Below are 72,089 nucleotides of genomic sequence, written 5' to 3'. Positions count from 1 at the left end.
TTTGAGTTGATATCAGGATGTTCTGTTCTGTGACCTTGTGTTGTGCTGGTATCTGATATTTTTGGTTTTCTGACCAAACACTTTCCTTTAGTATTTCTTGTAGCTTTGGTTTGGTTTTTTGCAAATTCTCTAAGCTTGTGTTTATCTGCAAATGTTTTAATTTCGCCTTCATATTTGAGAGAGAGTTTTGCTGGATATATGATCCTTGGCTGGCAGTTTTTCTCCTTCAGTGCTCTGTATATGTCATCCCATTGCCTTCTTGACTGCATGGTTTCTGCTGAGTAGTCTGAACTTATTGTTATTGATTTTCCTTTGTAGGAGACCTTTCTTTTATTCCTGGCTGCTTTTAAAATTTTCTCTTTATCTTTGGTTTTGGCAAGTTCAATGATAATATGTCTTGGTGATTTTCTTTTTGGATCAATCTTAAATGGGGTTCGATGAGCATCTTGGATAGATATCCTTTCGTCTTTCATGATATCAGGGAAGTTTTCTGCCAACAGATCTTCAACTATTCTCTCTGTGTTTTCTGTTATCCCTCCCTGTTCTGGGACCCCAGTCACATGCAAGTTATCCTTCTTGATAGAGTCCCACATGATTCTTAGGGTTTCTTCATTTTTTTTAATTCTTTTATCTGATTTTTTTTTCAGCTGTACTGGTGTCAATTCCCTGGTCCTCCAGATCTCCCACTCTGCATTCCAATTGCTTGAGTCTGCTCCTCTGACTTCCTATTGCGTTGTCTAATTCTGTAATTTTATTGTTAATCTTTTGGATTTCTGAATGCTGTCTCTCTATGGATTCTTGCAACTTATTAATTTTTCCACTATGTTCTTGAATAATCTTTTTGAGTTCTTCAACTGCTTTATCAGTGTGTTCCTTGGCTTTTTCTGTAGATTGCCTTATTTCATTTCTGAAGTCATTCCTGATGTCTTGAAGCATTCTGTAAATTAGTTTTTTATATTCTGCATCTGGCAATTCCAGGATTGTATCTTCATTTGGGAAAGATTTTGATTCTTTAGTTTGGGGAGTTGTAGAAGCAATCATGTTCTGCTTCTTTATGTGGTTTGGTATCGACTGCTGTCTCTGAGTCATCACTAAGATATTGTAGTGATTTATTCTATGTTTGCTCACTAAGTCTTATCTTGTTTTGTTTTCTTTCAATATACGTAGATGGGCTACTAGATTGCGCTGTGTTGATTGTTGTAGCCCTTGAATCACTTATGTCCTACTGCCAGCTGGTTTGGGCTGTTACCAGATATATAAGCCTAAGAGTCCATTCACTATTCTTGAGTAGAATCTGATTTTGGGTCTTCAAGTGTGTGGTGCAGACTGTCACCTATCCACCTAGAGAAATAGTGGTTATAGTTGTGTGCACTAGATTCTAGTAGCAGCAGGGGTTCACACTCCAGGGGGGTCTGTATGCTGACAGGCTTCCCCCAAGTGTCAGTGAGGTAGGTGTGTCTCTATTCCTAAAGAACTTTGGTGGGTGGGCTCTGCAGCTGTACCTTGGGTCCCCAATGCAAGTACCTCTACAGATTGGTAGGTGTCACCCTCCTTAGACCCCTAAGGCAGGAGGCTAGGTGGTCTGGGGGGAGCTTCAGCCCTCAGTTCCCTGTTATGGGTCAGTGAGGGCTTTGTTGAATACCCAGAGATACCAGACCTGGGAAACTTGTCTTTCCAGTAATCCACTAAAACAATTACAGTCAGATCCCTATCAGAAATGCCTTTGCATTATAATAGCCACCTTGTTCCCTGTAAGGATGAAAGCCCAAGACTGTGGATCACATATGCTTGGCTGGAGCTGGTTCTGTGTTTTTAGTCAAATTAGGGAAGGATTTTTGGTCCCTGTATTTTTTGTAGCTGCTTCTCTCAGGGCAGGAGAATGGGTTAGGAAAAGACCAAAAAAAAAGAGAGAAAGACCGCAGCGCAGTTCACTTTCTGGCTCAGGAAATTCCAATGTTAATGAAGCCGCCTGGGAAGGGGAAGGGAGGGTTCAGATAAATAGGAGAGAGTAGCACCCCAGAATACAGAAAAGTTACTTATCTTGCTTGGGATGACTGTTTTATCTGAGATTCCTGAGGGGCGCATCCACTGTGTGCACTGGCTGGGTAGAGATTGCCCCCGAGAGTCAGGCCAGTGTCCCGTGCTTTCGCTGTCTCAGAAGCCGTGGTTAGTTCCTCCGCTCCCAATCCAAAGCCCAGCACCAAGGTTCCGCGGCAGGGACGCCACACTCCTGGCTCCAAAACTAGTCGCTGCCTCCCGGTGACTTCTCCTCCTGTCAGCCGCATCACTGCGCTGTCTGCGTGCACTGGCTGGGCTTCCCCCGAGGTCACTTCTAGGGGCTAGGGCTGCGTCTCATGTTTGCGCTGTCTCAGGATGCCGTGCTCAGCTCCCCTGCACCCAGTCCGAAGCCCAGCGCCAAGGTTTCCTGACTGGGACGCTGGCTCCAGGCTCTGAAAACAGTCGCTGCTTCCCCGTGGTTGTTTGTTCTCAGTCTCTGTCACTCAGGTCAACTCTTTAGATCTGTGTTTGATGGTCAGGGTTCATAGATTGTCATGTATGTGATCGATTCACTTGTTTTTCTGAGTCTTTGTTGCAAGAGGGATCCGAGGTAGCTTCTACCTAGTCAGCCATCTTGGCCCCGCCCTCTGATCTCTCTTTTTGAGTTAGAATTTTCTTCTACATTTTTCTCCAGCTCTGTCTGAGACCCTCTATCGTGATCCCTGTCAGAGTATTCAGTGGTGGTAGCCAGGCACCATCTAGTTTTACTGGACTCAGTCTGGTGGAGTCTGTGGTAGATGTGGTCCATTAGTCCGTTGGACTAATCTTTTCCTTGTATGCTTAGTTTTCTTCAATCTTTCTTGCTCCCAAAAGGGTGAGACCAGTGGAGTATCCTAGATGGCCACTCACAGGGTTTTAAGACCCCAGACGCTACTCACCAAAGTAGAAAGTAGAACACATTCTTTATAAACTATGTTATGCCAGTTGAGCTAGATGTTCCCTGAGACCATGGTCCCCAAAGCCCTCAGCCCAGCAATTTGGTCCCTCAGGGAGTTTGGTTGTGTCTACAGAGCTTCCATGATCTTACCTTGTACAGGTTGTGCTGCCTTCCCCAGTATTTTGTACTGTCTTACCCTTCACCAAAGTTTCCACTTATCTATTTTCTATGAAGTGTTTTCCCATCCTCACCTTTCCCCTCCCTCTCAACAATCAAAGATTGTTTCCTTTTGTATGTAAACCTTTTCATGAGTTTTTACAGTAGTAGTCTCATATAATATTTGTCCTTTTGTGATTGGCTTATTTCACTCAGGATAATGCCCTCCAGAGTTATCCATGTTATGAGATGCTTCACAGATTCATCTTTGTTCTTTATCATTGCATAATACTCCATTGTGTGTATGTGCCACAGTTTGTTTATCCACTCATCTGTGGATGGGCAGGTAGGTTGTTTCCATCTTTTTGCTATTGTGAACAATGCTGCAATGAACATGGGTATGAATATTGAGTAAACATTCTTAACAGACACCTTTAACAAACAATTCTTTATCCAAGACAGAAAACCTGACTCTTGCCCTCTTTGTGCTACAGAACAATTAAATTTTAACAAAAATGCTGAATTGTCTTTTCAGTAAAAGCAGGCGTTTTTGGGTCAGGCTGCATTTAATTTAGGCATGAGGTCACGCATTTGAGTTATGCCAGCACCTCCTTGTTAAGATTTGCATATACAGAGTTTACCTTTTATATTAATCAAATAAAGACACCTTTTGGGTGGGGACCAATCTTATTACTTATCTTATATCACCTTATGAGTATATTATAGAATATCTTTCTCCTCCCACATTTCTACTTCACTTCCATGAATCCCATCATTCTTAAACCAAGAGAGTCATCCTGTCACAATAAAAAAAAAAAAAATAGGAGGGAAAAAACACTCCAGTTTATTCAAATGACATTCAGATAGTCTTTTTTGTTTTTTCTTCTGACTCTTCTTTTACTTACCTCTTGTTAAATTAGGGGGCCAAACCCTATTGGCATAGTGGTTAAGAGCTACATTTGCTAACCGAGAGGTCAACAGTTCGAATCCAGCAGGCGCTCCTTGGAAACTCTATGGGGCAGTTCTACTCTGTCCTATAGGGTCACTATGAGTCAAAATCAACTCAACAGCAGCAAGTTTGGTTTTTTGGTTGGTGGTGTAGTGGTTAACAGCTTGCTGGCTAACCGAAAGGTCGGCAGTTTAAATCCACTAGCTGCTCCCTGGAGACCCTATGGGGTACTTCTACTCTGTCCTATAGGATCTCTATGAGTCAGAATCAACTGAAGGGCAATGGGTGTGGTTTGGATGGGTTTGTTAGAGACTATGAAAGGTGTCAGATTTTAACCTACTTACAAGCTAATGAGTTACCCTGCCACAGTTTTTCACATGCATACCGGCAGAAAACAGGAGACCTCTGTGTCAGAAACACAGACAGCATACTCACAGCAAGAGCAGCAGCCAGAATAACATCAGCTCCAGTTCCCTTAGCCCCAATTCTCACGGGCAACACAACGAGGGACAGATGGTACCTAGACATGCTGTTGTAGTACAATATAGGACAGGAAGCCTGAGTGTTAACATAGATCTGCTAACAAATCTACCCATTTTGCTCCTGTGAAGAAAAAGACATTGTTTTATTATCCTGTTGTGTTACGTTGTTAGGTGCTGTTGAGTGATAAGCCAGCGGTGGCTGCATAGCTAATAGACCAAAGAAAGACTCCAGAACCAGTGAACATATGGTTTATTCAGGGAACTTCCTTACAGGACAGCCCAGAGAGGCAGCTGACCAGAGTTGTGCTCCGTTACTGTCTAGCAAGGGACACAAGCTTATATACAGTTCTAGTTGGGGCTAAGGCTTATTTGTTTTTCTTTCAAGTCCCTGGGCATCCAGCACTTCCAGGGACTACACGTCCAGGCCCAGATGTTTTCCTTTCTGTTGATAAGGGGTTCCTCAGCCTTGGCCACCGGCCCAGTCGTGCCACTCCCAGCTTTGTACCTTAGCCCGAGTTCATCCCCAGCATGCTTTGGGGAAAAACAAAGCTGCCTCCATCAGTAGGGGATGCATATAGCTGAATACCATTACCCTATATACCAGAAAACCAAACCCAGTGCCATCGAGTTGATTCTGACTCATAGCGACCCTATAGGACAGAGCAGAACTGCCCCATAGAGTTTCCAAGGAGCGCCTGGCGGATTCAAACTGCCGACCCTTTGGTTAGCAGCGGTGGCACTTAACCAGTACGCCACCAGGGTTATCCTACATAGGTGCCTCCAAATCAATTCTGACTCTCAGAGACCCTACGTACAATAGAACAAAACACTGCCCAGTCCTGCACTATCCTCACAATTATTGCTATGTTTGAGCCCATTGTTGCAGCCACTGTGTCAATCCATCTCTTTGAGGGTCTTCCTCCTTTTTGCTGACCCTGTACTTTACCAACCATGATGTCCTTATCCAGGGACTGGTCCTTCCTGATAACATGTCCAGAGTACCCAAGACGAAGTCTCACCATCCTCTCTTCCAAGGAGCATTCTGGCTATATTTCTTCCAAGACAGACTTGTTCATTCTTCTGGCAATCCATGGTATATTGAATATTCTTTGTCAACACCATAATTCAAAGGCATTGATTCTTTGGTCTTCCTTATTCATTGTTCAGCTTTTACATGCATATGAGGTGATTGAAAATATCATGGCTTGGGTCAGGTGCACCTTAGTCCTCAAAGTGATGACTTTGCTTTTTAACACTTTAAAGACGTCTTTTGCAACAGACTTGCCTAAAGCAATGCATCTTTTGATTTCTTGACTGCTGCTTCCAGGAGTCTTGATTGTGGATCCAAGTAAAATGAAATCCTTGACAACTTCAGTCTTTTCTCCATTTATCATGATGTTGCTTATTGGCCAGTTGTGAGGATGTTTGTTTTCTTTACATTGAAGTGTAATCCATACTGAAGGCTCTGGTTTTTGATATCACTAAGTGCTTCAAGTTCTCTTCGCTTTCAGCAAGCAAGGTTGTGTCATCTGCATATTTCAGATTGTTAATGAGTTTTCCACCAATCCTGATGTCACATTCTTCTTCATATTGTCCAGTTTCTTGGATTATTTGCCTAGCATACAGTTTGAATAAATATGGTGTAATGGATTGAATTGTGCTCCCCCAAAATGTGTGTCAACTTGGTTAGGTCATATGTGGTTGCTCTCCTTTTTGTGATTTTCTTATGTGTTATAAATCATAATCTCTGCCTGTGGTTAAAGAGGATTAGGGTGGGATGTAAAACCCTTGCTCAGGCCACATCCTTGATCCAATGTAAAGGGAGTTTCCCTGGGGTGTAGCCTGTACCACTTTTTATCCTACAAGAGATAAAACAAAAGCGAAGCAAGCAGAGAGTTGGGGGTCTTCATAACACCAAGAAAGCAGCATCGGGAGCAGAGCGTGTCATTTGGACCTGAGGTTCCTGTGCTGAGATGCTCCCAGACCAAGGGAAGACTGATGCATCGCAAGGACTTTCCTCCAGAGCTGACAGAGAGAAAGCCTTCCCCTGGGGCCGATGCCCTAAATTTGGACTTCTAGCCTACTGGACTGTGAGAAAATAAACTTCTCTTTATTAAAGCCATCCACTTGTGGTATTTCTGTTATAGCAGCACTAGATGACCAAGACAGAAGGTGAAAGGATACAACCGTGACACACACCTTTTCTGATTTTAAACCACGCAGTATTCCCTCGCTCTGTTCGAACGATTGCCTCTTGATCTATTACAGGTTCTACATAAACACAATTAAGTGTTCTAGAATTCCTATTCTTCAAAATGCTATCCATAATTTGTTATGATGCACACAGTCGAATGCCTTTGCATAGTCAATAAAACACAGGTAAACATCTTCCTGGTATTCTCTGCTTCCAGCCAAGATCCATCTGATATCAGTAATGATATCCCTCCATCCAAGTCCTCTTCTGAATCCCATTTGAATTTCTCGCAGTTACCTGTCAATGTACTGCTGCAACTGTTTTTGAATTATCTTCAGCAAAATTTTACTGGCATGTGATATTAATGATATTGTTCAATAATTTCCTCATTCTGTTGGATCACCTTTTTTTGGAATGGGCACAAATATGGATCTCTTCCAGTTGGTTGGCCAGGTAGCTGTCTTCCAAATTTCTTGGCATAGACAAGTGAGCTTCTCCAGTGCCACATCTTTTTGTTGAAACATCTCAATTGGTATTCCATCAGTTCCTGGAGCCTTGTTTCTCACCAAAGCCTTCAGTGCAGCTTGGACTTCCTCCTTGAGTACCACTGGTTCTTGATCATATGCTACCTCCTGAAATGGTTGAAATGGCTATTACTCTAGAATTTAAGAAATGTTTCTGGTGAGACAAAACCTGTTGCCACTAAGTAGATTCCATTCACAGCGACCCTATAGGATAGAGTAGAACTGCCTCATAGGGTTTTCAAGGCTGTAATCTTTATAGAAGCAGACCGCCACATCTTTCTCCTGTGCAGCAGCTGGTGGGTTCCAACTGCTGACCTTTCAGTTAGCATCCGAACACTTAACCACTGTGCCACTAGGGCTCCTTTTGTCTCAGCACAGAAAACAATATTTACAGAGTCAAATGCAAACATTGGATAAAAATGGAACTAAAAAATTCCAAGTCCTCTAAAAGGAGATAAAAATATTTATTTTATTAGTGTTTGCTTATAAGCATTAATTTAGGCATGAAGTAAGTCATATGAGCAGCTATAATAGTGAGGTTAAACTCAGAGATAGGTTCAAGGCAATGGTCAAAAACATCCTTCTGGGTCCAGCATAGTTTACCCATTGCCCCAATTAATGCTGCAGGATGAGTTTAAGACTTTTTTTCCCCCTGATTCCAAAGGATAATCACTGCTATATCTCAACAATAAAAAGACAACAACCTAATTTAAAAAATGGCAAAAGACTTGAATAGACATTTCACCAAAGAAGATGTACAAAAAGCTGATAAGCACATGACTTAAAAAAAAAAAAAATTTTTTTTTCTTCATGACTTAGGGAAACGTAAATCAAAACCAAAATGAAATACCACTCACTCCTACTGTTGTTAGTTGCCATGGAGTCAATTCTGACTCATGATAACCCCGTGTGTACTGAGTTGAACTGCTTCATAGGGTTTTTAATGACTGTGACCTTTCAGAAGCAGATAACCAGGCCTGTCTTCTGAGGCATCTCTGGGTAGGTTCTAATTCCCAACCTTTTGGCTAGTAGCTTAGCAATTAACTGTTTGTGCCACCCAGGGACTCCTTCACCCTGACTAGGATGGATATTATCAGAAGAACAGAAAATAAGTGTTGGCAAGGATGTGGAGAAATTGGGACCCTGAACCAGTATTGGTGGGATTATAAAATGGTGCAGCCGCTACAGAAAACAGTTTGGCAGTTCCTCAAAAAGTTAAACATTAAATTATCATATGATTCAACAATTCCGCTCCTAGATATAGGCCCAAAAGACTTGAAGGCAGGGATACAAACAGACACTAATATTCATTGCAGCACTATTCATAATAGCCAAAAGATGGAAACACTCAAATGTCTGTCAACAGATAATTCTATAGAACAGAATATTTTTCAGCTATAAAGAGAAATGAAGTTCTGATATGTGCTACAATGTGGATGAACCTCGAAAACATTATGCTGAGTGAAATAAGTTAGACATAAAAGGACAAATGTTGTATGATCCTATTTATACGAACTATAGGGTCTGGGTTGATAGATAAAAAACTAAAGAAAAATTTTTTCTTTTAGTTTTTTATCTAGAATAGGTAAATACAGAGACCAAAGTTTATTAATGGTTACCGATGGTGGGTGAAAGGGAGAATGGGAGCGTTATTGCTTAAGGGGCTCTGAGTTTCTGTTAAGGGTGGTGAAAAAAAAATGGAAGTGAATAGTGGTGTTGGTTGTACAACACGGTGAACATTGCTATCCAACACTTGCCATGGAACAGGCTGGTTGGCTAACTTCCTAGAACTTGGAACTTTGTCAGTACCAAGGTACCTTAATATTCTAGGGAACATTTCTAGGATTGTATTGGCCTCTGCATGACGAGTAATTGCAAAAGTGCTAGAGAGGAAAGCCTGGGTTCTGGAGTTATCCTTTCACATTTAATCGTATTTATCTCTTCTATTCCAATATTGTTGTTCATAGCGTGATCTTTAAGGTTGCATGTCAACTTGGCTGGGCCATGATTCTCAGTGGTTTAGCAGTTGTGATATAGTTCGGCAGTCATATAATGATGTGATTGCCTCCATGATGCGATTTGATATGATGTGATTACCTCCATGGTGGGATCTTCTGTGAGTAGTAGCTGTTATGGATTGAATTGTATCCCCCTAAAATATCTGTCATCTTGGCTAGGCCATGATTCCCAGTATTGTGTGATTGTCCAGAATTTTGTCATCTGATGTGATTTTCCTATATAAATCCTGCCTCTATGATGTTAAGAAGACAGGATTAGAGGCAGTTATGTTAATGAGGCAGGACTCAATCTACAAGATTAGATCGTATCTTGAGTCAATCTCTTTTGAGATATAAAAGAGAGAAACGAGCAGAGAGATGGGGACCTCGTACCACTGAGAAAGCAGTGCTGGGAGCAAAGTGTGTCCTTTGGACCCTGGGTTCTTGCGCTGAAACACTCCTAGACCAGGGGAAGATTGATGACAAGGATCTTTCCCCAGAGCCTACAGAGAGAGAAAGCCTATTCCTGGAGCTGGCACCCTGAATCCTGACTTACAGCCTTCTAGACTATGAAAGAATAAATTTCTGTTTGTTAAAGATATCCACTTGTGGTATTTATGTTATAGCAGCACTAGAGAACTAAGACAGTAACCAGTCAGTTGAAAGGAAGTTTCCCTGGGGTGTGGCCAGCATCCAATATAGGTGGACTATCTGGCAAGGCTTGTGGGCTTTTGCTTGCTCTGGATCCTGCAGCTGGCTCCTGTTTGTCTGACTTCTGGTTCTTGGGACTTGAGCTAGCAGCTTACTTGCCATCTTGCCTGCCAATTTTGGGATTCATCAGTCTTCACAGGCTGTGGGCCAGAGTTCTGCTATCTGACTTGCCAATCTTGGGTTCACCAGCCCCTGCAGCTACCTGAATTAGGAGAAGCTCCCAGCTTGACCCATGGCCTTGGGACGTTACAGTCTCTACAACTGCGTGAGCCATTTCCTTTACATAAATCTCTCTCTCTCAGTATATATATTTATATGTTTTACTGGTTTTGCTTCTCTAGAGAGCTCAGCCCAAGACACATCAGCTGTAACTGTTCTACACTTCACCTTCCTTCTGCAAGGTGTACCTTTATTTACATTCCAGGCCTGAGCCTGAGGTCTGGCCACCGTTTCTTGATTCATATTGTTAGTAAACCTGAAGCAGAGGCACTTCAAACTTGGCCATGTGGCAACAGCAAAATGGCTGCTTTGGTGAAGACAAAACAGGAGGCAGTTGTCAGAGTTTGTTTTAAGAAAATGGATTTCCAGATCTTCAACTTGTATACAGGCAGTCCTCAGGTTACAAATGTGTTTCTAACTCTGTCTTTAAGTCAAATTTGTAGGTAAATTGGAACAGGTGCATGTGGTTCTTATTTAGCCTCACTTTGGTGCAAGAAAAGGTTGAAGACTTTTCAATTATTTAAAAGCTGCACGTGCAGCAAATGAAGGTGGTTGTGATGAAGAATTTGTTGTGAGTAGGGGTTGGTTCAATCATTTCAAAGTGAGGGCAAATTTACAGAACATTAAAGGGCTAGTAAGAGTTGTCCTTAATTTGGATGTTCGTAACTCGGGGACTGCCTGTGTATATTTTTGGTTAAATGGATTTGCCTTAGAACTTGTTTGTAGTCAAGGCATCAAGCCAGTTCTTAGACGTTATACTGGTTCTACTTTTTCAGCCTCTTTTTACATCAATTCTTTTAAAACTTACAAAATTAAGATATACTTCCCCGCCCACTCCTCCACCCACCCAGAATCTTAGCGTGGTGCATTACTTAGAGGAGAGGGCCCAAAGAAGGATATATTTTGAAATGTAAGTGAGACTACTGGAAACTGAAAGAGGGCCTAAAAGGCTTGATGGCTGAAGGGGCACTAAAAATCAATTTTTGATGACCAATAACTATGCAATTTTTGGCATAAGTTATTCAGAAAGAGCTCAATTAATTGAACGGCATCACTATAATTAAACTCCTTCCATTCCCATCTACTTATTTATGATACAGGTTTCACACAGAATTTATGCTGAACCTTCTTGTCATTCTAAAAAGTCATACTCATCCATGGATAGGTGAACTTAAAATCAAAAGAACATTCAGTTCATTAAGATATGCATATCCAATCAAATTTTACTTTTGTGTTGGAGTGACCACCAACTCAGTTAGTGGTGATTTCTGGGCTCAGGATTAATAGATTCTGTCAAAAACAAAAACAAACCTGAATTTAGGAAGAGACTTTATTCTAAAAGAATTATTGCAAGGGGTGGGGGTGGGGAGGGGAAGGGACAATGGCAAAAGGAGGAAGGGGATTATTGGAGTACAATGAATGCTCTAACCATGAGATCAGCATGTGTATCAAGACTTAGGCAAAAGGCTTTTTTTTTTTATAGAAATGAGAGAAAACAAGGTTAGAAAGAAGCAGGTGTGGGGAAGTGAGATGAAAGTGTGGCCTGTTCAGAAAGTAAATCAGAGAATGTTATGCATCGAGGCCACCTATTTTCAGAAGGGCTCTTAATGAGTGGTTGTATGCTGGCTCAAAGGAGTCCTTGGGTGGCACAAATGGCTAAGTGCTCAACTACTAGTTGAAAGGTTGATGGTTTGAACCCACCCAGAGGTGCCTTGGAAGAAAGGCTTGATGATCTGCTTCTAAATGGTCATATCCATGAAAACCCTATGGAGCATAGCTCTACTCTGCAACACTTGGGGTCTCCGTGAGTCAGGATCCATTCAACAGCAACTGGTTTGTTTTTTGTTTTATGCTGGCTCAGGAACCTGGGGGAAAGAGAGAAGCTTAACCAAAGTTTGATTAACAAGCATTTTATTCTGATTAACCAGTGGGAACAAACAGTTCAGCTAATCATTTGCGAAGCAAAGAATGGGAAATTGGAGGATCCTGTGTTCGGCCTTTTTTGTGTTTGGCCTTGTGGTAGATAAACAAGGGGCATCATTAAGTCTCATCTAATGCATATGGGGAAAGGTGTTTTGTTTTGCAGTTTGCCATTTTCTGCAACATAAAAAAGGTGGGAGAATTCTCAGCCTTTGTTGATTCCCAAGAATCACAGGGCTCAGGTAAAATTCAACATTGTCAGCTCATTCAACACAACTTGTTCCCATATTACAGATATTCATTCCATGTAAACTGCTCCATTCTGCAGGATCCACGGGTAAATTATTGGCATCCTGACTGTTTAATCTGAGGATCTAAGACAGCAAGAATTCTTTATACAGCTGCTGGTTGTTTTCAACAAAATGGCCCAGTTTCTGTACATCATAATGCAAGGCTTCTCTGATGACTTGTCCACTCCCGCTGAAGTTGTAAACAATTTGATTAGTTAGGGGATCTCAGGGGAGTAGCAGCACAAATAACTTCAGCGTCCTTCCATGTCCCCAACAGGAGAGATATGAGGTTCTGCCTTTGTACCGGTCTTAGAGCTCTTGATACATTCTTTCTTTTCCCCTTTCTTAGTGGCTTCATTTTCAACCATGCCATAAGCAGCAGCCATGGGACAGCATTTGTAACCTTTTCCTCTCAGTTTGCCTCTTTTTTTTTCAACCTATTTAATCTGTTCTTAGTGAATCAGATCAATGTTTTCTAAATTCCACTGATAAGATCAATTCTTGGACAGCAAGGAAAGACCTTCACTGTGCCTCCTGGCAGATAATCTGAAGAACTGACACATAGCCCTTTCTAAATTCACGAGTTTATTCAGGGAAACATACTGACACTGGCAAGCAGCTGCTCTCCAGCGGCGGCCGGGATGGAGTATTTTCCGCAACCACCTAGCAAGGGACCCAAGCTTATATAGCATTCCAGCTGGGACCAAGACTTATTGTTTTCTACCATGTCTTTGGGCAGTCAGTGTTCCCAGAGACTTCATATCCAGGCCCAGATGTTTTCCTTCTTGTTGCTAAGGCATTCCTCGGCCTTGGCTGCTGGCTCAGTCGTGCCACTTCCGGCGTTGTACCTTAGCCTGAGTCTATCCCGAATACATCGCCTGCATGCTTCAGGGAAAGCAAAGCTGATTCAGTTAGGGAGGGGATGCATATAGCTGAATAGCATTACCCTACAGGGGCCATGAAATTTTAGCTATTTCAAACCACAGATGATAGATTAGCAACCACTCTGACATCAAAATTTTTCATTTCTTGTCCATTTTCTTACCCCGTAAAGGTTTTGCTGTAATGAGTCAAGGATCCCATACCATTTGCCACTTTTGATACAAGTCTGGACTGATAGAAGTACTAACAAGACATAATCTGTTCCCAGTACCAGTTTATTTATCTTACGCAAAGGAAGCAAGACAAGTAATTCAGCATGCAAGCAAGAACCACTTGTAACAAAAGATGTGGTAATATCCCAGGCATAGTTTTCAAGACCTCCCATTTCATGAATCATGCTCAGTTACAAGTGATGAAGCTAGAGAAGGGTAAACTATCTCAGCTCTGGTAAACTACTCACTACAACCCTTTATACTGGAATCCCTGAGTGGATAATAGTGCCCTCATTGCTAACCAAGAGATTGTAGGTTTCAATCCACCCGGAGGAGCCTCAGAAGAAAGACCTGGCAATCTACTTCAAAAAATCAGCCAATGAACGCTCTCTGGAACACAGTTCTACTCTGACACACATGGAATCGGCAGGAGTAGAAGCTGACTTAACAGCAACCGGTTTTGGTTTTATTGATCATATTGTTCGTCAGGGTGTGTGTAACATTCGTTAGGGCAGCTGCATCACATCAATGAAAAGTTACACAGGAGTAATCTGGACAACTAGACACACTTCATGCAGAAAAGCACAGTCTACAGGACATTCCAAATTTAGTACATTCCAGAGATTAATGTTGCAAAAAGGTAAATTCAGGGTCAGCTTCCCAGGTATCTCTGTGCTTAGAGCAAGAGTTTCAGATTGCTGTGAACCATTTTTTTATAATGTTTAGTAATTTTTTATTAAAAAGTATATATACTTGTTTCGATCAATTGTTTACTGCTAATAACTATGTAGTGATAATTTAACCCAGAGAAAAATGTTTAAGATTTAGTTTTAGATGTTGGGGGACATCTAGGTCAATTGGCATAGTATGGTTCATGAAGAAAATGTTCTATATCTTATTTTGGTGAGTAACATCTGGGGTCTTAAAAAGTCTGTGAACAGCCATCTAAAATACATCTATTTGTCCCATCACATTCAGGGCAAAGTAGAATGAAGAAAACCAAAGACAGAAGGCAAATATCAGTCCAAAGGGCTGATGGACCACATGAACCACAGCCTCCACTAGCCTGAGCCCAGAAGAACTAGATGGTGCCCTGGCTACCATCACCAACTCTTCTGACAGGGATCACAATAGAGGGCTCCTGACAGAGTTAGAGAAAAATGTAGAACAAAATGCAAACTCACACACACACACACAAAAAGACCAGATTTACTGGTCTGACAGAAACTGGAGGAACCCCCGAGACTATGGCCCCGAGACACCCTGCTGACTGAGAACTGAAGCCACCTTTTAGCCAAAGATTAAACGGGCCTATAAAACAACAACAAAAAAAAACACACATTAGAAATGTGCTTCTTAGTTCAAGTATAGAGACCAAATGGGCAACACCTGCCCAAAAGCAAAGATGAGAATGCAGGAAGGGACAGAAAACCTGGATGAAGAAAACCGGGGAACTTGAGGTGTAAAGGGAAAGGGAGAAAGTGCTGACACATTGTGGGGATTGCAACAAATGTCACAAAACGATTTGTGCATAAATTTTTGAATGAGAGAATAATTTGTGCTATAAACTTTCACCTAAAACAATAAAATTAAAAAAAAAAACGATTTAGACTTAGAGCTTTAAGATCACAGGTAATAAAAGCAGTCTAAAATTCAATTTATGTACATATTTTTGCTCAGACAAATATGAGAAAATTACTAATAAAACACTTTTAAACATATTAAAAAATATTACATTAGGATAAAATTTTGTAGAGAAATGAAACGGAAATATATATGTGTTTACGAAGAAAAGAGAAATTATATAAAATGTCTGACTATTAAAGAAGAGTTTCTTCATTTTTTTTCCTTTTAGTGAATGATGGTTTATAGCAAAACCCTCTGTTATATAGATTCCATTGGATATGTTTTAAAAACTGATGGACAGCTTTATTTTAAAACGTTAATATTTACACTATACCCAAAATTATGTTCTTTGCAACAGAGTAGAAGTGGGTGAGGAAGTACATAACTTTTAAAAATTATTTTATTAGGCATACATGAGAAAAACACCCTCAAGTTAAAATTAATCATTGAGGAGCAATGGAGAGATGAGATGGCTGAATTGTGTAAACACTATTTGATTATATGACGGTTCTTTTTTTTTTTTTTTTGTACTTTCAATTCAGCCATAGCACCTGGTCCTATCCTCACCTGTTTTTCTCTAATTACTTTAGGGGCTAATATTGTTTTTTTTTTTTTTTTATTGTATGTTGAACATAATGTCATTTATTATTTTTTAAATAATTTATTTTATTTTGTTGAGAATATACTTGGCAAAAACATAGACACTAATTCAAGTTTCTACATGTACAATTCAGTGACATTGGTTACATTCTTTGAGTTGCGCAACCATTCTCACCTTCCTTTTCTGAGTTGTTCCTCCACCATTAACGTAAAATCACTGCCACCTAAGTTTCGTATCTAACATCTCAAGTTGCTGTTGTTAACTTGATCCCATATAGACAGATCTTAAAAGAGCTACACTGCTCAAGGCAGACATTCTTTACTAGTTAAGCTAAACTATTGCGGAGTTTTAAGAAGAGTTCAGGGGATATATCTGGTTTAAGTATTAAAGATTGTCCTGGGGCAATAGTTTCAAGGGTTCATTCAGACTTCAGGGCTCCAGAAAGTCTGAAGTCCATGAGAATTTGAAATTCTGTTCTGCATTTCCCCCATTTTGATCGGGATTCTTCTACAGAATTTCTGATTGAAATGTTCAGTAATGGTAGCCAGGCACCATCTAGCTCTTCTGGTTTCATGGCAAAGGATGCAATTGTTCCTGGAAGCAATTAGCCACACATTCCATTTTCTCCTCCTGTTCCTGACTCTCCTTCTTCCTCTGTTGTTGCAGGTAGATAGAGACTAATTGTTATGCCTTGGATGGCCATTTGCAAACTTTTAAGACCCCAGGCCAGGCACCACACAACAAACTAGGAGGTAGAAGAGAAGCACCCAACATGTTATTAGGCCAATTAGCTGTGATGTAACACAAAACCATGACGTTAAACCTCCAAACCAAGTAATCAAATCATATTTGTTTCTAGTATATGAATGATTTAATTTTTTTTTTTACATATGCATCCCTAATCCATTTTGAGCTTATTCTTGTATGTGGTGTGAGGCATGGATCTATATATACATATTTTGTCAAATAGCTACCCAGTTATCCTAGCCATATTAATTTAAAAATCCATCATTATTTCACTAACATGATATGCCACTTTTGTCAGATACCGAGTGGTATTTGATGAATAGAATTTCTTACTTTTAATGGCTAACCCCTTTAAAATACTACTCTAACATGCTTTTAGAATTAAAAAAAAATGTCTTTTTTCCTTCATAATGAAGTGGTCAAAGCAGCTTTTAGACGGGAAAAGAGGTCACAGTGGGACACTTGTCAGTTTTTAACTGTCAAGACACCAAAGGCTGAAGAGCAGCAGCTGTAAATACTTATCCTGGGGATGGTGCCCGGATACCTTTTATGTTATTTTTATCTCCATTAAGGCAATGCAAGTGCATAGTTTCAAATGCCAAGAAGTGTGACAGAGTGAACAAGAAATGTGAGTCCTTGGCTCTACCCCTCCCCCAGGCTTGATCTTCAACTAGAGTTTCAGACTTAAAAGGGGAGATTAGAACTAATAAATGAATTCAGCAAGGTTGCAGGATACAAGATCAATATACAAAAAATCAGTTGTATTTATATGCACTTACAATGAACAATCTGAAAATGAAATTAAGAAAAATTTCCATTTATAGTAGTATTAAAAATAATAAAATATTTATGAATAAATTTAATAAAAGAATCATAAAACATACTCTGAAAACTACAAAGTATTGTTGAAAGAAATGAAAAACCTAAATAAGTGAAAAAAACATCTAATGCTTATGGCATAGAAGACTTAATGTTGTTAAGATGGCAATCTCTCCCAAACTCATCACCAGATTCAGTATTTGTTATATTAGGTGCACAAGGATCATTCCAAAACCTAGGGAGTTTTAGATATGAAATTAGAAACTCATTTTACATCTGGGATCAGAAGGATTCCAGGCAGCTTCAGAACATTTCTTTGTTGTAATTAGATTTAGATTAAAACATGTTATCTGATGTTGGGCCAATAATCAAAGGAGATGCAATAGTCTGACACATATGGTCCATTTAGAGGTGACATGGGGGTTAACAGTAGCACTGGGTACATAACTGTAGTAGAGGAGAGGCTAATGAATCTGAATTCTTGTGCATAGATTGTGGGGATGGATAACGGATCCAACACTTGGTTAGGTTATTGGCACTAGTTGCTGACTGGGCTAACCCAACAAATGTATTCTCTTTGTATGTGCTAGGAATAAAAGAAAAAGACTTACCCTTGGATGCCCTTCTAACTCAGAATTGAAGTCACTTCCAAAGTTCACCTTTCAGCCAAAGATTAGGTAGACCTATAAAACAAACAATAACACACATGAAGGACATGCTACTTAGATCAATCAAGTATGTGAGATTAAACGGGCAACACCTGCCCAAAAACAAAGACAAGAAGTTGGGAAGGGATAGGAAAACTGGATGAATGGAACCCAGGAGGCCACAGTGAAAAGTGAGAAGGGGAGAGTGCTAACACAATGCAGGATTGCAACCAATGCCACAAAACAATTTGTGTACAAATTTTTGAATGAGAAGCTAATTTTCTCTATAACTTTCACCTAAGGCACACACACACACAAAAGAGTTGATGGAAACTAAAAATGATTTCTAAAATAAAAACATGCAATAAACAACAAAAAAAGAACAAGTCTTAGAGAAACCTCTATCTTGAATAAAAGTACCAAGGAATAAGACCACGAGTATGAAGTAAAGCTAATAACATAAGAATAGCTATACTTATGAAACAAAGTCCAAAAATTTCGGCCAGACTTATAAGTTCTTGTTCCACGATCTTGGGATCAGCTGTCTACCTCATTGTTATCTGCTTCACTGGGGCATTTAAAAGTGATCTTTAATTCCCCAGAGGGATGACAAGTACACAGGGGTGTTTTAGCCTTCTTAAGTTGGGACAAATGGATCCAGGTTTTGACTCCCTGTAATTTGGCCGCACATGTGTTAGTAAGGAGAACTACTTATAGTCCTTTTCAATGAGCCTCCAGGAAACCTTTTAATTGATGTCTCTTCTCATATACATAGTCCCCTGGAACAATACCAGGCAGATTTTGGTTTCCAGTCATCAAAGTCTTTTTTAAGAAAATTTTATTGTGCATTAAGTGAAAGTTTACAAATCAGTCAGTTTCTCATACAAAATTTTATATATACCTTGCTATTTTTTTATATACTCCTAGTTGCTCTCCCCCTAATGAGACAGCACACTCCCTCTCTCCTTCCTCTATTTTCATGTCCATTCAGCTAGCTTCTGATCCCCTCTGCCTTCTCATCTCCCTTTCAGACAGGAGCTGCCAACATAGTCTCATGTGTCTACTTGATCCAAGAAACTCACTCTTCACCAGTATCATTTTCTATCCTATAGTCCAGTCCAATCCCTGTCTGAAGAGTTGGCTTTGGGAGTGGATCCTGTCTTGGGCTAACAGAAGGTCTAGGAACCATGACCTCCAGGGTCCTTCTAGTCTCATTCAGACCATTAAGCCTGGTCTTTTTATGAGAATTTGAGGTCTGCATCCCACTGCTCTCCTGCTCCCTCAGGGGTTCTCTGTTGTGTTCCTTGTCAGGGCAGTCATGAGTTGTAGCTGGGCACCATCTAGTTCTTCTAGTCTCAGGCTGATGTAGTCTCTGGTTTATGTGGCCGTTTCTATCTCTTGTGCTCATAATTACCTTGTGTCTTTGGTTCTTCATTCTCCTTTTCTCCCGGTGGGTTGAGACCAATTGATGCATCTTAGATGGCCACTTGCTACCATTTAAGATCCCAGATGCCACTCTCCAAAGTGGGATGCAGAATGTCTTCTTAATAGATTTTATTATTCCAGTTGACCTAGATGTCCCCTGAAACCATGGTCCCCAAAGCCCCACTCTTGCTACTCCGCCCTTTGAAGAATTCGGTTTATTCAGGGACCTTAGTTTTTGGTTTAGTCCAGTTGTGCTGACCTCTCCTGTATTGTGTATTGTCTTTCCCTTCACCTAAAACAGTTCTTGTCTACTATCTAATTAGTGAGTACCCCTCTCCCTCCCTCCATCCCCACTCTCATAACCATCAAAGAATGTTTAAACTATTTCTCCAGTTATTATAATAGTGGTCTCATACAATATTTGTCCTTTTGCAACTGACTAATTTCACTCAGCATAATGGCTTCCAGATTCCTCCATGTTATGAAACGTTTCATGGATTCATCATTGCTCTTTATCAATGGGTAGTATTCCATTGGAAACCTTGGTGGTGTAGTGGTTAAGTGCTATGGCTGCTAACCAAAAGGGTCAACAGTTCGTATCTACCAGGTGCTCCTTGGAAACTCTATGGGGCAGTTCTACTCTGTCCTTTAGGATCGCTATGAGTCGGAATCGACTCGACGGCACTAGGTTTGGTTTTGGTTTAGTATTCCATTGTGTGAATATGCCATAATTTATTTATCCATTCATCCATTGATGGGCACCTTGGTTGCTTCCATCTTTTTGCTATTGCAAACAGTGGTGCAACGAACATGGGTGTGCATATATCTGTTCATGTCAAGGCTCTTATTTCTCTAGGATATATTCTCTTATTTCTCTAGGATATATATTCTAGGAGTGGGATTGCTGGATTATATGGTACTTCTATTTCTATTTCTAGCTTTTCAAGGAAGCACCAAATCGATTTCCAAAGTGATTGTACAATTTTACATTCCCACCAGCAGTGTATAAGTGTTTCAGTCTCTCTACAACCTCTCCAACATTTATTATTTTGTGTTTTTTGGATTAATGCCAGCCTTGTTGGTGTGAGATGGAATGTCATTGTAGTTTTGATTTCCATTTCTCTAATGGCTAATGATTGTGAGCATTTCCTCACGTATCTGTTAGCTACCTGAATGTCTTCTTTAGTGAAGTGCCAGTTCATATCCTTTGCCCATTTTTTAATTGGGTTATTTGTCTTTTTGTTGTTGAGTTTTTGCAGTATCATGTAGATTTTAGATGCTGATCAAAAATGTCATAGGTAAAAGCTTTTTCCCAGTCTAGGTAATCTTTTTACTCTTTTGGTGAAGTCTTTAGATGAGCATAGGTGTTTGATTTTTAGGAGCTCCCAGTTATCTAGTTTCTCTTCTTCAAAAGTTTTTTTTACCTGTGGAAAATATTCCTTAGAATATTGGAATAAAGATTGACAATATTTCATCATAGTCATTTCAGTATTCATCTCTTGGAGTCTGTTGTACTTCAGAATATATTTTCGTTAGAACTTTGACATGACACATAACATCTTTTAATTCATAGGATATTCTGTAACCAGCATAATGTTATTAGTTCCTGAAATAGCTGATTCTTACATTAAAAAAAAAGGAAAGAAGAGAAAAAATGGTTTCTTCTGCCTAAAAAATAGAACATTGAGTACTGGTAATATTCCCATATAAGCTTTATAGACATTCTTTTACTTTACTTAGTCCTATGTAGCTAAGTTTGATTCTATGCAATTCTGGATCAGCAGCAACTTGAAAACCCTGTATGTTTCTATATACGAGCTCTATTTAGTCCAATGGAATACACTTTCCAAATATTATAGTCCTCTTTTTATCTGGGAAACCTGATGGCACAGTGGTTAAGAGCTATGGCTGTTAACCAAAATGTTGGCAGTTCGAACCTACCAGCTGCTCCTTGGAAACCCTATGGGGCAGTTCTACTCTGTCCTACAGGGTTGCTATGAGTTAAAATTGACTTGATGGCAATGGGTTTGGTTTAATAGGTCCGATTCAATCCATTTCTTGTTGAAATATTTTAGTCAAGTGCTTTCAGTGAATCAGCAAGGGTAAAATTTATTGGTAGGTGACAAACTTAAAAAAATGACTGTGGTTAACTTATAATAATATTTCTTAAAAGTGAAAGATATGATAGGAATCAACTACAAAAGTAATACAAAGACAAATAAAGCCAAAAAAATTTTAGACCAAATATATCTCTAAACATAATGATTAACAAACACCATTTTCAAAGAGCTTCAATTACAACACATAATAATCTTGAGACATAATGCCATATAGTAAGAACATATGAAGAATACACTGAGATTATTAAGTTTTTAAACATCTGAATAGTAATAAAAACTTCATGGGTAAACAATGTGAATTTCTCAGTTAAAACCATTGGCTTTGATGATGCTAGATTTAAGGGAAACAAAGTTGTAGTGAAGTTAGCAATTGAAATAATAAAATTATGACATAATATTATGTGCTCATTGTCTAGCATCAGGTACAAACATAACAGGGAACACTAATGCATAAAAATTTTTTAACCCAAAGAAAATCAGGCACTTAATTTGACAACACATTTCATGTAACTCATAACACATCAAATAAACCCTGTTTTTTGTTGTTTGTTTTAGCATTTTTCCTTTTATAAAACCAGAACAAATCTTTTGTGGCTTTCCACAAAGTTTCAAAGTTTTTAGCTGTTTGTCATAAGTCACTGAGAAACAATACTTAAGTTATTTAACCAAAAATCATAAAGGTAAAAAACTCAGCTTTCCCCCCCTCCCCAAAGCCACATGGCTTGGTTTTCAATCTGTTCTAATGAGACAGCAACCCTTACCTTTGAGGCATGTTACACAGAAAATAAATTAACTCTTTAATATTGTGCCTTATCTAGTGCTCCTATAATAGACCTACCATAAATGGATGACTTTAACAAACTGAAATTTATTCTCTCACAGCCCAGAAGGCTAGAAGTCTGAATTCAGAGTTCTAACTCCAGGGGAGGGCTTTCTCCCTCTGTCTTCTCTGGGGGAAGGTCCTTGTTATTAATCTTCCCCTGATCTAGGAGTGTCTCAGTGCAGGGACTCCAGGACAGAAGGACACACTCTGTTCCTGGCACTGTATTTTTGGTGGTATGAGGTCCCCCTGCCACTCTGCCCTTATCTCTCTTTATATCTCAAAAGAGATTGACTCAAGATACAACCTAATCCTGTAGATTGAGTCCTGCCTCATTATCATTACTGCCACTAATCCCACTTCATTAACATCACAGAGATAGGATTTACAACACATAGGAAATTCACATCAGATACAAAATGGTGGACAATAACATGATACTGAGAATCATGGCCTAGCCAAGTTCACAGATATTTTAGGGGGACACAATTCAATCCACGATACTCAGTAGCTAAGAAAATTCTGTCATTTTAACAGCAAGATACCCAGTTCTTTGCTCTATGTTATTTGACATTAAAATTTCTTAAAAACTCATAAATTAACCCATTAAGCTTTATCCATACAGATAAAAACTTTGCACATACCCAATAAATTTCCTTTTAATAAACCTTTCAAACACTGTCATTGTTGCATATATCTTATAGTAAATATCTTATAGTATAAGCATTTAAGTGGCAAAAATGAACATACACATTAGCAGACCCAAATATATATATATATATATATATTCCATTGCTGTTGAGTTAATTCTGACTTATAGCAACCCTATAGGAGAGAGTAGAACTGCCCATAGGGTTTCCAAGGAGTGGCTGGTGGATTCAAACTGCTGACCTTTTGGTTAGGATGTATATATATCCTTTCTCTGTGGCATAAAAAGCAAAAGTATATAAACCTAAATTAGAGTGAATATTTATCAACTCAATTTAATATTAGTAACTTATCTAAAGATCTTAGAAAGTATTTAAAATCTATATACCATAAAACATAATTACCCTTGAAATAAAGTTTGTTTTCATTCAAACTTTTACCATTTTCCATATTTTCCCAAATCTAACTTTAGCCCTTTAATATATTACAAACTGGTTTTGGAAATTACAAAGTCTCTGCTCAACTTGACAAATTCATTGATATAGATATAACTTTAAGTCTTTGATTAGGGGTGGAAATATTTCCCAAGGCCATTTCAGGTGTGACTCATTGTGATTTCTATTTTTTTTTTTTTTGCTTCTAGGAGTTCCTCTACAATAGGGAGAACTTGTTTACAGTTCTTTTATGCTGGGAATCCATCAATTTCTGGTAACTATAGTAAGGCATCAGTTTGTTGAATCATCTCAATTGGTATTCCATTAACATACAGGTGCAGTGCTGGAGGTGCTCACTCATCTATGTCAAGAAATTTGAAAGATAACTACCTGGCCAACTGACTGGAAGAGATCCACATTTGTGCCCATTTCAAAGAAAGGTGGTCCAATAGAATGCGGAAATTATTGAACAATATCATTAATATCACACACAAGTAAAATTTTGCTGAAGATCTTTCAAAAGCATTTGAAGCAGTACATCATCAGGGAACTGCCAGAAGTTCAAGCCAGATTCAAAAGACAACAAGGAGTGAGGAAAACTTCAGAGGAAAGTTTACAGTGCAAATCAGTTTCTCATGCAAAAATTTATATACAAATTGTTCTTTGACATTGGTTGCAATCGCTGCAATATATCTTCCCCTCTCCCCTGCCCCCAGGTTCCCTATGTCCATTTGTCCAGTTTTCCTTTCCCAGTTTATCTTTGCTTTGGGGCAGTTGTTGCACATTTGGTCTCACATACTTAATTGAACTATGAAGCTTGTTCCTCACGTATGTTATTATTTGTTCTATAGGTCTGTCTAATCTTGAATATGCCATGGACTGCCAAAAGAATGAACAAACATGTCTTGGAAGAAGTACAACCAGAATGCTCCTTAGAAGCAAGGATGGAAAGACTACATCTCACATAATTGGGACATGGTATCAGGAGGGATCAGTCTCTGGAGAATGACATCATGCTTGGCAAAACGGTGAGTGAAAAGAGGAAAACCCTCAATGAGATGGACTGACAGTGGCTACAACAATGGGCTCAAGCATAACAATGATTGTGAGGATAGCACGGGACTTGGCAGTGTTTCATTAAAGTGTACGTAGGGACGCTATGAGTTGGAACTGACTCAAAGTCACCTAACAACAACAGCATAGTAAGCCAGCATCTTATTTTCTTAAAATGTCTCCACCTAGTTTGGAGGGGTCCTTCAAAAGCTTCCCTGGAGCTATATAACCTCAGAGGCAGGGGCCCAAGGAGTCCTGATCCTGTCCCACTTTCCCTATCTTGTGGTTCATGGTCAAAGACAAGAATTAGTCATCTTGATTCATTACCATATTCTTAAGTTGGCCTAGGTATTTTGAGAGAGAAAGATAACCAATTTCTTTCCCTTTTGCAATTCTCTTGGTAAGCAGTTTTGCCTTCTTTTTATCACAACCTTTTATCTAATCAGTAAATATCAAAGCTCTTTAGCAAAAATGAACCCATCAATTCTTGGAAATTACCCCTTTTCCTTATATACAACAGATTTCATATAATATCTAGCTTAAGGTACTTAGAAAGGTTTTGCTTTTAAGACTGACATACTCCAGTACATAAAAATCTTTGTCAGAACAAATTCACTTTCATTAATTCCTGGAAATATTTGGACTATTAAATTTATATGAGCACTTATTTATCATTAAACCTATTCTAGTTTAATAGTACCATCAGAGGCAGAAAATTATTCCATTTGCATAACCCTATCTCTTGCATGGAGCCCTAGTGGTGCAGAGTTTAAGAGACAGGCTGTTAACCAAAAGGTCAGCAGTTCGAATCCACCAGCTGCTCCTTAGAAACCCTGTGGGGCAGTTCTACTCTGTCCTATAGAGTTGCTATGAATTGGAATCAATTCAGTTGCAACAGATTTGGTTCTTTGGTTTTGGTTTTTATCTCTTGCATGCTCTTCTCTTTAGAGAAGAAATTTAGAATAATTTTTATCTTTTTGAGGCCTTGTTAAACAAAATAAACAATTCATCCTTTCTAGTTTTTTTCCCCATGCACTTTTTTTTTTTTTTATAATAACTTTTATTAAGCTTCAAGTGAACGTTTACAAATCCAATCAGTCTGTCACATATAAGTTTACATACATCTCACTCCCTACTCCCACTTACTCTCCCCGTCTTGAGTCAGCCCTTTCAGTCTCTCCTTTCCTGACAATTTTGCCGGCTTCCCTCTCTCTCTATCCTCCCATCCCCCCTCCAGACAAGAGTTGCCAACACAATCTCAAGTGTCGACCTGATATAATTAGCTCACTCTTCATCAGCATCTCTCTCCCACCCGCTGACCAGTCCCTTTCATTTCTGATGAGTTGTCTTCGGGGATGGTTCCTGTCCTGTGTCAACTGAAGGTCTGGGGAGCATGGCAGCTGGGATTCCTCCAGTCTCAGTCAGACCATTAAGTTTGGTCTTCTTATGAGAATTTGGGGTCTGCATCCCACTGATCTCCTGCTCCCTCAGGGGTCCTCTGCTGAGCTCCCTGTCAGGGCAGTCATCAATTGTGGCCGGGCACCAACTAGTTCTTCTGGTCTCAGGATGATGTAGGTCTCTGGTTCATGCGGCCCTTTCTGTCTCTTGGGCTCTTAGTTGTCATGTGGGCTTGGTGTTCTTCATTTTTCTTTGCTCCAGGTGGGTTGAGACCAATTGCTGCATCTTAGATGGCTGCTTGTTAGCATTTAAGACCCCAGACGCCACATTTCAAAGTGGGATGCAGAATGATTTCATAATAGAATTATTTTGCCAATTGACTTAGAAGTCCCCGCAAACCATGCTCCCCAGACCCCCGCGCTTGCTCCGCTGACCTTTGAAGCATTCATTTTATCCCGGAAACTTCTTTGCTTTTGGTCCAGTCAAATTGAGCTGACCTTCCATGTATTGAGTGTTGTCTTTCCCTTCACCTAAAGCAATTCTTATCTACTGATTAATCAATAAAAAAAACCCTCTCCCACCCTCCCTCCCTCCCCCCCTCGTAACCACAAAAGTATGTGTTCTTCTCAGGTTTACTGTTTCTCAAGATCTTATAATAGTGGTCTTATACAATATTTGTCCTTTTGCCTCTGACTAATTTCGCTCAGCATAATGCCTTCCAGCTTCCTCCATGTTATGAAATGTTTCAGAGATTCGTCACTGTTCTTTATCGATGCGTAGTATTCCATTGTGTGAATATACCACAATTTATTTACCCATTCATCCGTAGATGGACACCTTGGTTGCTTCCAACTTTTTGCTATTGTAAACAGAGCTGCAATAAACATGGGTGTGCATATATCTGTTTGTATGAAGGCTCTTGTATCTCTAGGGTATATTCCGAGGAGTGGGATTTCTGGGTTGTATGGTAGTTCTATTTCTAACTGTTTAAGATAACGCCAGATAGATTTCCAAAGTGGTTGTACCATTTTACATTCCCACCAGCAGTGTATGAGAGTTCCAATCTCTCCGCAGCCTCTCCAACATTTATTATTTTGTGTTTTTTGGATTAATGCCAGCCTTGCTGGTGTGAGATGGAATCTCATCGTAGTTTTAATTTGCATTTCTCTAATGGCTAATGATCGAGAGCATTTTCTCATGTATCTGTTGGCTGCCTGAATATCTTCTTTAGAGAAATGTGTGTTCATATCCTTTGCCCACTTCTTGATTGGGTTGTTTGTCTTTTTGTGGTTGAGTTTTGACAGAATCACATAGATTTTAGAGATCAGGTGCTGGTCGGAGATGTCATAGCTGAAAATTCTTTCCCAATCTGTAGGTGGTCTTTTTACTCTTTTGGTGAAGTCTTTAGATGAGCATAGGTGTTTGATTTTTAGGAGCTCCCAGTTATCGGGTTTCTCTTCATCATTTTTGGTAATGTTTTGTATTCTGTTTATACCTTGTATTAGGGCTCCTAGGGTTGTCCCAATTTTTTCTTCCATGATCTTTATCGTTTTAGTCTTTATGTTTAGGTCTTTGATCCACTTGGAGTTAGTTTTTGTGCATGGTGTGAGGTATGGGTCCTGTTTCATTTTTTTGCAAATGGATATCCAGTTATGCCAGCACCATTTGTTAAAAAGGCTATCTTTTCCCCAGTTAATTGACACTGGGCCTTTGTCAAATATCAGCTGCTCATACGTGGATGGATCTATGTCTGGGTTCTCAATTCTGTTCCATTGGTCTATGTGTCTGTTGTTGTACCAATACCAGGCTGTTTTGACTACTGTGGCTGTATAATAGGTTCTGAAGTCAGGTAAGGTGAGACCTCCCACTTTCTTCTTCTTTTTCAGTAGTGCTTTGCTTATCCGGGGCTTCTTTCCCTTCCATTTGAAATTGGTGATTTGTTTCTCTATCCCCTTAAAATATGACATTGGAATTTGGATCGGAAGTGCATTAAATGTATAGATGGCTTTTGGTAGAATAGACATTTTTACTATGTTAAGTCTTCCTATCCATGAGCAAGGTATGTTTTTCCACTTAAGTATGTCCTTTTGAATTTCTTGTAGTAGAGCTTTGTAGTTTTCTTTGTATAGGTCTTTTACATCCTTGGTAAGATTTATTCCTAAGTATCTTATCTTCTTGGGGGCTACTGTGAATGGTATTGATTTGGTTATTTCCTCTTCGGTGTTCTTTTTGTTGATGTAGAGGAATCCAAGTGATTTTTGTATGTTTATTTTATAACCTGAGACTCTGCCAAACTCTTCTATTAGTTTCAGTAGTTTTCTGGAGGATTCCTTAGGGTTTTCTGTGTATATAATCATGTCATCTGCAAATAGTGATAACTTTACTTCTTCCTTGCCAATCCGGATACCTTTTATTTCTTTGTCTAGCCTGATTGCCCTGGCTAAGACTTCCAACACGATGTTGAATAAGAGTGGTGATAAAGGGCATCCTTGTCTGGTTCCCGTTCTCAAGGGAAATGCTTTCAGGTTCTCTCCATTTAGAGTGATATTGGCTGTTGGCTTTGCATAGATGCCCTTTATTATGTTGAGGAATTTTCCTTCAATTCCTATTTTGGTAAGAGTTTTTATCATGAATGGGTGTTGGACTTTGTCAAATGCCTTTTCTGCATCAATTGATAAGATCATGTGGTTTTTGTCTTTTGTTTTATTTATGTGATGGATTACATTAATGGTTTTTCTGATATTAAACCAGCCTTGCATACCTGGTGTAAATCCCACTTGATCAGGGTGAATTATTTTTTTGATGTGTTGTTGGATTCTATTGGCTAGAATTTTGTTGAGGATTTTTGCATCAATGTTCATGAGGGATATAGGTCTATAATTTTCTTTTTTTGTAATGTCTTTACCTGGTTTTGGTATCAGGGAGATGGTGGCTTCATAGAATGAGTTGGGTAGTATTCCGTCATTTTCTATGCTTTGGAATACCTTTAGTAGTAGTGGTGTTAACTCTTCTCTGAAAATTTGGTAGAACTCTGCAGTGAAGCCGTCCGGGCCAGGACTTTTTTTTGTTGGGAGTTTTTTGATTACCGTTTCAATCTCTTTTTTTGTTATGGGTCTATTTAGTTGTTCTACTTCTGAATGTGTTAGTTTAGGTAGGTAGTGTTTTTCCAGGAATTCATCCATTTCTTCTAGGTTTTCAAATTTGTTAGAGTACAATTTTTCATAATAATCTGAAATGATTCTTTTAATTTCATTTGGTTCTGTTGTGATGTGGTCCTTCTCATTTCTTATTCGGGTTATTTGTTTCCTTTCCTGTATTTCTTTAGTCAGTCTAGCCAATGGTTTATCAATTTTGTTAATTTTTTCAAAGAACCAGCTTTTGGCTTTGTTAATTCTTTCGATTGTTTTTCTGTTCTCTAATTCATTTAGTTCAGCTCTAATTTTTATTATTTGTTTTCTTCTGGAGACTGATGGATTCTTTTGTTGCTCACTTTCTATTTGTTCAAGTTATAGGGACAGTTCTCTGATTTTGGCTCTTTCTTCTTTTTGTATGTGTGCATTTATCGATATAAATTGGCCTCTGAGCACTGCTTTTGCTGTGTCCCAGAGGTTTTGATAGGAAGTATTTTCATTCTCGTTGCTTTCTATGAATTTCCTTATTCCCTCCTTGATGTCTTCTATAACCCAGTCTTTTTTCAGGAGGGTATTGTTCATTTTCCAAGTATTTGATTTCTTTTCCCTCGTTTTTCTGTTATTGATCTCTAGTTTTATTGCCTTGTGGTCTGAGAAGATGCTTTGTAATATTTCGATGTTTTGGACTCTGCAAAGGTTTGTTTTATGACCTAATATGTGGTCTATTCTAGAGAATGTTCCATGTGCGCTAGAAAAAAAAGTATATTTTGCAGCAGTTGGGTGGAGAGTTCTGTATAAGTCAATGAGGTCAAGTTGGTTGATTGTTGTAATTAGATCTTCCGTGTCTCTGTTTAGCTTCTTACTGGATGTCCTGTCCTTCTCCGAAAGTGGTGTGTTGAAGTCTCCTACTATAATTGTGGAGGTATCTATCTCGCTTTTCAGTTCTGTTAAAATTTGATTTATGTATCTTGCAGCCCTGTCATTGGGTGCGTAAATATTTAATATGGTTACCCATGCACTTTTCAAAGAACTAATTTGTATCAATGTTTCTCAGAGTAGCTGGTCAAAGCCCAGGTGCAAGGAGCAGTTTTTCTTGGAAGAGAAAAGAAAATGAGATTATGGAGAGCTCTATAAAAAACACCAACCATGGCCTTCAGCCTGATACAAGACAGAAACTCAGACACTACTCTCTACACCAGAGGCAAACTCTTAGAACAAAATGAAACAGAAACACGTAAACTCACCAGTCTGTGTGGCTACCTCAAAGACTAGGTGTATACAATACCACATAACATGAACAAACCAGTTTCTTAAAATATATACAGCTATTCTTTGCTAAGATTGATCCAGTTCAACAGAAAAACAGGTTCTAGATAAAATTTATTAATTTTCCAGAGTCTCAGATGCAGAGATCTCAGACCTTTCAACAGCCCTGAACACCAAACAAAAGTTTCCCAAAGAGGAGGAAAGAAAAGACAACACAAATGGGTTGACTAGCTCAGATAATTCAGTGTCAAGTCCATTTAGGAATACGGAGTTGAAAGCTATTTCAACTCCAGGCTCTGTTAGGTTTAAGCCTGAGTATTCAGCAAAAGTTGGCTCAAGTTACCCCTATAATTACAAACATTCTCATCCTTTTCTCTTGCTTACAGCCTTGAACTTTTGCCCAGTCTATTTTCCTAGGGAAAACATTTGGGATAGAGTCTAGGAGTAATTAAACAATGGTTTTGGTTTGGTCTAATAATTTTATACTGGGAACACTGGGTCTTATAGTTAAAAGATCTTTTCGGATTTTTCCAATTGGCCTCCTCCATCCACCTTTGAGCTTCCTCTGGTGCTGTCAATATATTTATTATTTGATACAGACCTGATAGGCCAGGTTCACAAGTTTCTATGAAAATCCTAAATTTCTGGGTGAAGTTTTGGGTATCTTCATGAGGATTAGGAAAGTCCTTTCCAATTGTGTGAAGTTCTTCTTTAGATGAAGTGGCAAATGTAACCTGCGGAGGTTTTTTTGCTTCTTCTGGATTCCTTATCTTAAAAGGCATCTCAGGGACTGTAACAGAAATTGGTTCCTCTCATTGTTCTTTACTAGGTTCTGTAGGGTAGAAAGGGAGTTTAGAAAGAGTATTAGGAAAGTCAGCTGGTAGAGGGGCAGAAGGAATGGGAGTAAGAGAAATAGGGGCAGGGCCTCACGTTGCATTTCCTTTAGTTGTTTGGTCAATAGGATTTTTGTAGAAACTTGAGAACCTGGCCTATCATATCTGTATCAATTAATAAATATCCTGCATGGAAGCTGTTTTGCTTTCTTACATCTCTTAGAGACTTCTAGGTGCCAATCAAAATATGTGTCCCATTGAGGTTGCTGAATTTGGGAGTCTTCCTTTTCTAAGTTACTGTCCAGAAAAACTAGATTATCCAGTTCAAAATAGCCTTACAGTGACCACTGATTTTTTAAACTGTCCGTAGTGAAAGCATGCCAGCGATCTAAAAGCAAGCATACAAGAGCCAAAATGTTTGTTCATATAAGTGGCTAGGGTGCCTGAAGGTGGCCACACCAAGCCCTTCATTCTGCTAAAACAGTGAACAGCACATGCTATGAGACTTAATGGGCACCCAAAACCTACTGGTACACTGAGACCTGAATGTGCACCTTAGAAAGAAAAGATGAGTTCAAACTTAATGGGCTGAAACCTTGGTTCTCACAAAGTCAGACAAAGTAGACCTGGGAGAACTCAGTGACAGCCTCACCAAACTTAATTTGGCAACAAACTCTTCAAAATGTTTAGAACATAAAATAAAAATGAAAGTAAAGAAGAAGTCCAATAATAAATCTCTAAGAGTGTCACACAAAGAGCACAGCTCAGATTTGAGAGACCACTTACCAGGAACAACTCCTGGGAATATGGGGAGGCAGTGAGTCCAAGTGGCTCTGCTGATACCAGATGTCCAAGTCCTTGATGTCCCAGGGGCCACTGAAAGTAATGCTTTGAAATCCCACTTGTTTCTATGAAACTCCAGTAACCTAGAAAGACTGGAACCAAAGAGGGGACTGTGAGGCCAAAAAGCATTAGAATCACTTCTCTGAGTATCATCAAAGTTTAAACATTAGCCAATAATTTGGGAAGACCCTGGGTGGTGCAAATGGTTAACAAGCTTGACAACTAATCAAAAGGTTGGAGGTTTGAGTCCACCCAGAGGCAACTTGGAAGAAAGGCCTGGCAATCTACGTCTCAAAATGCAGTAAGTGAAAACCCTGTGAAGCACAGTTCTACACTGAAAGTAATCCTTGGAGAAAATTTTTACAATTATATTACGATAATAACTAACATTGAGCATTTACAATATACTAAGCACTGTTCTGGAGCCCTGGTGGAGCAGTAGTTGAGAGCTCAGCTGCTAACCAAAAAATGTCAGCAGTTCGAATCCACCAGTTGCTCCCTGAAAACCCTATGGGGCAGTTACACCCTGTCCCATAGGGTCCCTGTCTTAAGCTGGGTTCTAGAAAAGCAAAACCAGTAAAACCAGTAAAGCATATAAATTGTGTTGTTAGGTGCCATCAAGTTGGTTCCAACTCATAGCAACACTATGTACAACAGAATGGAACACTGCCCGGTCCTGTGCCATCCTCACAATCATTGTTATGCCTGAGTCCATTGTTGCAGCCACTGTGTCAATCCGTCTCATTGAGGGTCTTCTTTTTTGCTGACCCTCTATTTTACCAAGGATGATGTCCTTTTCCAGGGACTGATCTTCCTGATAACATGCCCAAAGAATGTGAGACAAAGTCCTACCATCCTTGCTTCTAAGAAGCATTTTGGCTGTACTTCTTCCAAGACAGATTTGTACATTCTATTGGCAGTTGGTGGTATATTCAATATTCTTTCAAACACCATAATTCAATGGCATCAATTCTTTGATCTTCCTTATTCATTGCCCAGCTTTCCTACGCTTATGAGGTGATTGAAAACACCATGGTTTGGGTCAGGTGCACCGCAGTCTTCAAGGTGACATCTTTGCTTTTCAACACTTTAAAGAGGTCTTTTGCAGCAGATTTGCCCGATGCAGGGCATCTTTTGATTTCTTGACTACTGGTTCCATGAGTGTTGATTGTGGATCCAAGTAAAATGAAATCCTTGACAGCTTCAATATTTTCTCCATTTCTTGTGGTGTTGCTTGTGGGTCCAGTTGTGAGGATTTTTGTTTTCTTCATGTTGAGGTGTAATCCATACTGAAGCCTGTGGTCTTTGAGCTTCCTCAGTAAGTACTTCAAGTTCTCTTTGATTTCAGCAAGCAAGGTTGTATCATCTGCATAACACAGGTTGTTAACGAGTCTTCCTCCAATCCTGGTGCCTCGTTCTTCATATAGTCCAGCTTCTCAGATTATTTGCTCAGCATACAGATTTAATAAGAATGGTGAAAGGATACAACTCTGATGCACACCTTTCCTGACTTTAAACCATGCAGTATCCTCTTGTTCTGTTTGAACAACAGCCTCTTGATCTAGTACAGGCTTCTCATGGGCACAGTTAAGTATGCTGAAATTCCCTTCTTCTCAAGGTTATCCATAATTTGTTATGACGCACACAGTCAAATTTCTTTGCATAGTCAATAAAACACAGGTAAACATCTTTCTCTGCTTTCAGCCAGGATCCATCTGACATCAGTAATGATATCCCTGGTTCCACATCCTCTTCTGAATCTGGCTTGAATTTCTGGCTGTTCCTTGTTGATGTACTGCTGCAGCTTCTTTTGAATGATCTTCAGCAAAATTTTACTTGCATGTGGTATTAATGATATTTTTCTATAATTTCCATATTCAGTTGGCTCACCTTTCTTTGGAAAAGGCATAAATATGGATCTCTTCCAGTCGGCCGGCAAGGGGATAGAATTTCTTGGCACAGAGGAGTGAGTACCTCTAGCCCTGCTTCTGTTTGTTGAAACATCACAACTGGTATTTCATCAGTTCCTGGAACCTTGTTTTTCGCTGATGCCTTCAATGCAGCTTGGATCTTGTCCTTCAGTACCATCCATTCCTGGTCATATGCTACCTCCTGAAATGGTTGAATCTTGACCCATTCTTTTTGGTATAGTGACTCTGTGTATCCCTTCCATCTTCTTTTGATGCTTCCCACTTCATTTAATATTTTCCCCATAGAATCCTTCAATATTGCAACACGAGGCTTGAATTTTTTCTTCAGTTTTTTCAGCTTGAGAAATGCTGAGCCTGTTTTCCCTTTTGGTTTTCTAACTCCAGGTCTTTGCACATGTCCTTATAACACTTTACTTTGTCTTCTCGAGTCGCCCTTTGAAATCTTCTGTTTAGCTCTTATAATTCATCATTTTTTCCATTTGCTTTAGCTACTTGACATGCAAGAGTAAGTTTCAGAGTCTCTTCTGACATCCATTTTGGTCTTTTCTTTCTTTCCTGTCTCTTTAATGACCTCTTGCTTTTCTCATGTGTGAGGTCCTTGATGTTATTGCACTACTTGTCTGGTGTTTGGTCATTAGTGTTCAATGTGTCAAATCTGTTCTGGAGATGGTTTTTAAATTCAGGTAGAAGATACTCATGGTTGTGCTTTGTCTCTCTTGGGCTTGTTCTAATTTTCTTGACCTTCAACTTGAACTTGCTGTCTTAGTCATCTAGTACTGCTATAAGAAAAATACCACAAGTGGATGGCTTTAACAAAGAGAAATTTATTTTTCTCACGCTAAGTAAGGTAGGCTAACAGTCCAAATTCAGGGTGTCAGCTCCAGGGGAAGGCTTTCTCTCTCTACTGGCTGTGGAGGAAGGCTTTTGTACTCAATCTTCCCCTGGTCAAGGAGCTTCTCAGGCTAAGGGACCCCAAGTCCAAAGGAGGTACTTCACTTCTGGTGCTGCTTTCTTGGTAGTATGAGGTCCCTAACTCTCTGCTTGCCTTCCTTTCATCTCTTTGAGATAAAATGTGGTGCAGGCCACACTCCAGGAAAACTGCCTTTACCTTGGATCAGGGAGGTGACCTGAGTAAGAGTGGTGCTACAATCCCACCCTAATCCTCTCAACATAAAATTACAGTCACAAAATGGAGGAAAACCACACAATACTGGGAATCACGGCCTAACCAAGTTGACACATATATTTGGGGGGATACAATTCAATCCGTGACACTTGCATATGAGCAATTGATGGTCTGTTCCACAGTCAGCCCCTGGCCTTTTTCTGACTGATGATATTGAGCTTTTCCCTTGTCTCTGTCTACAGATGTAGTGAAAGTGATATCTGTGTATTCCATGTGGTGAGGTCCATGTATATAGTCGCCATTTATGTTGGTGAAAAAGGTATTTGGAACGAAGTCATTGGTCTTGCAAAATTGAAGCATATGATGATCTCCAGCATCATTTCTACCACCAAGGCCACATTTTCCAACTACCGATCCCTCCACTTTGTTTCCAGTTTTCACATTCCAATCACTAGTAATTATCAATGCACCCTCATTGCATGTTTGGTCGATTTCGGACTGCAGAAATTGATAAAAAATCTTCAGTTTCCTCATCTTTGGCCTTAGTGGTTGGTGTGTAAATTTGACTAATAGTTGTATTAACTGTTCTTCCTTGTAGGAGTATGGATGTTATCCTATCACCAACAGCATTGTACTTCAGGATAGATCTGGAAATGTTCTTTTTGACGATGAATGTAACACCATTCCTCTTCAAGTTGTCATTCCTAGCATATTAGACCGTATGATTATTGGATTCAAAATGGCCAATACCTGTTCATTTCAGCTCACTAATGCCTCAGATATCAATTTTTATGCATTCCATTTCATTTTTGATGACTTCTAATTTTCCTAGATTCATACTTCATACATTCCATATTCTAATTATTAATGGATGTTTGCAGCTATTTCTTTTCATTTTACGTCATGCCACATCAGCAAATGAAGACTCCAAAAACCTGACTCCATCCACATCGTTAAGGTTAACTCTACTTTGAGGAGGCAGCTCTTCCCCAGTCATCTTTGGAGTGCCCTCCAACCTGAGGGGCTCATCTTCCAGCACTAGATCAGACAATGTTCTGCTGCTATTCATGTTTTCACTGGAAAATTCTTTTCAGAAGTAGACCAGTAGGTCCTTCTTCCTAGTCTGTCTTAGTCTGGAAGCTCAGCTGAAATATGTCCACCAGGATGATTCTACTGATATTTGAATATCAGTGGCACAGCTTCCAGCATCACAGCAACATGCAAGCTGCCACAGTACAACGAACTGAGAGATGCATGGGAGAGTTTATTATAACTATACGTACATAAAATTAAGGTATATATATATTTATAAACATATATATAGAGAGAGAGATTTATATCACAGAAATGGCTTCTGTGGTTGTATAGGCTGGGACATCTTAAATCCATGGGTTAGGATAGAGGCTTCTGCTGATTCACGTAAACATAGGGGTTGGCGAATCCAAGATCAGCAGGTCAGAGAGCAGGGCTCTTGCTCACAGGCTGCAAAGATGGACAGATCCCAAGATTGGCAGACAAGATGTCAGATAAGCTGCTGGTTCAAGTCCCAAGAACTAGAGGTCAGATGAACAGGAGCCAGCTGCAGGATCCAGAGCAAGCAAAAGCCGACGAGCCTTGCTAGAAAGTCCATTTATATATTCCATGCAGGCCACAGCCCGAAGGAAACTGCCTTTCAACTGATTGGCTGCTCACAGCAGATCCACCCTGTATGTGATCAAAAAAAAAAAAAAAAAAATTTTTTTTTTTTTTTTTGATCACAATATATTAAATCTCATCATGGAAATAATCACATCATCATATGACTACCAAACTACATCAACTGCCAAGTCACTGAGAATCATGGCCCAGCCAAGTTGACACACGACTTTAATGATCACAGTTGCTATGAGTTGGAATCAACTTGACATCAATGGGTTTGGTTTGTTTTTTTAAGCACTGTTCTAAACACTTTATATGCATTAATTCAGGAGTCAGTAAATTTTTTCTGTAAAACCCAGATAGCAAATATTTTAGGAGTTGTGGATCATTTGGTCTCTCTTTCAACTCCTCAACTCTGCTGTTGTATCCTGAAAGCAGTTATAGAGAGTGTGTAAAGTGACAGGTGTGGCTGTGTTCCAATAAAACTTTAGTTACAAATCAGGCAATGGCTAGATCTGGCCAGCAGGCCAACTCTTGCATAACTCCTTTAATCCTCACACAAATCAACCAAGGATTATTATCCCTATTTTACAGAGATAGAAACAGAAAGATCAAGTAAATTGCCCATGGTCACACAGCTATCAAGTTGTGGAACTGAGATGTATTCCTAGGCAGTCTGTCTCAAGATCCTGTCCTCTTTAACTGCTATTTTAAAAATCATGTCTATATGCATATACATACCTTTTTAAAAAAGTAATACTGTACATGCTGTTCTTCATCTTGCTTTTTTCACTTAACATCTTGGTGATCTTTCTATATCAACACACATAAATGTACCTCATTCCTTTAACTAGCTAGATAGTCTTCCATTGTATTAACTACTGATCAATAGCTATGTAGATCATTAACTACCTATTTTCACCCTTACAAACAATGCTTCACTGTGTATCTTTGTACTGACATATTTTCACACTGGTACTTACTTATCTAGGAATGTAAGGAAAATCACTAGAAGTGAAATTGTGAGGTCAAGGGGTGTCTTAGTTTCCTAGGACTGCAGAAAGAAAACACCACAAATTGAGTGGCTTTAAAGAACAGGAATTTATTATCTGATAATTCTGGAGACTAGAAATCCAAATCAGGATATACACCATGTTGATTCCATATGAGACATCTAAGAGAGGATTCCAAGCCTTTCTGCTAGCTTCACTAGGAGTCCAGCAATTCTTTGCTGCTTGTAGATATATATTCACATGGTGACTTCCCCCATCTCTGTGTCTATCCTCCTCTTTTATAAAACACCAATCATATATAGGATTAGGATCCATCCTACCCCAGTATGATCTCCTTAACTGATAATACCTTCTAAGAAAGACCTCATTTACCCAAACAAAATCACATTCACTGATGACTTCAGTGAATGACTGAAGGGATTAGGACTTGTAACATATCTTTTTGGAGGACACAATTCAATCCATAACACACTCTAAAATGAGAGAATTTGCTACATGTTGCTTTGCCCCCAGGACAACCTATACTATGTTTGATGTGTTGGTCCTTCTCATTTACCAGTTAACCTGCAGGGCTTCCTAGTTTTTTGTGAAGCCCAGTGCAGGAATAACTTCTATAGCAGGTCAAATGTGTGGTTCAAGCTGCCGTGTCACTTGTACCTTAAGACAAAAGTCCTCATGGTATTGAAAGTGTTTGTGGGAAACAGAGATGCTGCATGCAGTCTCTTTGTTGTTAGGTGCCATCGAATTGGTTCTGACTCATAACAAGCCCATGCACAACAGAATGAAACACTGCCCAGACCTGCGCCACCCTCAGAATTGTTGCTATGTTTGAGCTCACTGTTGCAGCCACTGTGTCAATCCATCTCGTTGAGGGTTTTCTTCTTTTTTGCTGACCCTCTCTTTTACCAAGCATGATGTCCTTCTCCAGGGACTGGTCCCTCCTGATAACATGCCCAAAGTACATGAGATGAAGTCTCACCATCCTTGCTCCTAAGGAGCATTCTGGCTCTACTTCCAAGACAGATACGTTTGTTCTTCTGGCAGTCCATGGTATATTCAATGTCCTTCACCAACACCATAATTCAAAGGCATTAATTCTTCTTCAGTCTTCCTTATTCATTGTCCAGCTTTCACATGCATATGAGGCGATTGAAAATACAATGGTTTGAGTCAGGCACGCTTTAGTCTTCAAAGTGACTTCTTTGCTTTTCAACATTTTAAAGAGGTCTTCTGCAGTATATTTGCCCAATGAAATCCGTCTTTTGATTTCTTGACTGCTGCTTCCATGGCTGTTGATTGTGGATCCAAGTAAAATGAAATCCTTGACAACTTCAGTCTTTTCTCCATTTATCATGGTGTTGCTCATTGGTCCAGTTGTGAGTTTTTCTTTTCTTGATATTGAGGTGTAATCCATACTGAAGGCTGTGGTCTTTGATCTTCATCAGTAAGTGCTTCAAGTCTTCTTCACTTTCAGCAAACAATGTTGTGTCATCTGCATAACGCAGGTTGTTAATGAGTCTTCTTCCAATCCTGATGCCCCATTCTTCTTCATGTAGTCCAGCTTCTCAGATTATTTGCTCAGCCTACAGACTGAATAGATATGGTGAAAGGTACAGCCCTGATGACACCCTTCTTGACTTGAAACCATGCAGTATTCCCTTGTTCTGTTCGAATGACTGTCTCTTGATCCATATACAGATTCCTCATGAGCATAATTAAGTGTTCTGAAATTCCTATTCTCCACAATGTTATCCATAATTTGTTATGATCCACACAGTCGAATGCCTAAGCATAGTCAGTAAAACACAGGTAAACATCCTTCTGGTATTCTCTGCTTTCAGCTAAGATCCATCTGGCATCAGCAATGATATCCCTGGGTCCATGTCCTCTTCTAAATTTTGCTTGAATTTCTGGCAGCTCCCTGTCGATATACTGCTGCAGGTGCTTTTGAATGATCTTCAGCAAAATTCTGCTTGCATGTTATATTAATGATATTGTTGAATAATTTCCACATTTCATTGGCTCATCTTTCTTGGAAATAGGCATAAATATGGAACTCTTCCAGTCAGTTGGCCAGGTAGCTGTCTTTCAAATTTCTTGGCATAGACGAGTGAGCACTTTCAGTGCTGCATCCATTTGTTGAAACATCTCAATTGATATTCCGTCAAATCCTAGAGCCTTGTTTTTTGCCAGAGTCTATACTCTTAGTGTCTTAAAATAAAACAAATTTATTATCTTGTAGTTCTAGAGATCAGAAGCCTGAAACAGGTCTTACTGAGCCAAAATCAAGATGTTGAAACACCTGTGTTCCTCCTAGAGGCTCTAAGGGAGAATCCGTTTCTTTAAGTTTTCCAGCTTCTAGGGGCCACCTAAGGAATCCTGGTGGCACAACAGTTAAGCACGTGTCTGCTAACTGAAAGTCTGGCAGTTTAAACTCACCCTGCAGCACCAAGGGAGAAAGACCTGGAGATCTGCTTCCATAAAGATTACAGCCTAGAAAACCCTATAGGGCAGTTCTACTCTGTCACACAGGATCACTACACATTTAAAATCAGTTTGACAGTACCTAACAATAACAGAAGCCAACTGCATTCCTTGGCTTGTGGCTGCTTCCTCCACCTTCAAAGCCAGCAGTGTAGCATCTTCAAATCTCTCCGACTCTCCAGACTCTTTCTTTCATTTATAAGAACCTTTATGATTGCATTAAGAAGACCTGGTGGAGCAATTGTTAAATGCTTGGCTGCTAACTGGAATGTCAGTGGTTCTAATCCAGTGGCTTTATGGGAAAAAGACCTGGCAGTCTCCTCCCATAAAGATTACAGCCTAGAAAACCTGATAAGCGATTCTACTTTGTAACACAGGGTCACTATGAGTTGAAATCAAGTCAATGGCACTTAACAACAACATGATTACATTACACCCACCAGGATAATCTCTCCATTTTAAGATTCCTGATCACATATGCAAAGCCCCATTTGCCATGTATGGCAACATAGTCACAGGTTCCAGAGTTTAGGGCGTGGACATATTTGGGGTGGGAGAGGATTGCATTCTTTTGTCTATAGTTTCCAGTTGGATTCTGCCAATGGGAGGTACTGACAGGAGTTGAGAGAGCATGAGGAGAGTGAGACTGAAGTGCTAATTTCTCTGGTTTCCTCCTTGAGGCTTGCTGCATCCCTTTGTGAAACCCATGGTCCTGTTAGCCCCCTCTCCCAACTCTAGCTACTTTCTATGAGTTCTAATAACCACTCTCTTCACTTGCCATTTAGGGCCCAAGGGTGATGATTGCCCCATGGTCCTGCTAGCCCTGAGAAGCTCAGTTCTTTTAACCCTGCCTACACCATTACAAAGGTGCTTGTTGTTGTTGTTAGTTGCCATCAAGATGATTTTGACTCTTGATGACCCCATGAGTGCAGAGTAGAACTGCTCCACAGGATTTTCAAGGCTGTGACCTTTCGGAAGGAGATCGCCAGGCCTGTTTTCCCAGGTGCCTCTGGGTGGGCTTGAACCACCAATCTTTAAGCTAGTAGTCTAGTGATTAATAGTTTGCACCACACAATAATTGCTCTGGGTTGTTTTTTGTTTAGTTTTGTTTTGCAGGAACTTTGAGAACTGCAGGGTAATGGTGAAACTACCGTTTAAAATTATTGTGATGATTATGACCTACTTTTAGAAAATTTTTTTTCTCCTCTTATATATAATCATTAGCCTGGGTTCTGTATGTCTCCTTATAAAATAGCTACACTTTCTCCTCACTTATCGACTGTCTTGTTATCTGACATTTCATTTTACTACAATAGTAATAGTAAATAACTACTACTCAACTATTTTGTGCATTAACAATGTACATCTGGCAGTAACAAATGCCGAGGTGCGAGGTGAGAGTAACCCTGGCTTTGATGGTTAAGATTATATGTCAACTTAGCTGGTGATTCTCAGTGGTTTGGCAGTTATGTAATGATGTAGTCATTTTCCATTTTGTGATCTGATGTAGTCATCCTCCATTTTCACGTAATACAGATTTTGCATAACAATCTGGTCTTTGGAACCTAACTGTGTCAATAAGTGAAGAGAGGGTGTAGTTTAGCTTCCCTGTTCTCAGCACTATATTCTACAGTCAGCTCTTGCAAGGTTCAAAAGTTATCTTTATATTTAAATATTTCAACCCTTTCACAATCTCTTTTTAAAACTTTGGAATGTCACTTATTTCTTCATTGAAATGAATTTCTACCACTTTTAAAAGTACCTCTGTTTATTCCCTGTATACTCCCACTGCCAGTCAGTTGAAAGCATGTATAATGTGTGCCTTATCTGTCATGAACAGTACTCTCTTCTTCCCTGCAATCTGACCCCACCCTAGGTGTCCTTTTTCACACTAAGACGCAAGGACTGATAATTACCATTTCTCTACTGGAAGCTTATTTTAGCAGAAGATAAATGCCTGAACTGAAACTGGGAGATCTGGAGAGAATTCCAGACAACAAACATCTGGGAAGAGGACATCTTTAGTGGAACATCACCTTGTGCTTCAACCTATGACCAAACTACCAATCCAGGTCCCCAAGTTAAAATGAGATATTAAGCATTTGAGAAGATGTAATTTTTTTAATGCTCTACTATAAGGGAAACCCTGGTGGCATAGTGGCTAAGTGCTGTGGCTGCTAACCAAAAGGTCAGCGGTTCGAGTCTGTCAGGTGCTCCTTGGAAACACTATGGGGCAGTTCTACTCTGCCCTATAGGGTCGCTAAGAGTCGGAATCGACTCGATGGCAGCGGATTTGGGTTTTTTTTTTTTTATATCTATAAGAGAAAAACAAATCAAATCCATGATGATATAAAATTATTTACCTGTTGGTTTGGAAAAGGTGAGGTGACAGTATAGCAAAGCAAGCACTATCCCACATAGTTGGTGGGAGAATAAATTGGTATAACTTTTCTAGTGATCAAATTGGCAATAGCTCCTAAAATTGAAAACGCACGTCTCCTTTGACTCATCAGTTCCATGCCTGAGAATTTATCCTATAGGGATGCTCCCAATTGAGTAAGTTCACATGTTAACAAGAATCTGTATTGCAGCATTGTTTGTAATAGCAAAAGGAATGGAAATTATCTATTCTTCTTGATTAATGAATAATGGTACCTCTACACAAAGAAGGTGCCCTGATGGCACAATGGTTAAGGGCTCAGCTGCTCACTGAAAGGTCGGTAGTTTGAAGCCACCCTGTGTCTCCACAGGAGAAAAGACCTGGTGATCTGCTCCCATAAATATTACAGCCTAGGAAACCCTATCAGACAGTTCTACTCTGACATATAGGGTCACTTTGAGTCGTAATCAATTTGACAACACCCAACAACAATAAAAAACCAAACCAAACCCAGTGCCGTTGAGTCGATTCTGACTCACAGCGATCCTGTAACAATACACAATGAAATACTATACAGCTGTTAAAAAAGTAAAGACCTCTATATGTACTGATTTGGATAAACTTATATATGATGTGGCTGTCAGGAAATGCTATGTGTGACATCAAAATTCACGTAGTAGATAACTCAAAGCATCAGATTGTCAAAATGAAACTCACTGAACGAGGGATTTATCTGAGACAGAGCCCCCACAGTGCTGTATTAAAAGTCCTGTTTGCTTGGCTTCCTCCCCTACAGTATTGTATTAAAAATTCTGTTTCCTTTGCTGGGCTTCCTCCCACCCAGCTTTGCATTTGAATCCTACTTTTGTTCAGAGGTTATATGTAAACCCCATTGCGTCTCCGTAGTATGATTAAGAGTTTTGCTGATGTAAGTTGTATGAACTCCCTACTTGTAACCCCCTTAAAAGTAACATGCCTGCCTGCCCTAGGGGAGCAGTCTTGGCAGCAGCAGCTCTGACTGACTCCTTTTCCTTGTACAACGAAATTAAGGTGCCTTTCCTGCTCTTTCACCTAGGTTTCCTGTTTATTGGCCAATATGAGTCATGCCGAGCAAAAACCTAGGGATTCTACCCTGTAACATACCCAGTATCAAACTTTACTAATAGTTTCAAGGATACAAATAATCATAAGACACAGGCAAAGTAGGAAGAGGCCTGCAACCATCAACATAGCCCTGGCCAAGATTAACACGTGAGATTTCCAAGCAACGTGTGCAGGTAACCTTGCTTACACAAAAGAGACTTTTTAGTCATGAAACGTGTCTATTTTGTACTCATATAATTGCATAATTTACATGACATTTTCCAAGAAGCTATTCCATATAAATTTACAGATTCCATGTTTGTTTACCATAAGCAATCCTAAAAAACTGGATACATTCCATAAGTAATGACTCTTCAGCTATTACATACCATTAGCTTCTTTGCCAGGAGGTATATTCATTAGGAAGGTCCCTGGGTAGTGCAAAGGGTTTGGGCCTGACTACTAACTTGAAGATTGGTGGTTCAAACGCACCCAGCAACACTATGAAAGAAAGGCCTAGCAGTCTGCTTCTGTAAAGGTTATAGCCTAGAAAACCCTATGGAGCAGCTCTACTCTGTACTACATGGGGTCATCATGAGTCAGAATTGACTCAATGACTTTTTTTTTTTTTTCATTAGCATGTTCACAAGAAGATTAGACCAAATCACCTGACTTTCTTCCATCTCAGAATGAGTCGCAGACTGGCGAAACAATAATGCTTTTATTTTCATATATCATTTTAAATATGAGTAAAAACTGATTAATTCTAAGAATTTGAAAATGATGCAGGCTTCCATTAGATTACAGGTTCTTTAAAATTCAACAAAAAAGGCACATGTTTTAGGATACACTCAAGTTCCAAGGTCTTTAGATTTAGAAGGTAATGTATTTAAAAATTTTTAAATCCACATGGATAGAGTTATAAAGGAATTATAAACTGCTCCATATATCTGGAGTCCTGGTGGCACAGTGGTTAAGAGCTATGTCAGTTAACCAAAAGGTTGGCAGTTTGAATCCACCAGTTGCTCCTTGGAAACACTATGGGGCAGTTCTACTCTGTCCTATAAGGTCTCTATGAATTGGAATCAGCTTGACGGCAATGGGTCTGTATATCCAGAAAGTCTCTGTTCCCCCTCCCACCAAATTCTTTCAAATAACTTTTCTTTCAGTTTATTTATAGATTACTTTTGAAATTTCACTTTTTTTTTAAACCAACACACTCGTGATAAAAGAAGCATGTCTTAATGTTCAGTTGAACCATATATTACTGATACTTGATTGTGTTTGACCTATAAAAACAACAATCTCATATGGATACTATATACTACATGGATACCACATTGTTTCATCATTTGTATTATGTATGTTTGTGATGTTCTCAAATCACCTATGTATAAGCTACTATTATCTATGCTTCTACAACACTTTTTGGAGGCGTCCTGGTGGTGCAATGGTTAGGCACTTGCTGCTAAAAAGGTTGGTGGTTCGAACCCACCAGCAGCTCCATGGAAGAAAAGACCTGGCGATCTGCTCCTATAAAGATTACAGCCTAGGAAATGCTATGAGGTGGTTCTACTCTGTCCTATAGGGTCACTAAGAATGGGAATTGATGCCATACAACAACAACGACATAATGTTTTTTACACTGTTATGATGCTTTTTATAATATTTTTAAATACCTATATATAGGGTTGCTATGAGTTGGAATTGACTCAGTGGCAATGGGTATGGCTATGTATAAGCCACTTGTAATGTGATGTTAGAGAATTTACTAACTTAAAAATAAAGACATATATATTTTTTTCTATGAAGTCCTCTAACCATTAACTCTAAGTCATCAGAAACTTACAAGTCACCAAAAACTAAATCATTAGAAAGCTATTTTAACTTTAGAAATGGATCATGGAACTGTGAGAAGTATGTCATAAATAACTTCCCTAAATTGGGCTGTGCCACTGAACTCCATGACAATGAAAAGTAACTTTAATCAACTGGATTTGAAACAGAAATATGTCACAAAAAATTCCTATAATTTTCAATTAATTACATCTTTATAAACTTACCTTGGGATATAAAAATATCATAAAATAATTCCCTTAACTGGCAATAAAATACACGAATTTTGGTAAAATATCACAGCACCTAGCCCTGTGAAGAGAAGACAGCAGCAAAAGATCTCTTTGACCCCATGTCTGAAAACTGGGGGCCCTGGTGGCACAGCAGTTAAGCGTCTGGCTGCTAACCAAAAGGTCAGCAGTTCAAATCCACCAGGCGCTCCTTGGGGAAACTCAGTAGGGCAGTTCTACTCTGTCCTATAGGGTTGCTATGAGTCAGAATTGACTAGGTTTTGGTCTGAAAACTGAGGGCCTGCTGCCCCTGACCTGAGACCCTAGCTTCAAGGGACCCCCACTGAATTGGAGCCATGGCCAAACCTTCCTCCTGAGACCACTCATAAGGTAAAAGCCTAAAGTCTAAAGATTAGGACTTTAACCATTAGATTAACATTGTAATTAATTCTAATACTCTAGTGCTAAATTAATGTCTTGAGACCTTACTTGTGTACCTTGCAATGACTACTTTGCAATAAACTAAATGAGTTTATACATGACAAATCTGTGCATTTCTTTATTTATTCTTCAGATAGAAATTCTCCAGGTGTCCTGGATTGAATTATGTCCCACCAAAAATGTGTGTATCAATTTGTCTGGGCCATGGTTCCCAGTATTGTGTGGTTGTCCTCCATTTTTTGGTTGTAACTTTATGTTAAAGAGGATTGGAGTGGGATTGTAACACCTTTACAAAGGTCATATCCCTGATCCAATGTAAAGGGAGTTTCCCTGGGGTGTGGCCTGCACCACCTTTTATCTTACAAGAGATAAAAGGAAACCAAAGCAAGCAGAGAGTTGGGAACCTCGTACCACCAAGAAAGCAGTGCTGGGAGCGGAGCTTGTCCTTTGGACCCTGGGTCCCTGCTTGGAGAAGCTCCTAGTCCAAGGGAACGTTAATGAGGTGGCTAACGGAGAGTTAAAGACTTCACCTGGAGCTGACACCCTGAATTTGGACTTTTAGCCTACTTTACTATGAGGAAATAAACTTCTCTTTGTTAAAGCGATCCACTTGGGCTATTTTGGTATAGCAACACTAGATGACTAAAACACCAGGACATGATATAATCAGAGAAAATATATAAAGAGCCAAATAGACAGAAGGTATGATAGAATAAAGCAAGATCCTAAAGAAGAAAGAGCCCTGATTTAAGTTAGGAAACAAATACTAGTTTCTCCTTTGTCACCTACTAGCTACAAGTATTTGTGGAAGTCTATTTCTCTCTCAATTTCAGTTCCCTGGCCTCTCAAATGAAAATTTAAATGTAGATGATTACTCATTACCAGCTCTAGTATTTTAACTTAAACATATTGTAAATTCTCTTTTATTTTATAGTAGAAACAGTAGATAATTAAAATCAATGATAATTTCAAATATTGCTTGCTGCCATTAAATTCAAGAAGCAGGGCCAAGATGGCGAAGTAGTCAGACATTTCCGGTGATCCCTCTTACAACAAAGACCCCAAAAAACAAGTGAAACAATTATATATACGACAAACTAGGAACCTGGAACATCAAAAGTAAAGTTAGAAAATGGACTGAGTAGCAAGAGGAGGGAGAGGTGGTTCAGAAGCAGTGAGGAGTTGCTAGACCTGAATCGCTAGGAACCCCCAGGCACCATTTCTGGAGCAAATGCAGTGGGGTTGGAGATAATGTTCCTGACGCAGTTTCCTCAGGGACAGACAGCATGCTGCACAGCCTACTCACACCTCCGTAACCAGAGAAGAATGGCACTCTTGGCAAAAGCTAAGTACTTGCGTTTATTTTACTACATCCCCAGCCCCCAAGCCAGCTTCAGTGGCTGTCAATTTTCCTGGGCCTGAGATAGGTCCTGTTGTGCACTCTGAGCCATTCTCCCAGCCTTGTAGAAGGAATAACTTCACAATTGGAGGGAAAGATAATCTGCCAGCTCCACTAAGCTAGGGAGCTCAGGACAGAAGCGGCTCCTGTCCAGGCACAAAGAGTGTGCAGACTTTGAATACCTTTCACCCTTGCATGGACCTGTGTGGGGCCATTTCAGGAGAATAGGCCCTTGTTGGCAGACTGCAACTGTTTCAGCTGTGTGGTGGAAAGGTGGATGTTTGATGTTTGACACCACTTTGCCTATTAAACAGGATCCTCACCTACCCACATCAGGGGCCTAAGGGCTGTGGCTCCACCCACATCACCTAGCCACCTGTAACAGATGTCCAAGGATAAGTGGTACCTCCCAGCCCTTACAATCAAAAGCACTGGGGGCCCATGATCTGGCTGCAGAACTCAACCACCTGTGCACTCTAGGGAACAGGGATACGCTTTCCTCACAGTCGAGAGACAGTTATCAGCCCCCTGCCTTGTTCAGAGTGTGACCCCCTGCTGCAACCAGATACCTGTACCTACACCAATCACCCCTACCCCTCTTAGACTGTAGGACAGAGCCTGTACCACACACTTGATGACCAACTACCTGGACACCTAAGCTGAATCAGTACAAGAAAAGTGAATGGACTCCTAGGCTCATATATCTAGTAACAGCTCTAGCCATCTGGTGGCAGGACGTTAAAACTTCAAAGGCAAAAATAATCAAGCTAGCTCACTCAAGCAGCCTATCTGAGCATATCAAAGCAAAACAAAGCAAGAAGCCATGATACAGTAAGCAAACACAAAATAAATGAATACAATAACTTACAGATGGCTCGTAGACAAAAGTCAATATCAAATCACATAAAGAAGCAGAACATGATCGCTTGAACAAGCTCCAAAACAAAGAATCAAAGAGTCATCCAGATGAAGGTGTGCTCCTGGAATTACCAGATGCAGAACACAAAAGATTAATACATAGAATCCTTCAAGACACCAGGAACAAAATCACCAGGAACAAGATCAGGCAAAACACAGAACAAGCCAAAGAACACACAAATAAAGCAGTTGAAGAAATTAAAAAGGTTATTCAAGAACATAACGAAAAATTTAATGAGCTGCAAGAATCCACAGAGAGACAGCAATCAGAAATTCAGAAGATTAACAATAAAATTACAGAATTAGACAACTCAATAGAAAGTCAGAGGAGCAGAACTAAGCAAGTGGAATGCAGAATTAGTGAGACTGAAGATAAAACACTTGGCACCAATATATTTGAAGAAAAATCAGATAAAAGAATTTAAAAAAAATGAAGAAAACTTAAGAATCATGTGGGACTCTATCAAGAAAAATAACTTATGAGTGACTAGAGTACCAGAACAGGGAGGGATAAAAGAAAATACAGAGAGAAATTATGAAGATTTGTTGGCCAAAAAGTTCCCTGATATTGAGAAAGATGAGAAGATACCTATCCAAGATGCTCATCGAACTCCACATGAGGTAGATCTCAAAAGAAAGTCACCAAGACACTATAATCAAAGTTGCCAAAACCAAAGATAAAGACAGAATTTTAGGAGCAGCTAGGGATAATGAAAAGTCATCTACAAAGAAGGGTCAATAAGAATAAGCTCGGGCTACTCAGCAGAAAGCAGGCAGGCAAGAAGGCAATGGGCTGACTTAAACAAAGCATTGAAGGAAAAAAAAAATTGCCAGCCAAGAATCATATATCCAGCAAAACTGTCTCTCAGATCTGAAGGCAAAATTAGGACATTTCCAGATAAACAGAAGTTTAGAGAATTCATAAAAACCAAACCAAAACTACAAGAAATACTAAAGAGAATTCTCTGGTTAGAAAATCAATAATATCAGATATCAACCCAAGACTAGAACACAGGACAGAGCAACCAGATGTCAACCCAGATAGGGAAATCACAAAAATAAATCAAGATAAAAAAACGCTCAAAACAGGGAAACACTGATGTCATTATGTAAAAGAAGATAACCTTAAAGCAATAAAGAGGGACGAAGAAACGTAATCATAGATCTTTCATATGGAGAGGAAGTCAAGGCAATATAAAATCAAAGTTAGGTTTAAACTTAGAAAAATAGGGGTAAATAGTAAAGTAACCACAATGGAGAATAACAATCCTGCTCATCAAAATAAAATACAAGAAAAAAAGTAAAGACTCAATAACAACAAAAAATCAACAACGACAAATAAGAGGAAAAGACAATATATAAACTACTTGGCACAAAAAATTAAGTGGGAAAAAGAAACTGCCAACAACATACGAAATAAGACATCAAAACGGCAGCACTAAACTCGTACCTATCCATAACTACCCTGAATGGAAACGGATTAAATCCACCAATAAAGAGACAGAGAATGGCAGAATGGGTAAAAAAACTACAATCCATCTATACGCTTCCTACAAGAGACACACCTTAGACTTAGAGACACAAAACTCAAAGAATGTAAAAAATATATAACAAGCAAACAACAATAAAAAAAGGAGTGGCAATATTTATTTTTGACAAAATAGACTTTAAAGTTAAATCCATCATAAAGGATAAGGAAGGACTCTATGTAATGATTAAAGGGACAAAATACCAGGAGGATATAACCATATTAAATATTTATGCACCCAGCGACACAGCTTCAAGATACATAAAACGAACTCTAACAGCACTGAAAAGTGAGATAGACAACACCACAATTATAGTAGGAGACTTCAACACAGCACTTTTGATGAAGGACAGAACATCCAGAAAGAAGCTCAATAAAGACACAGAAGATCTAAATGCCATGAACAAACAACTTGACCTCATAGACATATACAGAGCACTCCACCCAACAGCGACCAACTATACTTTCTTTTCTAGTGCACATGGAACATTCTCTAGAATAGACCCCATATTAGTTCATAAAGCAAACCTTAACAGAATCCAAAACATCAAAATATTGCAAAGCATCTTCTCTGACCATAAGGCCATAAAAGTAGAAATCAATAACAGAAAAGGCAGGGAAAAGAAATCAAACACTTGGAAACTGAACAATACCTTGCTCAAAAATGACTGGGTTATAGAAGACATTAAGGATGGAATAGAGAAATTCATAGAATCCAATGAGAATGAAAACACTTCCTACCAGAACCTTTGGGACACAGTGAAAGCAGTGCTCAGAGGTCAATTTACATCAATAAATGCACACATACAAAAAGAAGAAAGGGTCCAAATCAAAGAATTATCCCTACAGCTTGAACAAATAGAAACAGTGCAACGAAAGAAACCCTCAGGCACCAGAAGAAAGCAAATAATAAAAATTAGAGCAAAATTAAATAAAATAGAAAACAGGAAAACAATTGAAAGAGTTAACAAGACCAAAAGTTGGTTCTTTGAAAAAATTAACAAAATTGATAAACCATTGGCCAAACTGACAAAAGAAAAACAGGAGAGGAAGCAAATAACCCAAATAAGAAATGAAATGGGCAATATCACAACAGACCCAAATGAAATTAAAAAATCATATCAGATCACTGCAAAAAATTGTACTGTAACAAATTTGAAAACCTAGAAGAAATGGATGAATTTCTACAAAAACACTACCTACATAAACTAACACAAACAGAGGGAGAACAACTAAATAAACACATAACAAAAGAAAAGTTTGAAAAGGTAATTAAAAAAACTCCCAGCAAAAAAAACCCCTGGCCCAGACAGCTTCACTGGAGAGTTCTACCAAACTCTCAGAGAAGAGTTAACGCCACCATGACAAAAGGTATTTCAGAGCATAGAAAAGGACAGAATACTCCCAAACTCATTCTACGAAGCCAGCATATCCCTGATACCAACCCAGGTAAAGGCACCCCAAAAAAGAAAATTACCTAAATCCCTCATGAACTTAAGAGGCAAAACTCCTCAACAAAATTCTAGCCAATAGAATTCAACAACATATTAAAAAAAAAAAAAAAATCACCATGACCAAGTGGGATTCATACCAGGTATGCAGGGATGGTTCAACGTTAGAAATACAATTAATATACTCCATCATATAAATAAAACAAAAGACAAGAACCACATCTTATCAATTGATGCAGAAAAGGCATTTGACAAAGTCCAACACCCATTCATGATAAAAACTCTCAGCAAAATAGGAATAGAAGGAAAATTCCTCAACATAATGAATGGCATTTATACAAAGCCAACAGCCAATATTATCCTAAATGAAGAATCTGAAAGTATTCCCCTTGAGAACGGGAACAAGACAAGGATGCCTTTATCACCTCTTATTCAACATTGTGCTAGAGGTCCTAGCCAGAGCTATAAGGCTAGATAAAGAAATAAAGGGCATCCAGATCGATAAGGAAGAAGTAAAAGTATCTCTATTTGCAGATGACACGATCTTATATACAGAAAACCCTAAAGAATCCTCAAGAAAACTACTGAAGCTAATAGAAGAGTTCAGCAGAGTATTAGGATACAAGATAAACATAAAAAAATCAGTTGGATTCCTCTACACCAACAAAAAGAACATCGAAGAGGAAATCACCAAATCAATACCATTTATAGCAGCTCCCAAGAAGATGAAATACTTAGGAATAAATCTTACCAGAGACGTAAAAGACCTATACAAGGAAAACTACAAGACACTATTGCAAGAAACCAAAAGAGACCTACATAAGTGGAAAAACATACTTTACTCATGGATGGGAAAACTCAACATTGTAAAAATGCCATTCTACCAAAAGCAATCTATAGATACAATGCAATTCCAATCCAAATTTCAACAACATTTCTTAATGAGATGGAGAAACAAATCATCAACTTCATAAAGAAGAGAAAGAGGCCCCAGATAAGTAAAGCATTACTGAAGAAGAACAGCAAAATGGGAGGCCTCACACTACCTGATTTTAGAACTTATTATACCACCACAGGAGTCAAAACAGCCTGGTACTGGTACAACAACATGTACACAGAACAATGGAATAGAATTGAGATCCAGACATAAATCCATCTACATATGGGCAGCTGATATTTAACAAAGGCCCAAAGTCAGTTAAATGGGGGAAAAAACAGTCTCTTTAACCAATGGTGCTGGCATAACTGGACATTATCTGCAAAAAAATTAAGCAAGACCCATACCTCACACCATACACAAAAGCCAACTCAAAATGTATCAAAGACCTAATTACAAAATCTAAAACTATAAAGATCATAGAAGAAAAAATAGGGACAATGCCAGGAGCCCTAATATATGACATAAACAGAACATAAAACTTTACTAACAATGCACAAACAGAAGAGAAACTAGATAACCGGGAGGGAGCTCCTAAAAATCAAACACCTATCCTCATCCAAAGACTTCACCAAAAGAGTGAAAAGATTACCTACATACTGGGAAACAGTTTTTAGCTATGACATTTCCAACCAGCGTCTGATCTCTAAAATCTACATGATATTGCAAAAACTCAGCAACAAAAAGACAAAAAACCCAATTAAAAAATGGGCAAAGGATGGACTTCTAGCCAATATGGTACCACAGACAGAAGCACCAAGCAGTCCCTCCACAGCAAAGACCGGAAAAACTAAGTAAAACAGAGACAAACATCATTCCTGGAATCTGGAGTGTCAAATGAAGAGATAAAGAACTCCGCCAAGCACGGAGTGGAATAAGAAACTGACAGAGGACAGAGAGTGAGGAGAGATATATGCTGAAGGATCCATCAGCTAACGCAGCACGGATCCGCCATCTTGGACTCCTGTCAGATATCAGCTGAGAGGAACATGGGAAAGCAGCTTCATGGAATTCCCAGTAGGAGACACAGCACCTGGTAACCAGCGGTACCGCTTTCCCACCCTGCATTCTCTCCCAGCTGCTCTACCTCTGAGCTTCCTGGCTGGCTGCTGAGACTTGGCTAACTGGGAAATGCAGCGTCTGTGCCACTTGGATTAACTCAACCCACGTTGGAGATCGGCAGACAGGGAGTAGGAGAAAGCAGCTTCACAAAGTTCCCAGCAGGAGACAGAGCACCCGGTAAGGAGTGATTTATGCTTTCCTAAAGTCCCCCTTCCTTTCCCCTCCTCAGCCTCCTCTGCTCCCCACCAGCCACAGTCTCTTGGCCGGGAGACAACTGCTTTAGCCTCAGGTTGCTTGGATTCGCCCTGCCCACACTGGCCGGCCCCCTGAGCTGGTGTTCTTTCTGTCTCTTTTGGTTTCTTCTGTGCCTCATACCACCTCCCCCTCCTATCTCTGGAACACCTGGCTCTGTGTGGCATCTTTGCTTCTTCTTGAAAGGTTGTGAAGCCATGCTCAACTGGGGAAATACTCTCCCAACTTGTGACACCACAATGGTGGGAGCCCTGGGGCTTTTTTTCCCGTATTTTGCTTTCTTTGTTTTCTTTTTCTTTTCACAACTTGGGAGCCCCTTGTAGCTGGGCTGCATTGCATGGCTTAGGAGCCACTCCTCCAATCTGCCTAGCCACGTAGGTGGGATCCCTGGGGGCATTTCTTTCCCCCTCACCTTTCTTTTTTTTCTCTTTCTGTCTTTCTCCATTTCTCAGTTCTCATCTCTCTACACTTACCTTCTTTTCCTGTCTCCTGAATACCTGGTCCTGTGTGACATCTATACCCCCTCTAGCCAGGCTATACTGTGTAGCCTGGTAGCCACTTCCCCACTCTTCACAGCCCCACTGGTGGGACTCTGGGACTCTTGGGGGTTTTTCTTTTTTCAAATTTTTATCTAGTGATTTTTTTTTCCTTTCTTTCTTTCTTTTTGCTTTTCTCCATTTCTCGGTTTCTCACCTATCCACTCCAATGGCAAGCTACCTTAGTGCTCTTTTTTTTTTCTTTGCTTGCTTGCTTGTTTGTTTCTGGCTCCTGTTTCTCTCTCCTCTTTCCCAAACCTTTATTAGTTCCACACATCACAACTTTCCCCCTTTTTCTTGCCTAATGGCACCGTACACTGAGCATCACACCCACAAGCAGCACAGGCATGGCCTACTGGAACTTTTCCAGGACTGATTCCTGGACCACCCTGTTGCCCCAGTAGTGCCACAAACAACCCATCTGAGCCCCTCCCCTTCAGCCGGATCTGTCCTGCTTCACCATAGCTAAATGACTGGCCCTGACCATTGAACAGGAGGTGAAAAATACAGACGGGCAAACAACAAAGAACGACAGCCTGCCTGCTCAGATATAACCAAATAAAACAAAAAAGCAGGATGAAAGAAACAAATCTACAATCAAGAAATGAAAAAATTAACTACTGGATGGCCCAAAACAGCAGATAATCTCAAAAGATATTAAAAAGAACAGGACAGGATGGTTCCAGTAGGCTTCCAAAATAAACCACCAGATGGCTTTCCAGTAGAAGAAAAGGCACTAGAACTACTTGATAGGGAATTCAAAATCTCTAATATTCAGAGAAATCCAAGAGATGAAGCAAAAAGCAGACAAAAATGAAGAAAAAATACACAAATTTTTGGAAAAGGCAGAAAAATTCATTAAAAATACAGACAAAAAATGGAACAATTCAGGCAAATAATACAGAAACAAAACACCAAAATAAATTTACAACAAGAAATCATTGAAAAACAGCAATTAGAAATCCAAAAGATAAACAAAAAGATTTCAGAAATGGACAGTGTCATAGAAGGGCTGAGAAGCAGGTTTGAAATGATGGAAGTTTGAAACGATGGAAGACAGAATGAGTGAAAATGAAGACAAACAATTGGGAACAGCTCTGTTTGAGGAAAAATCAGAAAAAAGAACAAAGAAAAATGAAGAAACCCTGAAAATTATGTGGGATATAATCAAAAGCAAAAATTTATGAGTGATCAGAGTTTCAGATCAGGGAGAGAAAATGGAAAACACAGAGAGGATCATTGAAGAATTGCTGGCAGAAAACTGCCCTAATATCATGATGATGAAAAGCTGACCATCCAAGAAGCTCAACGAAATTCATATAGGATAGACCCCAAAAGAAAAACACCAAGGCATAGCATAATCACACTCGCTAAAACCAAAGACAAAGAAAAAATCCTGCTAGCAGCTTGAAAAAAGCAAAAAGTCACATACAGAGGAGAAACAATAAGACTAAGCTCTGATTATTGGATAGAAGTCATGCAGGGAAGAAGGCAATGGGATGACATATAAAAAAACCTTGAGAGAAAAAAATTGTCAACCAAGAATCATATATCCTGCAAAAATTTCGTTCATATAAAAAAAATATGATGGTGAAATTAGGACATTTCCAGATAAGCAGAAATTAAGGGACTATGTAAAAACCAAACCAAACTTACAAGAATTATTAAAGGGAGTTCTTCAGTCTGAGAACAAACAACATCAGACCACAGCTTCAATCTAAGATGCAAGATTGTACCAGCCAGATACCAACCTAGGAAATGAACACTCAAGGACTATCCAAAACCAAAACAATTGCAACAGAGAACCAGAGAGGTTAATCTGTAAATGATGACAACATCAGGACAATAAAAGAGGGAATAAATGGTTTAGGTATAGAACTTTCTAATGGAGAGAAAAGCAAGGCGATACCAAGTAATAATAGACTGGTTCAAACCTAGGAGATAAGGGTAACTTTCAAGGTAACCACAAAGTTAACAAACCTATTCATCAAAATAAAGAAGAAAAACATAAAGTCTCAATAAAAACAAAATCTACGAAAACAAAAGAAATGAAAAAGAAATCCACAAACAAAAGGAATTCAGTACAGGAGAGTAAGAGGAACAAAGAAAATGTTAGCACCACACACACACAAAAAAAAAAGCACTACAAAACGACAGCAATAAACTCATTCTATCAATAATTACACTGAATGTAAATGGTCTAAATGCACCCATAAAGAGACACAGAATAACAGAATGGATAAAAAAACAGGATCCATCAATATGCTGTCTACAAGAAATGCACCTTAGAAACAAAGATGTAAATTTATTAAAAATCAAAGGATGAAAAAAAAAAATCAAGAAAATAATTACCAAAAAAGAGCAGGAATGGGAATACTAATCTCAATAAGATAGACTTTAAAACAAAATCCATCATAAAAGACAAAGAAGGGCACTATATAATGACTAAAGGGACAATCCATCCTGAAGGCTTAACCATAATAAACATTCCCACACCCAATGCATAAAATATCTCATCCCAGCATTACTGGCATGAATCAACAAAACAGAAAATAACAAATGTTGGAGAGGATGCAGGGAGATCAGAACTCTTATGCACTGCTGGTGAGAATGCAAAATAATAGAACATTTTTGGAAAACGATATGGTGCTTCATTAGAAAGCTAGAAATAGAAATACCATTTGATCCAGCAATCCCACTCATAGGAATATATGAGTGGGATTGCTGGATCAAATGGTATTTCTAGAGAAATAAGAGTCGTCACATGAATAGATACATATACACCCATGTTCATTGCAGCATTGTTCACAATAGCAAAAAGATAGAAACAACCTACATGCCCATCAACAGATGACTGGATAAACAAACTGTGGTACATACACAATGGATATTATGCAATGATAAAAAACAACGATGAATCTGTGAAGCATCTCATAACATGGATGCATCTGGAGGATATTATGCTGAGTGAAATAAGTCAGTCACAAAAGGACAAATATTGTATGAGACCACTATTGTAAAAACTCATGAAAAGGTTTACATACAAAAAGAAACAATATTAGATGGTTACGAGGGAGGGGAGAGTTGGGGATGAAATAACACTTAATAGACAAGTGGTAACATTGGTGAAGGGTAAGACAGTACACAATACTGGGGAAGCCAGCACAGCCTGTACCAGGCAAGCCCATGGTAGCTCCATATATGCATGGGCCTGAGGGACTGAACTGCTGGGCTGAGCGCTGTGGGGATCATGGTCTCAGGGAACTTCTAGCTCAATTGGCATACAGAGTTTATAAAAAATATATTCTACATTCTACTTTGGTGAGTAGTGTCTGGGGTCTTAAAAGCCTGTGAGCAGCCACTGGTCTCAAGCATTCTGGAGCAAGGAGGAATGAAGAAAACTAAAGACATAGGGGAAAGATCAGTCCAAAGGACTAATGGACCACATCTACCATGGCTTCCACCAGACTGAGTCCAGTACAACTAGATGGTGCCCGGCTACCACCACTGACTACTCTGACAGGGATCACAATAGAGAGTCCCAGACAGAGCTGGAGAAAAATGTAGAACAAAATTCTAACTCAAAAAGAAAGACCAGACTTGCTGGCCTGACAAAGATTGGAGAAACCCTGCAAGTATGACCCTCGGACACCCTTTCAGCTCAGAAATGAGGCCACTCCTGAGGTTTACCCTTCAGCCAAAGATTGAACAGTCTCATGGAACAAAACCAGACTAAAGGGGCGCACCAGCCCTGGGGCACGGACTGGAAGGCAGAAGGGAACAGGACAGCTGGTAACAGGGAACCCAGGGTTGAGAAGGAGAGTGTTGACATGTTGTGGGGTTGTTAACTAATGTCATACAACAATGTGTGTACTGTGTGATGAGAAACTAGTTCGTTCTGTAAACCTTCATCTAAAGTTCAATTAAAAAAAAATGTTTAAAAAAATGGGCAGAGGATATGAACAAGCACATCACTAAAGAAGACATTCAGTAGCTAACAGGTACATGAGGAAATGCTCATGATCATTAACCATTAGAGAAATGCAAATCAAAACTACAATGGGATTCCATCTCATTCCAACAAGGCTGGCATTAACCCAAAAAACACAAGATAATAAATGTTGGAGAGGTTGTGGAGAGACTGGAACACTTATACACTGCTGGTGGGAATGTGAAATGGTAAAACCACTTTGGGTGCAATTGATTTGGCACTTCTTTAAAAAGCTAGAAATAGAACTACCATACAATCCATCAGTCCCACTCCTTGGAATACATCCTAGTGAAATAAGAGCCTTTACAGGAACAGATATATGCACACCCATGTTCATTGTACCACTGTTTGCAATAGCAAAAAGCTGGAAGCAACCAAGGTGCCCATCAATGGATGAATGGATAAATAAATTATGGTATATTCACACAGTGGAATACTACGCATGGATAAAGAACAATGATGAATCTGTGAAACATTTCGTAACATGGAGGAATCTGGAAGGGATTATGCTGAGTGAAATTAGTTGCAAAAGGACAAATATTATATGAGACCACTATTATATATAGTTTAAACATTCTTTGATGGTTATGAGAGTGGGGAGGGAAGGAGGGAGAGGGTATTCACTAATTAGATAGTAGACAAGAACTATTTTAGGTGAAGGGAAAGACAACACACAATACAGGAGAGGTCAGGACAACTGGACTAAACCAAAAGCAAAGGTCCCTGAATAAACCGAATTCTTCAAAGGGTGGAGTAGCAAGAGTGGGGCTTTGGGGACTATGGCTTCAAGGGACTTCTAGGTCGATTGGCATAATAAAATCCATTAAGAAAACATTCTGCATCCCATTTTGGAGAGTGGCATCTGGGGTCTTAAATGGTAACAAGTGGCCATCTAAGATGCATCAATTGGTCTCAACCCACCTGGAGCAAAGAGGAATGAAGAACACCAAGGACACGAGGTAATTACGAGCCCAAGAGACAGAAACCAAACCAAACCAAACCAAACCCGGTGCTGTTGAGTCGATTCTGACGCATAGCAACCCTATGGGAAAGAGTAGAACTGCCCCATAGAGCTTCCAAGGAGTGTCTGGTGGATTCGAACTGCTGACCCTTATGGTTAACAGCCGTAGCACTTAAACACTATGCCACCAGGTTTTCTGAGAGACAGAAAGGGCCACTTAAATCAGAGACTACATCAGCCTGAGAACAGAAGAACTAGATGGTGCCTGGCTACAATCAATGACTGCCCTGACAGGGAACACAACAGAGAACCCCTGAAAGGGCAGAAAAGCAGTGGGATGCAGACCTCAAGTTCTCATAAAAAGACCAGATTTAATGGTCTGACTGAGACTAGAAGGACCCCAGAGGTCAAGGTCCCCAGACCTTCTCTTAGCCCAAGACAGGAACCATTCCCAAAGCCAACTCTTCGGACAGGGATTGGACTGAAATATAAGATAGAAAATGATACTGGTGAGGAGTGAGCTTCTTGGCTCAAGTAGACACATGAGACTACGTGGGGAACTCCTGTATGGAGGGGAGATGAGAAGGTAGAGGGGGACAGGAGCTGGCTGAATGGACATGGAAATTGATCGTGGAGAGGAGTGTGCTGTCTCATTAGGGGGAGAGCAACTAGGAGTATGAGAGACTGACTTGATTTGTAAACTTTCACTTAAAGCACAATAAAAATTTAAAAAAATTTTTTTAAATTAAAGAAGGAAACACACAACCCACAAATGTTTAAAAATGAATAGTGAAGTGTACTTCATGATATGTGCTCAGTTTTTTCTTATATTGATACTTATGAACACAAATATACAATAAAGATAAAATATATATTTATACATATATATGTAATTGTGGAAAATGAAATCTATTATGAAGAAAAAGAGAAGTTATATGACAAGAGAAAGAAGAAATGAAAAGTTAATTTTGGGGCAGATTGCAAAATATCTTAAGCCATTTAGAAATTTTGCAATGTGAAATCTGAGCTTTAAGAAAAAGGATGTGATAAGAGAGTTTCTATTGCTTTGTTGAGGAGCCCTGGGGGTGCAGTGGTTAAGAGATCGGCAGCTGACCAAAAGTTTGGCAGTTCGAATCCACCAGCTGCCTCTTGAAAACCCTGTGGGGCAGTTCTACTCTGTCCTATAGGATCGCTGAGTTGGAATTGGCTCAATGGCAGGGGGGTTTGGTTTTTTTTTTTTGTTAGAAAAACATGTATCACCAAAACAGTTGATATGAAAATACAGGTAGCAGCTGTAATAAGAATCTACCACTCAACTAATTTGGTCTGTATATACTTTCATCCAAAAAAAAAAAACCCACAATAAAATGTCCAAAAAAAGAATCTACCAGTCTTGTAACTCTTCACATTATTCTGTTTTGTAATGTGGAAACTAAAACAAAATGGAGACACATCAAGCCTGGAGAACATGGCCAAAGTCTGGTTTCACAGGTCAAAGGTTTATGCTAATAAATAACCTAAACTTTAGAGGTAATATCTAGCTTGTTTCTTTAGATTTATTTATAACCAATATCTTGCATCTTTAGGCCCTACATTCCAGACAGATAGGCACCTAGCCATCCGGAAACCTGTGTCAGCAAGCACTGACCCCCAGAAGACCTGCATCATCTGTCTTTGAAGCAAAACTGACATTTCTAAAGAAGAAAGGACTTCGAGGGACATTTTTTAAAATTATTATTCTGCTTTAGATGAAGGTTTACAGAACAAACTAGTTTCTTATCAAACAGTTAGTACACACATTGTTCTATGACATTGGTTAACAACTCCACGACATGTCAACACTCTTCCTTCTCAACCTTGGGTTCCCTATTACCAGCTTTCCTGTTCCCTCCTGCCTTCCAGTCCCTACCTCAGAGTAGTGCACCCCTTTAGTCTTGTTTTGTTCCATGGGCATGTTCAATCTTTGGTTGAAGTGTGAACCTCAGGAATGACCTCATTATTGAGCTGAAAGGGTGTCTGGGGGCCATACTTCCAGGGTTTCTCCAATCTCTGTCAGGCCAGCAAGTCTGGTTTTTCTTTTTGAGTTAGAATTTTGCTCTACATTTTTCTCCAGCTCTGTCTGGGATCTTCTATTGTGATCCCTGTCAGAGCAGTCAGTGGTGGTAGTCGGGCACCATCTTGTTGTTCTGGACTCAGTCTGGTGGAGGCCGTGATAGATGTGGCCCTTTAGGCCTTCGGACTAATCTTTCCCTTGTACTTCAAGGGACATTTTGATGAATATTTGAAAGACTGATTGAAACCACCTGGACTTCCCTGACTTTCTCTGTTCCTCTGAATATAAAAAAGCCCCAGTACAGCCCCATTTCTTTGGAACACTCAGTTTTATGCTGTGTGTTGCCCAATTTGCAAATTGTAGGATCAACTTATAAATCTCTAGCATTACTTTAATTTTATTTCCACTCTTAGAAATACTGCTACAGTCCTAACTTGAAATAGCCCAAAAGGAACACAACCTCAAATTTCTGAGTTTTTTCATCAAGTGTTGAGTGTGTTATATAAAGTATTAGTAAAACATACTATGTGACTGTATGACCCAGTGGCAATAAATTCCATTTTGGCAGTGCAGTACATAAAGGGGGAATTCTTAGTTCAACAGATAGCATTTTAGTGTCTACATACCACATGTCTTAGGTATCTAGTGCTGCTATAACAGAAATACCACAAGTGGATGGTTTTAACGAAGAGGAATTTATTCTCTCACAATCTAGTAGAATAGAGGCCCAAATTCAAGGTATCAGCACCAGAGGATGGCTTTCTCTGTCTGTAGGCTCTGGAGGAAGGTCCCTGTCATCAGTCTTCCCCTGGTTTAGGAGCTTTTCAGGCACAGGGACCCCAGGTCCAGAGGACGCGCTCTGCTTCCAGTACTGCTTTCTTGGTGGTATGAGGTCCCCACTTTGCTCACTTCTCTATTTTATATCTCAAAAGAGATTGGCTCAAGACAAAATCCAATCTTGTAGATTGACTTCTGCCTCACTAACATAACTGTCACTAATACCATCTCATCAAGATCATAGAGATAGGATTTACAACACATAGAAGAATCACATCGGATGACAAAATGGTGGACAATCACAAAATACTGGGGATCATGGACTAGCTAAATTGATATACATATTTTTGGGGGACACAATTCAACGCTTCGGGGTCAAACACTGGGTTCTTCGTGCTAACACTTGGAGCTGTGTGAATTGGGGAAAGTTGCTTAATTTCTTAATACCTAAATTTCCTTGTCTGTAAAGTAGAGAATAACAGTGGGATTATTAAATGATTAAATGAAATAATGTATGTAAGATTTAGCATGTGCCTGGCACATGGTGAGCCTTTAATAAATGCTATGTACTACATATTTTTTTTATGTACTAGTAATAAGTGCAGTGAACTGTATGTTGCTGTTATTAGTTGCCATCAATTCCAACTCATGGCGATCTCATGTGTGCAGAGTAGAACCACTCCATAGGGTTTTTAACACTGCAAACTGCCAGGCCTGTCTTCCAGGGTGCCTCTACCTGGGTTCTGAGGTGCCATTGTGCATCAACCTTTTGGATAGTAGTTGAGCATTTAATTGTTTGCACCACCCAGGGACTGTATAAAACCAAAACCCGTTACCATCGAGTCAATTCTGACTCATAGGAATTACAGTTTGAGCCTAGGCTGTATTCGCTCTAGGATTCAGGCAGGCGTGGCATGTCAGTTGGACTGGTGGCTGCATGTAAAAAGAAGACAGAAACTTCCCGAAAACCTTGCTCTTTTCCTAGAGGAAGAGTGTTAAGAAAAAGAAGTTTTGTTCAAGGAAAACGAGCTAGAGTTAGAAGTGAGGATAACAACATCTAGTACTCAGAATACCGTACTGGCCACAATCTCTGACTTCAATGCTATTAAATTAAAAATTAATAAAAAGATAAATTAAAAATTATTTGGAAATTTTGAAGCGCACTATTAGATAACTCATAGAACCAAACAGAAATCATCATAGAAATTAAGATATACTTAAACTGAATGATAATGAAAATACCACATATTAAAACTTGTGGGATGTATCTAAAACAGTACCTAGAGGAAATGTTTTAGGCTTAAATGCTTATATTAGGAAATACGAAAGGCTGACAATTAATAAATCTAAGGAGTTAAAGAAAGAACAATTGAATAAACAAAAATGTGCTCATTAGTGGTTCAGAGGTAGAATTCTCACCTTCTATGATGGAATCCCAGGTTGGATTCCCAGCCAATTCACCTCAAGCACAGCCGCCACCTGTCTGTCAGTGGAGACTTTTGTGTTGCTATGATGCTGAACACATTTCCTTGGAGCTTCCAGACTAAGACTAGGAAGAAAGGCCTGGTAATCTATTTCCAAAAAATCTGCCAATGACAACCCTATGGATCACAACTGATCATGGCTAGTGTTTTCTTCCATTGTGCATGGATTTGCCATGAGTCAGAGGCCTACTCAACAGCAGTTAACAACAATAACAATTAAGTGGAATGTTGGCTATGCAAAAATAATTATTAAATAGACAAACCTCTAGTGAGAATGATGAAGAAAACAAAGCCACACATAATTAATATTAGAGTGATAAAAGGGGAACATAATGGCAGATTCAGCAAATATTTAACAATAATCAATAGCAATTATACAAACAACTTTATGCCAATAAATTTGCAAACTTAGAATAAAAGGTCATTTTTTTTTATTGTACCTTAGATGAAGGTTTACAGAACAAGCTAGTTTCTCATCAAACAGTTAATACACACATTGTTGTATGACATTGATTAACAACCCCACGACATGTCAGCACTTTTCTCTTCTCAACACTGGGTTCCCTATTTCCAGGTTTCCTGTTCTCTACTGCCTTCCAGTCCCTGCCCCAAGGCTGGTGCGCCCCTTTACTCTTGTTTTGTTCATTGGGCCTGTTCAATCTTTGGCTGAAGGGTGAACCTCAGGAGTGACCTCATTACTAAGCTGAAAGGGTGTCCAGGGGCCATACTTTCAGGATTTCTTCTGTCTCTGTCAGGCCAGCAAGTCTGGTCTTTCTTTTTGAGTTAGAATTTTGTTCTACATTTTCCTCCAGCTCTGTCTGGGACCCTCTATTTTGACCCCTGTCAGAGTAGTCAGTGATGGTACCGGACTAGATGTACTGGACTCAGTCTGGTGGAAGCTGTGGTAGATGTGGTCCATTAGTCCTGTGGACTAATCTTTCCCCTGTATCTTTAGTTTTCTTCATTCTTCCTTGCTCCTGAAGGGGTGAGACCAGTGGATTACCCCAGATGGCCACTCACAGGCTTTGAAGACCCCAGAAGCTACTCACCCAAGTAGAATGTAGAACGTTTTATTTATAAACTATGTTATGCCAGTTTAGCTAGATGTTCTCCACGGCCACGGTCCCCACAGCCCTCAGCCCAGCAATACAGCCCCTCAGGGAATTTGGATGTATCTATGGAGCTACCATGAAAGGTCATATTTTTAGAAAATCATAACTTACCAAAGAAAAAATTAAAGCCTAAAAATTCTGTCACCAGTAAAGTAATTCAGTCATAAGTTTAAATATTTTCACGAAGAAAATACCAGACCTTTAAGTTTTACACGGCAATTCAAATCCACCAGCCACTCCTCAGGAGAAAAGACCTGGCAGTCTGCTCCCATAAAGATCACAGCCTAGGAAAACCTATGGGGCAGTTCTACACATGAGGTTGCTATGAGTTGGAATCGACACAACAACAGCAAGCTTTTACGTGTGAAGTACATTAAGCTTTTAAGGAAACCATCATTCCAATCATAGGAACTCTCCCAAATAATAGAAAAAGAAGAAAAGCTCCTTATAGTGACGTTGTCAAGTGTGCGCTTAAAATATTTCCACTTTTCTTCCAAGATAAAACACCAGGCATGTGGCTGCCTAGCCAGAGACCGTTTTTTGAACTTCTTTGTAATTTAGATAGAAGGTCCCTAGGTGGCACAATCGGTTTGTGCTTGCCTGCTACTTTGAAGATTGGTGGTTTGAACCCACACAGCCATACAAGGGAGGAAAGGCCTGGCAATCTGTTTCCGTAAAGATTACAGCCAAGAAAACCTATGGAGCAGTTCAACTCTGCAACACAGAGGGTTGCCATGACTTGGAATCAACTCAACGGTGTCTTAGGAAAAGGCAGCTTTCAGTGTAGACAGTGAGACAGAGGCATAATGTGCTGAGCATGCTATCTATTTTTAATCTGATTTTCTAGACTAACTGCTATGTTTTTTGAGTAAAGCATGTTTTTCCTCAGTACCCCTCAAAATACACGTACTTAGGGAGAGTGCTATCTGGGTGTTATTGCCAACAAGATATTTTTGTAAGACAGAAAAAGAAAATACATATAAGCATCTTGTGACCACGGTCTAAGCATCCTGTGAAACTATCTGTAATCACTAAGTATACTATTAATAATCAACAACTGATCAGAGTGCAATTATTACAATATTCACTGATTCTCCCATAAGTGCCCTCCCTATGGTTTGGTTCCTCTTTTTTACCCCATAAGAGTTTTTTTTTTTAAGAGTACTTGTATAACAGGATCATAATAGAGGGTCCCGGACAGAAAAAAAAAATTTTTTTTTTTTTTTTGGTAGAGAAAAATGTAGAGCAAAATTCTAACTCAAACAGAAAGATCAGACTTGCTGGCCTGACAGAAACTGGAGAAACCCTGAGAGTATGGCCCCAGGACACACTTTCAGCTCATTAATGAGGTCATTCCTGAGGTTCACCCTTCAGCCAAAGACTGGACAGGCCCATAAAACAAAACGAGACTAAAGGGGCACACCAGCCCAGGGGCGGGGATAGGAGGCAGGAGGGACAGGAAAGCTGGTAACAGGGAACCCAAGGTTGAAAAGGAAGAGCGTTGACATGTCCTGGGGTTGTTAACCAATGTCATAGAACAATGTGTGTACTGACTGTTTAATGAGAAACTAGTTTGTTCTGTAAACCTTCATATAAAGTACAATAAAAAAAACTAAAAAACAATACTTGTATAACAAAACTGCCCCAGGACTACATGGTTCCATTTCCAATGGGCTATGTGGTTCCCCATTTGCAATTGTTTTAAACCCTTAATAAAGCTCTCTGTTTTAACTTGAAACAGGTTTTGAGCTTTTCTCTACAACAATGGCAATGGGTTTGGTAGTTAGAGATGGCCTTGTGAATAAGTCCTCCTCGATTAAATGTGAGCAGACATTATGTCCTTTCCTTAATAGACACGTGTGCCCACTCCACACTTTTCCTGTTGGCTGAAACGCTGGTGTAGCTGTAATTTTGTTTCAACCATGCAGGTGAAAAGAAAGCCTTAGGAGATGGCTTAGCATCAACATGAAAGAAAGTTAGGGCCCTGAATGAAAATGACACAGACAAGAGCCACTTGGCAAACAGGAACATCCATCCTTGACTTTTACGTATTAATTTTTAAAACTGTATTTTTTTTAAAAACCAAAAAACTTATGAGCACCAAAAACACTCTTTTAAAATGGAAAACATGAGACATACTTGAGAGAAGGTATTTGCAACTGTTGGGGAAATATAATTAAAAACAAAATCTACTCCCAAACAGAAAACTTCTCCACAAAAGTATAAGAGAAAGAAAAGTTTTATTATTGGATAAGCATTAAATGAGAATGATATGTATCACAAGCAATGTTCTAGCAGTTGCAAAGACAGAAAGAAGTCTCAACCTTTATATAATTGAATGAATACAGTCCATTCCATTCATGCTTTCAAGATAAAATTGGTAATTCTCTAGTATCTTTATGGCCAGAGGTAGATTTGCCGTTCAAGCTGAATCACCTGAGGTTGTGCTAATCTCCTTTCAGGAAACTGGAAATTAGAGGAAGATTATCTCCTTTTAAAGAGGTGACTGCCAAATTTAGTTAACATCTTAGATTTGCATACTTTTCAAAGAGACAAAGAAAGAATTTACAGTGACAAATTATTTAACGTGAATTCTGATAGAACAGGGAAAGGAAGGAGGCTCTTTCTTTTCAATAAAAAAAAAAAAGAAAATAGGGAGAATTAAAACCTCTTATTTTTAATTCATGTTTGTCCTTACACTACATATATAAAAAAATAGCCCATAATAAATTACTATTCAAAACATAAAAAGAAATCTGACATATAATTTTAAAAACACAGACAATTTTTTAAATGGGCAAAAATGATTAGCTGTCATCAATATTCGACAGATGCATATAGAGAGAAATATTAAACAAAACATATATTGAATATCTACACTATACTAGACATAGCTCAAGGTGCTGGGGATACAAAGTTTTTATCCTCTTGGAGTTTATATCCTTATGGACATGGAACTCATGAAAGTGGAGACACAAATAGTCAATAAACATATACAATATTTTCAATGTCATTGGTAATAAGGGAATGTAAATCAAAGCAGCAATCAGATACAATTTCAAACCTATCATTGCAACAAAAATTTTGAAGTTGGACAATACAAAATGTTGGGGAAATATATTACAAGGGGTGAGGGTGAGGGTGAGGATTGTAAAATGCTAAAATAATACTGAGGAACATATTGATAATATCCAGGAAATTTGGAGATGTGATTACCTCATATCTGCCATTTTCAACCCTAGGTATATAATGTTCAACTAAAATAAAAAGTTGCAAAGGAATAGGTATAGTACAAGACCACACATATAAAGAAAAAACCACGCAAAACAATCCTGTACATTGCTTAAGGATACATATGCGTATCGTATATTTTTATTATTTTTTTATATAAAAAAGTAATGGAATGATAGAACAACATGTTCAGGATAGTGCTTAATTCTGGAGGGAAAGGTGGGGGAGGCATATAGATGGCTGATTCAAATACATTCGCAATATTTTATTTCTATAGCTGGATAGTGGGTATTCCTATGATTGTCGAATCATTCTTTATGTATTTTTTCATGTATTGGTTTAAAATATTGCGGAAAAAAACGAATCAATCAATATAACAGGAGATAATCTCAGGTGGGAATTGCAGAACACTTAATTGTGCTCATGAGGAACCTGTACATAGACCAAGAGGCAGTGGTTCAAACAGAACAAGAGGATACTGCATGGTTTAAAGTCAGGAAAGGTGTGGGTCAGGGTCGTATCATTTTACTACACTTATTCAGTCTGTATGCTGAGCAAATAATCCGAGAAGCTGGACTATATGAAGAAGAATGGGGCATTGAGATTGGAGGAAAAATCATTAGCAACCTGCATTGTACAGATGACACAACCTTGCTTGCTGAAAGTGAAAAGAACTTGAAGCATTTATTGAAGATCAAAGACCACAGTCTTCAATATGGAGTACACCTCAACATAAAGAAAACAAAAATCTCACAACTGAACCAATAACCTCATGATAAACAGAGAAAAGATTGAAGTTGTCAAGGATTTCATTTTACTTGGATCCACAATCAACAGCCATGGAAGCAGCAGTCAAGAAATCAAAAGACGCATTGCATTGGGCAAATCTTCTGCAAAAGACCTCTTTAAAGTGTTGAAAAGCAAACATGTCACCTTGAAGACTAAGGTGCACCTGTCCCAAGCCATGGTGTTTTCACTTGCCTCCTATGCATGTGAAAGCGGGACAACGGATAAGGAAGATCAAAGAAAAATTGACGCCTTTAAATTGTGGTGTTGGAGAAGAATATTGAATGGACTGCTAAAAGAACGAACAAATCTGTCTTGGAAGAGGTACAACCAGGATGCTCCTTAGAAGCAAGGATGGCGAGACTACGTCTCACATAGTTTGGACATGTTGTCAAGAGGGATCAGACCCTGTAGAAGGACATCATGCTTGGTAAAGTAAGAGGGTCAGGGAAAAAGAGGAAGACCCTCAATTAGATGGATTGATCCAGTGGCTGCAACAATGGGCTTAAGCATAACAACGATTGTAAGGATGGTGCAGGACTGGGCAGTGTTTCCATCTGTTGTCCATAGGGTCGCTATGAGTGGGAACTGACTTGATAGCACCTAACAAAAACAACAGTCTCAGAAAGGCATGATTGAAATGTCATTTTAAGTAAAAAACAGAGATCTAATTATGGTATTTCCTTCTCTCTAAAAAAAAATAATCACAAAATAATTGGAACATGGAATGTATGAAGTATCAATATCAGAAAATTGTTGAGTTGTTTCTAGGTGCTGTGGAATTGGAAGTGGCTAAAAGGGAAATTAAACACATAAAGATGGATAACCTAGGAATTAGGGAGCTGAAATGAAAAGGTATTGGCCATTATGAATCAGACAATCATACGGTCTACTATGTCAGCAATGAAGAATTGAAGAGGAATGGCATAACATTCATCATCAAAAAGAACATTTCAAAATCTATCTTGAAGTACAGCATTGTCAGTGATAGGATAATATCTATATACCTTCAAGGAAGATGAGTTATTAGTATATTATTCAAATTTATGCACCAACCATAAGGCCAAATGTAAAGAAATTGAAGATTTTTAGCAATTTTTACAATCTGAAACTGATCAAACATGCAATCAAGATGTGGATAATTAATGGTGATTGGACTGCAAAAGTTGGAAATAAGAAAGAAGAATTGGTAGCTGGAAAATATGGCCCTGGTGATAGGAACGATGCCAGAAATTGCATGATAGAATTTTGCAAGACCAATGACTTCTTCATTTCAAATACCTTTTTTGACAACATAAACGGTAACTACACACATGGACCTCACTGAATGGAAAACACAGGAATTAAATTTACTACATCTGTGGAAAGAGACAATGGAGAAGTTCAATGTCATCAGTTAGAACAAGGCCAGGGACCAACTGTGGAACAGACCATCAATTGCTCATACGCAAATTCAAGTTGAAGTTGAAGAAAATTAAAACAAGTCCATGAGAGCCAAAGTACGACCTTGAGTATAAAAAAAAAAACAAAACAGTGCTGTCGAGTCGATTCTGACTCATAGCGACCCTATAAGACAGAGTAGAACTGCCCCATAGAGTTTCCAAGGAGCACCTGGCAGATTTGAACGGCTGACCCTTTGGTTAGCAGCCATAGCACTTAATCACTACACCACCAGGGTTTCCACCCTGAGTATATCTATATATATATAGACCTTGAGTATATCCCACCTGAATTTAGAGACCATCTCAAGAATAAATTTGACATCTTGAATGACAGAAGACCAGAGGAGTTGTGGGATGACATCAAGGACACTATACGTTGAAGGAAGCAAAATGTCATTAAAAAGACAAGAAAGGAAGAAAAGACCATAATGGGTGTCAGAAGAGACTCTCAAACGTGCTCTTAAATGTAGAGTAGCTGAAAGGAATGGAAGAAATGATAAAGTAAAAGAATTGCACAGAAGATTTCCAACGGTGGCTCAAGAAAAAAAAGTCTTATAATGAAATGTGTAAAGACTTAAAGTCAGACAACCAAAAGGGAAGAACATGCTAGGCATTTCTCAAGTTGAAGGAGATGAATAAAAAATTCAAGCCTGGAGTTGCAATATTGAAAGTTTCAATGCGCAAAATATTGAACAACGCGGGAAGCATCAAAAGATTGAAGGAATACAGAGTCAGTGTACCAAAAAGAATTGGTCAACATTCAACCATTTCAGGAGGTAACATATGAACAAGAACCGATGGTACTGAAGAAAGAAGTTCAAGCTGCACTGAAGGCCTTGGAGAAAAACGAAGCTCCAGGAATTGACAGAATACCAACTGAGATATTTAAATGAACAGATGCAACCCTGGAAGCCCTCTCTCATCTATTCCAAAAAATTTGGAAGACAGCTACCTTGCCAGCAGATTGGAAGAGATTTATGTTTGTGCGCATTCCAAAGAAAGGTGATCCAACAGAATGTGGAAATTATCGAACAATGTCATTAATATCACACACAAGCAAAATTTTGCTAAAAATAATTCAAAAACAGTTACAGCAGTACATGGACAGGGAACTACCAGAAGTTTGAGCTTCATTCAGAAGAAGACGTGGGACAAGGAATACCATCACTGATGTCAGATGGATCTTGGCTGAAAGCAGAGAACACCAAAAAGATGTTTACCTGTGCTTTATTGACTATGCAAAGGCATTCGACTATGTGGATCATAACAAATTATGGGCAACATTGCAAAGAAAGGGAATTACAGAACACTCAATTGTGTTCATGCGGAACCCGTCCATAGATCAAGAGGCAGTCATTCAAACAGAACAAGAGGATACTACATCATTTAAAATCACGAAAGGTATGAGTCAGGGTTCTATCTTTTTACCATACTTATTCAGTCTATATGCTGAGCAAATGAACGGAGATGCTCAGCTATATGAAGAAGAAGTCTGTGTCAGGACTGCAGGAAGACTCATTAACAACCTATGATATGCAGATGGCACAACTTTGCTTGCTGAACGTGAAGAGGACTTGAAGCACTTACTGAGGAAGATTTACTGACTATAGCCTTCAGTATGGATTACACCTCAACATAAGAGAGCAAAAATCCTCACAACTGGATTAATAAGTAATATCATGTTAAAACCCAGAAAAGATTGAAGTTGTCAAGGATTTCATTTTACTTGAACATACAATCAACACCCATGGAAACAGCAGTCAAGACATCAATCCACACATTGCATAGGGCAAATCTTCTGCAAAAGTCCTCTTTAAAGTATTCAAAAGTAAAGAAGTCACTTTGAGGACTAAGGTGCACCTGACCCGAATCATGGTATTTTCAATGGCCTCGTAAGCATAGAAAAGCTGGACAATGAATAAGGAAGACCGAAAAAGAACTGGTGCCTTTGAATTATGATGTTGGGGAAGAATACTGAATATGCCATGAACTGCCAGAAGAACGAGTATGTCTTGGAAGAAGTACAGCCAGAATTCTCCTTAGAAGCAAGGATGGCGAGCCTTCATCTCATGTACTTTGGACATGGTATCAGGAGAAGAAGGACATGGTGCTTTGTAAAGTAGAA

At 39.2% G+C, this 72,089-nt stretch overlaps 1 long non-coding RNA gene across 1 annotated transcript; it reads left to right on the top strand.

Moving 5' to 3' along the window:
- Window positions 1-23,565: 23,565 nt before the first annotated feature.
- Window positions 23,566-44,380, top strand: LOC135231221 (uncharacterized). Its single transcript, XR_010321875.1, has 3 exons — window positions 23,566-23,632; window positions 24,210-24,386; window positions 41,951-44,380. It is a non-coding gene; the product is annotated as an uncharacterized LOC135231221 (long non-coding RNA).
- The last annotated feature ends 27,709 nt before the right edge of the window (window positions 44,381-72,089 follow it).

The sequence above is a fragment of the Loxodonta africana genome, chromosome 4 (genome assembly GCF_030014295.1).
Source record: "Loxodonta africana isolate mLoxAfr1 chromosome 4, mLoxAfr1.hap2, whole genome shotgun sequence".
Lineage (NCBI taxonomy): Eukaryota > Metazoa > Chordata > Mammalia > Proboscidea > Elephantidae > Loxodonta > Loxodonta africana.
Note: the sequence above shows the minus strand (reverse complement) of the source record. Positions and strands in the feature narration are given on the sequence as shown.